Consider the following 72,089-nt stretch of genomic DNA (forward strand, 5'->3'; position numbering starts at 1 on the left):
AGACAGTCACACAGCGGCTGACACTAATCAGTCAAGGGTTACACTAATCAGTCAGTCAGTCATTCACCACACACAAACTTTCATGGCAGCTACTCAGTCAAATACAGACATTCACTCAGTCATACACGCACTCAGCTAGTCACTCACATTGACAGTCAGTCATTCATCTGGGATCAAGTACACTCAACTACTCAGTCACTCACTCAAAGAAACCCACACTCACAGTCAGACACACGTCACAGTGATTCAGGAATTCTTACAAACACACATTGATAAGTCTGGGATACAGTTTGAATTTAAACATTTTTATTTAAGGTGAGGTAGCCTCAAATCGCCCCACAATCTGCCTCTTGGCCAGGCTGCTGCTGCATAGTTAGATCTTCTCCTGGTCAGTCTGCCACCCAACAACAGGTCACTGAACAGCTTCTACAGAATACACATCCGCCAATGGGATAGAAAACACAATGGAGTCCAACGAATATTCATTGGGAAAATGAAATGGGTCAGTTTGAGAAAGAGGGAAATGGGTCAGAGTGAGGGGGAGAGAGATGGGTCAGAGTGAGGGGGAGAGAAATGGGTCAGAGTGAGGGGGAGAGAGATGGGTCAGAGTGAGGGGGAGAGAGATGGGTCAGAGTGAGGGGGAGAGAAATGGGTCAGAGTGAGGGGGAGAGAGATGGGTCAGAGTGAGGGGGAGAGAAATGGGTCAGAGTGAGGGGGAGAGAAATGGGTCAGTTAGAGCGAAATGGATCAGTTAGAGAGAGAGAGAGAAATGGGGCAGTTCGAGAAAGAGAGAAATGAGCCAGAGAGAGAAAAATAGGTCAGAGTGTGGGAGGGAGAAAAATGGGTCAGTTAGAGACAGAGAGAATGGGCCAGACAGAAGGCGGGGTGGGGAGGAGAGAAATGGGTCAGAGTGAGGGAGGGAGAGAAATAGGTCAGTTAGAGAGAAATAAATGGAGCAGTTATAGAGAGAGAGAATGGGCCAGAGAGAGGGAGCGAGAGAAAGAGTGAAATGGGTGAGAGAGAGAAGTGGTTTATTTGGAGAGTTGGATAATAGAAGTAGATTATGCAGTTTAATTGTTTGATATCTTACGAGTGATATCCAGGTGAACTTGTGTGGCTCTCTCTCCATGTTGTGTTCACTTCCTGTTCAGGATGGCTGTCTCAAATTATCTTCAGTGACAGAATTATTCTGGACATTCAGGGCTGTGTCAGTGCAAGGGACGTAAGTAGCAGAAGGAGGGATGGGGGGGAGGCGGGAATGGGCAAGGGATAGGATGGGGGAATAGGGATGGAGAAGAAGCTTGGGGAGTTCCAGGGAGGGGAATAGTGGAAGGGGGGGGGTTTGAGTGAGGAGGGAATGAGGGGGTTAGGGATGCAGTGGAGGAGGAGAGTGTTGGAGAAATACTGGAGGGGAACAGGCAGAGGAAGGGGTTAAGAAGGGAAGTGTCGGGGGGGCTAAGCAAGTGGGGACAATAGAGGGTCTCAGGGAGTGGGGCAATGGAGGACTCTAGGGCAGTGGAGGGGTCAAAAGTACAGCAGTGGAGGTTGAGGGAAGTGAGGCAGCAGGGGTTTTGAGGGGTTCGTGGCTTCAAAGGGGCTGAAGGGAGTAGGTGAAGGGAGTGGTGTGTTACAGAGAGCAACAGTGGGGGCTAGTGGACAAGCTGCTGGGATATCCCAGCAATGAATCCCGATCCTTTGTGGAAGCAGTTTGATAGATTGCTGAGTGTGAACTTTTCTCCTTTCCTATCATTCCCTCATTGTGTGATCAAACTAACCCTTCTCCCATAATATAAAAGTACAGCCAAAGGGTGATCCAGACACAAAATGTTGGCTCTATTCACTCTCCACGGATGCTGTCAGATCTGCTGAGATTTTCCAGCATTTTCTGTTTTTGTTTCACCTCCCCTCATAATCCTACCTTTTTCCTTGTGCTCAACCCACACTCTGCTTTGCTTTCCTCCACGTACCTTCCTGCTGCCCCCTCTCCTTCTCTCCCAGCATTCCCACACTCTTTCTATCTTTCCACTCCCTCAAACTGGACAAATGGTCTCATGTGGTGTCATCATTCAATGACCAAACTTTCCCTTCTCTCTCTCTCCCTCCGTTGTCCCACTTCCCCTACTCTCCCCTTCCCCCCTCTCCTCAGCTCTCCCCCGACCCCCACTCTCTTCTCCCCTCTCCTCTGCTACCCCCCCCTTCTCCCCACTCTTCTCTGCTGCCCCTTCTCTCACCCTCCTCTCTTCTCCCCACTCTCCTGTGCTGTCCCCCCTCTCCTCTCCCCCTCCTTTCCTCTGCTGTCTCCCCTCTCCTCTGTTGTCCCCTCTCTCCTCTCCCCCCACTCTCCTCTGCTGCCCCTTCTCTCCTCTCCCCATTCTCCTCTGCTATTCCCCCTTTCCTCTCCCTCTCCTTTCCCCACTCTCCTCTGCTGCCCCTCCTCTCCTCTACCCACTCTCCTCTGCCGTCCCCCCCTCTCCATTACCCGTCCTCTCCTCTCCCCACTCTCCTCTGCTATCCCCCTTTCCTCTCCCTCCATTTTACCCCCTCCTCTCCCACTCACCTCCCCCCCACAACGAATCAGACCATGCAGCTACACAAAATTCAGTGAAACAGTTTTCAACCATGCTCTGCTGACCTTCCTCCAGACCCTCAGAGCCATCTGGTTTGCAACAGGTTTGTCTGTCAGATCGTACACTGGAATCTGAGTCATACCTGAGACATTGGTAATAACAGCACCAAACTTTGTTGCTCTCCTCCATGTCTGACCTTCTGTCCAGTGGCAGCTTTTGTATGTGGAGTGCAGCTCCCATCGGCCACAATTACAGATCCAGTCTCACACTCAGAGCACTCACAGAGCTCAGGGAGATGATGTAGGGTCAGGAGCTGTGACACTCACCATGCATGCTGTGGGATTGTCATTTATAAAGAGCAGAATGTCGTTTATCAGCAGGGTTAATGCGCCACGCAGTCAGCACTGGGCACCAAAGGCAATGGAGCAGGATGGGGGTAATAAATAAATACAACATCTGTCAGTAATGTAAACGACAGCAGAAATACATCAAAAATTATAATATATACACACATACAGTACAAGATTTTAACACAAGTTAGAGACAAATAGTTTCAAAGACATAGAAAAACACAAGCTTTCATGTACATTTGTACACATATACACTCTCCTATAGAGACACACACACACACATGCAGATATGCAGACACACAAACACATATACACGCACACACAGGCAGAAACATGCAGACAGACATGCACACACAGATGAAGATACAGATGCAGCACATAGACAGACACACACACACATACACAGAAAGATAGAGACAGACACACAGACGTACACACAAGCGTACAGACACACAGATAGATACAGACACACAGATAGATTGACACACACACAAAGATAGACACATACATACATACAGATAGATAGACAGACATGCATAGACACACACATTCAGACAGACAGACACACACACATACATACACATTCAGACAGATAGTCACACGTGCACAGACACACAGTCACACATATAAAGGCAGCAGTCCGAACGATTCGGATGAAGTAAATTGCACCTTCCCTACTCTGGCCGAAAGGAGGAATTGTGCTTTGGTCTCCATCAGGCTCAGGTGTCAGAATGCAGCCAGATCCTGTCCTCCTCACGGCCCCTCATGCACTGGGTTGCCTGCACTCAGTGTCGTTGTGCTGTGCTGGCTGTGTGCTCTCACTTGGCAGCGAAAGGCATTGCGGAAGGGAGGAGTGCAGGAGTGCAGTTGTGCCATTTGCCTGCCCTCAGGTGGGTACAGTCCCCGGCAGCGCAGTGATAGTGGGCAATGGGGGGTAAGCTGAGCTCAGCCCAGGGGAATCCTGTTCACAGTCCCGGCCCTTTACAGTCTGCCCACCCGCGGCTCCACCTCGCTGCAGCTCTGCACGGACACAGGCTCAGTGTGTTCCAGGCCCCCCGCTCACGTCCTGGGGCGGCTGGACCTGGGCGGCTTGCCCCCCATCCTCTCCAGTTTACGGTGCTTGCGGGTGTGGGGGGCGGGCGGGTGGCCGTGCAGGATCTCCCGGATCTTGTCCACGCAGACGCTGGAGGCCTCCCTGGTCTCCCGGGAGAGCTGGGAGAGGCTCAGGAAGCCGTGCGGCAGCTCCTCCACCACCTGCAGGCTCACCGGTTGCCCCACTGCCCGCAGCCGCTTGGCAAACATCACCGAGTCATCCAGCATGGGGTCCAGGGCACAGGCCTGAGAGGTGGGGGAGAGGGGGGCAGAGAAAGGGAGGGGAGAGGGGGGCAGAGAGAGGGAAGGGAGAGGGGGGCACAGAAAGGGAGGGGAGAGGGGGCAGAGAGAGACAGGGGAGAGGGGGCAGAGAGAGACAGGAGGGGGGCAGAGAGAGAGGGAGGGGAGAGGGGGCAGAGAGAGAGGGAGGGGAGAGGGGGCAGAGAGAGAGGGAGGGGAGAGGGGGCAGAGAGAGAGGGAGGGAGGGGAGGGGGGCAGAGAGAGAGGGAGGGGAGAGGGGGCAGAGAGGAAGGGAGGGGAGAGGGGGCAGAGAGGGAGGGGAGAGGGGGCAGAGAGGGAGGGAGGAGAGGGGATAGCAGGGAGAGGGGGTGGCAGAGAGAGGGAGGAGAGAGGGGATAGCAGGGAGAGGGGATGGCAGAGATTTGGAGGGGAGAGGGGCGGCAGAGAGAGGGAAAGGAGGGGCAGAGAGAGGGAAAAGGGGGCAGAGAGAGGGAAAAGGGGGGGGCAGAGAGAGGGAAAAGGAGGGGGCAGAGAGAGGGAAAAGGGGGCAGAGAGAAATAAAAAGAGGTGTATGAGAGAGTGACAGGGATGGAGGAGATAGGAAGGAGAGAGAGTCAGAGGTAGAGGAGAGGGCAGTGGAGGAAAGAGGTTGAGGAGAGAGAAGAGAGGATTGGAGGAGAGTGAGTATTGTTAACATCCCACCCTACACCACACCACCATCCAAACCACCCAAATCCCTTCAATTACATTAATCCTAATTCAGAGATAAAATGTGGGTCAGGACACTGGGGTGCGGTTGATTGGGGGAAATTTACATTCACTATAGCAGCAAGATCCCACACATGGTATTGTGTGAAAAGATCAGGTATTATGCTTTTGGATACTGGTTGAGGAATCAGAAGTGGTTCCCAGGAGAACACGGAGAATTCCTCTATTATTTTATGAAAAAGAAAGCAGCAAAAATCTTTTAGATCCACCCTAGAGGGGAGATGCAGCCTCCAATCAGTGCCTCAGCTGAAGATTCAGCGTTTCTCTCAGTATCGCAGTGAATTAAGACCTCATCTGTGTGTCCAGGTCTCAAAGAGCTTGGACCTGAACCCACACCAGCATGAGGGAGCACTGAACCCACTGAGCTACAGCTCAGATCCACAATGATCGTGACAGTCAATCCTGGTCAAATTTGAACCCAGCCAAGGTCACAGCCTATGAATGGGGAATCGGCACAGTGGCAAGCACTGCTGCCTCACAGCACCGAGGACCTGGGTTCAATTCCCAGCTTAGGTCACCGTGCATGTGTGGAGTTTGCACGTTCTCCCCGCATCTGCATGGGTTTCCTCCGGATGTTCCGGTTTCCTCCCACAGTCCAAAGAACTGTGGGTTAGGTGGATTGGCCATGTTCAATCACCCTGTGGTGTTGGGGGGATCAGCAGGGTAAACGCATGGGATTATAGGGATAGGGCCTGGGTGGGATCACGGTCTGTGTAGACTCGATGGGCCAAATGGCCTCTTTCAGCACTGCAAGATTCAATGAAAACACTATGATCACTCAGCAATCATCAGGGTGAGCTCTCCGGGAGTGTGCCAATGTTTACTATTGACACAAGAGGACTGCGAATATTTACAGGGTGTCCTGGGGAGAGTGTGAATATTTACAGGGTGTCCCGGGGACAGTGTGAATATTTACAGGGTGTCCTGGGGAGAGTGTGAATATTTACAGGGTGTCTCGGGGACAGTGTGAATATTTACAGGGTGTCCCGGGGAGAGTGTGAATATTTACAGGGTGTCCCGGGGAGAGTGTGAATATTTACAGGGTGTCCTGGGGAGAGTGTGAATATTTACGGGGTGTCCCGGGGACAGTGTGAGTATTTACAGGGTGTCCCGGGGAGAGTGTGAATATTTACAGGGTGTCCCGGGGAGAGTGTGAATATTTACAGAGTGTCCTGGGGACAGTGTGAATATTTACAGGGTGTCCCGGGGAGAGTGTGAATATTTACAGGGTGTCCTGGGGACAGTGTGAATATTTACAGGATATCCTGAGGTAGAAATGTATTAGTGATTTTATAGTTTTAATATTGGGACCGTTGATTAAAAAGGGATGTTTGTTCTTGAGTCTCACCATGTAAACCTTTTGGAGAAATGTTTGTAAGCTTAATTCTCACCGTGTAAATGTAATCCTATGTGTTTAGGTTTTCTTAATAAATGTTTGACGCTTAGATTTAAAATCTCCAGAAATGTTATTGGAATTTTTGACTTCTGACTGCCACACGTGTATCGCCTCATAGCAAAATACAAATTGAACACTATTATGATAGTTTGCCAAGGCTCCACACCACCTGACAGGTCATTATAGAGAGGGTGATTGAGTATTTACATCGACACACTCATTGCGACCCTGTACCCACAGCGAGATCCCTGGGGTGTGTCTGTGTTCACAGGGGTTCCTGGGGAATGTGTCGGTATTCAAGTAGGATCCCAGTGTGTGTGGCTGCATTACAAGGGGTCCCTATGGGTGTGTCAATACTCATAAAGGGGTCTCTGGGAATGTATTGTTTGTTATTCATAAGTGTGTCACAGGAAATGTGTTAGCGTTCATAATGGGGTCCCAGTGGATGTGTGGGGATTCACAATGGGGTCACTGTCAACATTTTAAATTTTTGTTGAGATTTAGTGCCCGCAGTATCTGGTTCCCAGGGTGCTGGTGGTGGGAGGGGAAAGGGGGGCTGTATGTGTAGGAGATAGAAATAGGAGTTGGCACTTACCACCAGGTGTATCGGCGGCAGCCCCCGGAGCATGTCATCTGGGGCCAGCAGTGGAGACATGAAGGGGTTTTTCACGATGGCTGTTGTCTGCAGTTTAATGTTGGCTGCTGGTGAGCCGCTGCGGAGGGGCTGGAAGCCTCCGGGGAACTCAGACAGACGTGGTTGCTGCTCTCCAGGCTGCCTTGTCCTCTCATTGGGCTGGCTCCTCTTCTTGTCTTCATCCACCTCCTCTTCATCTTCCTCCTGGTAAAAGCCTGTTCTCAGCTTGTTGCCAGCTGGGGCCTGGGCCTTACCTTCCTCCTCTAAAAGGCTGTGCCTGCTGGTGGGCGGTGTGCTCTCACCCAGTAACTGGCAGGTCCGGCTCATCACAAAGTTCTGCTCCTGGTCCGAGGAGGAGTTTGTGGAGTTGCTGCTGAGGGCAGCTTCTGAGCAGCTCTTCCGCACTGCCTCTGTCGGTGGTTGTGGGGAAGGGGTTTTATAGTTGGAGAGGGAGGTGGGGTAGGCAGAAGGAAGAACAAAACATGGCTTATCTTAATCTCGGTCTCCAAACCCATTCCCATTCCAACCACCATACCAAAGGCTTAAAGTCTACAGTGCTGGTGAATAATCCCACCGCTTGACACAGAACAGATAGATGGGACTGCATTCCTATAGCACCTTTCACCACCTTAGGACATGCTTCACATTCACCGAATACCTTCTTCATGTTAAAGTGCAGTTGTAATGAAGAGAAAAAGACAGCCAGTTTGCACACAGCGAGATACCACTAACAACAATGTGATAAAGGCTAGATAATCCATTATACAGAGACATGTTGTGGGAAATTCTCACTCTCTGCTTCTCAGAACAAACACAAGAATGCCAAACTTCAATGATCACCCGACTACCTTCAGCTGCCTCGTCAATGACCTTATCCCATCATGTTTACTGATGATTGCACAGTGCAACTCCTCAGATACTGAAGCAGTCCATCCCATTTGCCAGACTTGGGTTGACAACTGGCAAGTTACATTCAAGCCCCATAAATGCCAACCGATGATCATCTCCTACAAGAGAGGGTCTAACCATCACCCCTTGACATTCAGTGGCATTACCACTGCTGAATTTCTCACTATCAACATCCTGAGGGAGTTACCACTGATGTGTAGATGCCAGTGTTGGACTGGGGTAAGCACAGTAAGTCTCACAACACCAGGTTAAAGTCCAACAGATTTATTTGGTAGCACAAGCCACAAGCTTTCAGAAAACTGCCCCTTCATCAGGTGAGTGGGAATTGTGTTCACAAACAGGGCATATATAGACACAAACTCAATTTATAAGATAATGATTGGAATATGAGTCTTTACAGGTAATCAAGTCTTAAAGGTACAGACAATGTAAGTAGAGAGAAGGTTAAGCACAGGTTAAAGACGTGTATTGTCTCCAGCCAGTGGGATTTTGCAAGCCAAGGCAAATTGTGGGGGTTACAGAAGCTCTGCATATGAGGACGGCGTCAACCAGGATCTTGGGTTCATGTCACACTATCTGTAACCCCCACAACTTGCCTGGGCTTGCAAAATCTCACTAACTGTCCTGGCTGGAGACAATACACATCTCTTTAACCTGTGCTTAATCTTCTCTCCACTCACATTGTCTGTACCTTTAAGACTTGATTTCCTGTAAAGACTCACATTTCAACCATTATTTTGTAAATTGAGTTTGTGTCTATTTATACCATGTTTGTGAGCACAACTCTCACTCACTTGATGAAGGTGCAGTGCTCCGAAAGTTTGTGGCTTCTGCTGCCAAATAAACCTGTTGGACTTTAACCTGGTGTTGTGAGACTTCTTACTGAGGTTACCACTGATCAGAAACTGAACTGAACAAGCCAAATAAATATTGTGGCTACGAAAGAGGTCAGGTGCAGCAGGTGGTCAGGAAGGCGAATGGGATGCTGGCCTTCATAGCGAGGGGGATTGAATATAAAAGTAGGGAGGTCTTGCTGCAGCTGTATAGGGCATTGGTGAGGCCGCAGCTGGAGTACTGTGTGCAGTTTTGGGCGCCGCACCTGCGCAAGGATATTTTGGCCTTGGAGGGAGTGCAGAGGAGGTTTACTAGGCTGATACCGGAGTTGAGGGGGTTGAGCTATGAGGAGAGGCTGAATAAACTAGGCTTGTACTCGTTAGAGTTTAGAAGAATGAGGGGAGATCTCATTGAGACGTATAAGATGATGAATGGGATGGATAGGATAGAGGTGGAAAGACTCTTCCCGCTCAAAAAAGACAGTAGGACTAGGGGGCACAGCCTCAAGATAAAGGGGGGGCGGTTCAGAACGGAGTTGAGGAGGAACTTCTTCACTCAAAGGGTGGTGAATCTCTGGAATTCTCTGCCCGTTGAAGTGGTGGAGGCTGCCTCGCTAAATATTTTTAAGAAGCGGGTTGATGGGTTTTTGATAAGAGAGGGGATTAAGGGTTATGGGGAGAGGGCGGGAAAGTGGAACTGAGCCACGACAGATCAGCCATGATCTTATTGAATGGCGGGGCAGGCTCGAAGGGCCAGATGGCCTACTCCTGCTCCTATTTCTTATGTTCTTATGTTCTTAAGTCAGGAATCCTGCAGTGAGTAACTTACATCCCAACTCCCTAAAGTCTGTCCACAATCTACAATGCACACGTCAGGAGTGTGAATTGCCCAGGTAAGTGCAGCTCCAATAACACTCGAGAAGCTCGATACTTCCAAGACAAAGCTCAGTTGGCACCCGAATCATGAACAATTACTCCCTCCAACACAATGACAACAGTGTGTACCATCTACAAGTTACACTGCAGGAACTCACCAAGGCTCCTTCACTTTACAAACCCATCTAGAAAGTCAAGGGCAGCAGACACCTGGGAACACTGCCATCTGGAGGTTCCCCTCCATGTTATTCACCATCCTGACTTGGAAACCTATCAGCTGTTCCTTCACTGTCACTGGGTCAAAATCCCTGACAACCCTGTGGGTGTACCTACACTTCACAGACTGCAGCTGTTCAAGGCGCCGGGTGGCTCACACCACCTTCTCAAGGGGCAATTAGCGATGGGCAATAAGTGTCAGCTCAGTCAGCAACATCCACATCCAGTAAAACGAATAAATGTTTTTTTTAAAAACACTTCATACCCACAGAGGATTGGTTGACAAGTCAACTTTGATTGACTGGGATGTTACCATGGAGAAAACAATGGGGGTGGTACAGGCTCCCCAAGTTTCTGGCTAATTCACAAAAGGTGGAAGGCTAGGACATGTTCTTTCTGTTTGCAAGAATGGGTCACTGTGTATGAAAGTATTTCACTGCGAGCATGGATAAATGGGCCACATTATGGGCTCCAATGGTTATCTTGGCTGTTTGTGGTATTCTCTTGGTTGTGATGGATGCGGCACACATTGATACCCAGGAATCTCTTGTCAAACAATAGGTATATGTTCCAGCCTTGCACCTTTTTGTAAATTACCCAGCAGCTTGAGAGCCTATAGTTTCCTGTTGCTTTTGCCATGATTACATCTCAGCCAATCAGCATTCTTTTCCCCTGTGGGCATAAAGCGCTTTTTACAAATATTTATTCATTTTACGCTGCCGCAGAAAAGCAGCCAGCATAATCAAGGACCCCACCCACACCAGCGATTCTCTCTTGCACCTTCTTCCATTGGGGAAAAGATACAAAAGTCTAAGTTTGCGTCCCAGCCGACTCAAGAACAGCTTCTTCCCTGCTGTCATCAAGCTTTTGAACCTTGCATTAAGTTGGCTTTTCTCTACACCCTAGCTTTACTGTAACACTACATTCTGCAGCACCTCCTTATCTTCACCCCATGTACTCTATGAGTGGTTACGTATTGTATAGCGCACAAGAAACAATACTTTTCACTGTATATTAATACATGTGACAATAATCAAATCAAATCCATGTTCCTATTGTATAAATTGTTGTGACCCTTTGAAGTTTGGCATTCTTGTGTTTGTCAGCTGAGTGCAAGATTCTGCCCTTTCAACGATGTTCAAGCTCTGGGCTAACAAATGGCTAATAATTGGTTTCCGTGATGTTGGTTAAGGGCTAAGTACTCGGCAAAGGACACTGAGGAGAATGCCCTGGCATTTCCTGCAATAATGGTGGTATCTGTGCGAGTGTGCAAAGCTAGGAAGCAAGCAATGAGAGGCCAAGATGTTAAAGGACCCAAGCAGACAGGTGATATGGCACAGGATATACAGCAAGGCAAGCAAGGATGCCAAAAGAAAGTAATGAGACGCACACATCAGAAGCGACCAAAAACCAAAAGGTACCAGGCCAATGCGGGTTACTGGTTATGGTAAGGGTTACTTGCAGCAGAAGCCAATGGGTTGTGAGGCAGTTGTGAGTGATGCTTCCTACCAGAGACAAGATAGTTAGAAAGGACCGGCTTCTCGAGTCGCAGCAGATGAACCAGCAGGGCGAGCGGACGCCTGAGAAAGGCCCAGAGCTGCAATCCTACTGCAGAGACAAGACAGAGCTCAGGGTCCAGAGGTAGCAGGGAGGCAACAGGGAAGCAGGCAACATCTCACAATAAAGACAGCGCCCCCCCCCAAGACACGACTTCCCCAACCCCACTGCCTACGGAGCTGTGGTTATCACTGCACAGCAGGAGTGTGGAACAAACATCCGATCACAAACCCAGGACAGTGCGAGTGCAGAAAGTGAAACTAATTCCTGTTCTCAATCCCAGGACAGTGCGAGTCCACAAAGTGAATCTAATGCCATTCCCAAACCTGGGGCACAGTGAGTTCAGAGAGTGAAACTAACTCCTGTTCCCAAACCCGGGGCAGTGCAAGTTCAGAGAGTGAAACAAACTCCCATTCCCAATTTCCGGTAAAGTGCGAATTCAGCGAGTGAAACTCATTCCTGATCCCAATCCTGGGACAGTGCAAGTTCAGAGCGAAACTAACTCCCGTTCCCAAATCTGGGCCAGTGCAACTTCAGAGAATGAAACAAACTCCCACTCCTGATCCTGTGACAGTGCGAGTTGGGAGAGTTGAACTAACTCCTGCTCCCAAATCTGGGACAGTGTTTGTTCAGAGAGTGAAACTAACTCCTGCTCCCAAACCCGGGACAGTGTGAGTTCAGAGAGTGAAACTAACTCCCGTTCCCAATCCAGGGGCAGTGCGAGTTCGGAGTGAAACTAACGCCAATTTCCCAAACCCGGGACAGTGTGAGTTCGGAGAGTGAAACTCACTCCCATTCCCAAATCCAGGACAGTGTGAGTTCAGAGAGTGAAACTAATTCTCGTTCCCAATCCCAGGACAATGTGAGTTCAGAGAGTGAAATTAACTCCTGTCCACAATCCCGGACACTGAGAGTTCAGAGAGTGAAACTGACTCCCATTCCCAAACCCAGGACAATGCGAGTACAGGGAATGAAAATAACTCCCATTCCCAAATCCAGATAGCGTGAGTTTAGAAAGTGAAATAACTCCCATTCCCAATCCTGAGACAGTGTGAGTTCAGAGTGAAATTAACTCTGGTTCCCAAACCCAGGGCAGTGCAAGTTTAGAGAGTGAAACTGACACCCATTCCCAAACCCGGGACAGTGTGAGCTCAGAGAGGGAAACTAATTCCCATTCCAACCTAGGACAGCGAAAGTTCAGAGTGAAACTAACTCCCCTTCCAAACCTGGGACACAGTGAGTTCAGAGAGTGAAACGAATTCCTGTTCCCAAACCTAGGACAGTGTGAGTTCAGAGAGTGAAACGAACTCCCATTCCCAATGTCTGGTACAGTGCAAGTTCAGAGAGTGAGAGTGAAACTAACTCCCGATCCTAAACCCGGGACAGTATGAGTTCAGAGAGTGAAACTAACTCCTGTTCCCAAACTTGTGACAGTGCAGGTTCAGAAAGTGGAACTAATTTCCATTCCCAAACCAGGGACTGTGTGAGTTCAGAGAGTGAAACTGTCTCCCATTTCCAAACACGGGACAGTGCGAGTTCAGAGAGTGAAACTAACTCCTGTTCCCAAACACAGGACAATGTGAGTTCAGAGAGTGAAACTGTCTCCCATTTCCAAACATGGGACAGTGCGAGTTCAGAGAGTGAAACTAACTCCTGTTCCCAAACACAGGACAATGTGAGTTCAGAGAGTGAAACTAACTCCTGTTCCCAAACACAGGACAATGTGAGTTCAGAGAGTGAAACTAAATCCCTTGCCCAATTCAAGGGCCATCGAATTTTAGTGAGGCACGACTGAGCCAGTCTCCTTCCCTACCACTGCCCTCACTCCTCCCCATTCTTCATCCCTCTCCAGCCACTTCTCTCCTCCTCTTCCCTCATCCCTCTATTCCACTTTTACATTCCTCAATCCCCCTACCCTTCCCTATATGTCTTTTTCCTCTTCCTCATCCTGTTCCCCTCGTTTCTTTTCCCTCTTGTCCCTGACTTCCACCTAAGTCCCCCTCAAGTGGCAGTCATCATCCATTCTGTCCAGCATTTCTCATGGTTTCACTCTGAGATCCTGGTGCTTGTCCACCTCGGGTCTGCTACTTTAAACTGAACCCAGTTTTAATCCGTCAGAGCCCATTCTGATTCCTCACCACCCGTGACATTCCGAGGGGATATCATTTCGCTGTGCTATGTAAACACAGTTCCCGCGAGTCAGGGATCACTCCACGTTTTCTGCTCTTTTTTTAACCCTTTAACTTCCTTGCCTGGATCCTGCATGAATCTCCTCTCTGTCGGTACCCATCCTCTCGCCTCAGTAACCAGAGTTCCTGGTGTCCTGTCACATCTCTTAATACCTTCATCGGCCAAAATGGGGGATCATTTTCTTGGCACAACAATGGCACCTTGCATTTACAGAATGCCATTAAGACAGTAAATGTCCTGGGGTGCGTTGCGTGAAGTAAATTCAATGGAAGTTGACACTGATCCAGACAGGTCACTTTGTGCTGCTCCCTGCTTTGAGCCATGCCTGTTGACACAAACCCTGGCTCTTACCATCTCCTTCGCGAATACGCCTGAACCCTCTGCAACACGCTCATGGCCAACCGGCCCTTCCACACCCCCTCTTCCGCGCACGTGGCCCCTGCACCATCCCTCTTGCACACAAGGCCTCACCACTGCTTCTCTCATGGACGGGCCCATCCTGTCTACCACATCTCTTGTGTGTGGGCCCTCGTCTCACTCCTCTCGGACATTGTTCCTCCGATTCCTCTGACAAGTAGACAACTATCCAATCCTCTGCCACTTCTGACATACGCGTGCAGCCCCCATCTCCATTGCTGCTTTCGTGCACAGCCCTCCCATCACTCCACAGGACTGTAGAATCCTTACAATGCAGAAACAGGCCATTCCGACCACTGAGTCTGCACTGACTCTGCAAAAGGCCATCCTACCAGACTCACTCCCTTGGACCTGTCACCATAACCCTGATAATTGAGCAACCACCTAACCAGCACATCTTTGGTACAAAACCGGAACTCCTGGAGGAAACTCATGCAGACACGAGGAAAATGCAAACTCCACACAGACAGTGACCCAAGCTGGGAATTGAACCCAGGTCCCTGGCACTGTGAGGCAGCAGTGCCAACCATTGTGCTATAGAGTCACCCTCCTCTCACGCATCCACAGCCCCTCCCCACAAACGTTCGAACGCTGCTCTCGTGCACTCATGCAGCCCCCTCTCTGCCACTTGTCTCACGCATGTGCATGTTCCTCCTGTCTGCAGCCCCTCCTCTTCAAACTCCTTGTTAAAGAGCAGCAAGTTCCCAGCGTCCATCCAGGGTCTGTCCTGTGTTGGATCCTCTCAGCCAGCAGCGCAGAAGACGCCAGAGATGGTGAACCGGACAGAGAGGGAAGAACTGCAAGTCTGTAGGAGGTTCTAAGGTGGAGTGTGGAGTAGGAGTGGGATTGATGGGAGGTGGAGGAAGAGGAGAAGCAGTTTTCTGAGGTGGAGTGTTTGGTTACGGGGACAGGGTGATTAAATCTGACACGGGGTTTGGGGGGTGGGGGGCGTGGTGGTGCAGGTCACTCACCGGGCCTGTTGCTGTTCTTGCCACTGGTCTTGCCATTGTCCAGCAGTGAATTGAGCCAGGCAGAGGCCCCCATGCGGATGTCCCGAAGCAGCATTGCTGTGTCGTTCCGCACCAAGCTCAGTGTGTCCACCTTGTCCATGTTCGAAGAGGCAGTTGACATAGGCTCTGTACCTGCAACACACAAATAACCAGAGTCAGGCTGGAAGGGAGGCGGGTACGCAGCACAGGCTTCCCAGTTCAGTATCAGGGGTGAGGGCACAGTAACACCCGAGCAGTCCATTACTGGGAGAGAGTAAAAGAGGCCCAAGAGAGGCCAACTTGAAGGTTAGAAGAGGGTTAGTTGGCAATAGCAGGAACGGAGCAGTATTGAGAAGGGGAAGGGGAGGGAAGGAGGGAGAGAGAGAGAGGGCGAGAGAGAGACAGAGAAAGCGAGAGTGAGCGAGAGAGAGAAAGAGAGAGAGAGGAGTCCAGTATCAGGGACAAGGAGAAAGGGAGATTAGGGCCAGGTACCAGGGTAAAGGGAGAGAGAAAGAGAAACAACAGGGCCCAATATAGGGAGCAGGGAGAGAAAGGGGCTCGATAACTGGGGATGGAGGGGGACAAAAAGGGGCTTGGGATCTGAGGGTGAGGGGGCAGAAAGAGGCTCAGGATCTGAGGATGAGGGTGACAGAAAGGGGCTCAGGATCTGAGGATGAGGGTGACAGAAAAGGGCTTAGGATCTGGGGAGAAGCAAGGGAAGAGAGAGTCCTGTTAACGGGGGAGAGGCAAGAGGATGGGCTACCATTTCTGTAGTCGAGGTGGGGTTGGAGGAATCATAGAATCCTTACAGTGCAGAAGAGGCTATTTAGCTCATCAAGTCTGCACTGACCCTCTGACAGAGTATCTTACCCAGGTCCTATCCCCATAACCCTGCCAAAACCCCTCTACCTATAAATCCAAAGAACAATCTAGCATGGCCAATCAACCCAATCTACACATCTTGGTATACCAAGAAGCAATATAACAGGGTCAATTCACTTAACCTTCTCATCTTTGGACTGTGGGGGGGGAACCGGAGCATCAGGAGGAAACACATGCAGACACAAGGAGGACATACAAACTCCACACAGACAGACAGTCATCCAAGGCCGGAATTGAACCCAGGTTGATGGCGTTGAGAGGCAGCAGTGCCAACTGCTATATCACTATACAGCTCTTAAGTGGGCAGTGTATCCGGGCAGGATACAGGACGAAGGATAGCAGGACACACGCAAGGGGGAATAACAGCCTTCTTACAGTTGATCCCCCACCACCCCCACAGTTTTAATTTCCCAATTTGGAGTTTGCCCCTCTTTATCCAATGAGATGGTTCTGTCCTTATTAGGACCTGGGACATCTCTCCTGCTGTCAGCTTTCCTGGAGAATCCTTTCTTGTTCCATATAAGTGAAAGACCTCACTGCAGCCCCCTCGGTACTGACCCTCTGACAGTGCTGCACTCCCTCAGTACTGACCCGCTGACAGTGCAACACTCCCTCAGCACTGACCCTGACAATGCAGCACTCCCTCAGCACTGACCCTCTGACAGTGTGCCACTCCCTCAGCACTGACCCTCTGACAGTGCAGCACTCCCTCAGTACTGACCCTCTGACAATGTGCCACTCCCTCAGTACTGACCCTCTGACAGTGCGGCACTCCCTCAGCACTGACCCTCTGACAGTGCAGCACTCCCTCAGCACTGACCCTCTGACAGTGCGGCACTCCCTCAGTACTGACCCTTTGACAGTGCGGCACTCCCTCAGCACTGACCCTCTGACAGTGTGCCACTCCCTCAGTACTGACCCTCTGACAGTGCGGCACTCCCTCAGTACTGACCCTTTGACAGTGCGGCACTCCCTCAGTACTGACCCTCTGACAGAGCGGCACTCCCTCAGCACTGACCCTCTGACAGAGCGGCACTCCCTCAGTACTAACCCGCTGACAGTGCAGCACTCCCTCAGCACTGACCCTCTGACAGTGCAGCACTCCCTCGGCACTGACCCTCTGACAGTGCAGCACTCCCTCAGTACTGACCCTCTGACAGTGCAGCACTCCCTCAGTACTGACCCTCTGACAGTGCAGCACTCCCTCAGTACGGACCCTCCGACAGTGCAGCACTCCCTCAGCACTGACCCTCTGACAGTGCAGCACTCCCTCAGTACTGACCCTCTGACAGTGCAGCACTCCCTCAGTACTGATCCTCTGACAGTGCAGCACTCCCTCAGTGTTGGTTTACTGCTGCCATGGAGTAATCTGCCACTATTATAATCGGCAAAACATGCTGAGTTGTTGAAGGTGCTGTATGTTTGCTATCCATTTCGAAGTGGATGCTCTGTAACTGTCGGCAGCCCACCTCTCACACCACGTCAGCCATTCAGTCGGTCAGCCTCAGGTTGGTGTTGAGCCAGCGTTATTCTTACCTGCATATGCACCCAGGCACTTGGACAGGACACTGAGAGGTAGCAGCGGGTCGATGAAGGTGAGTAAACGGGAGGGTGAGGCGCTGGCTTGGAGCAGGGTGGCAGGATAGGCTGCCATGATCCCATCGGGCAGCCGAATGCCATAGGAGGCCGCCCGCATGGTCACGGTGATGCAGAGGTTCCCTCCGGCACTGTCCCCGGCCATGCAGATTCGTTCTCCAGTCGAACCTGGACAGGGAGCAGAGAAAACACCAGTGAGAACGCACACCGAACAGTCGATGGCATCGTCCCGTACATTTAACAAACTCCTCAGCACAGCAGAGACACAGCTGCTCGGCCCAGCTCCCAATGTACCCGCATGCTCACTACACCCACTATAAAACAAAGAGGAGAGGGGCCAGGAGGAAACAACATGAGGGGAGGAGGTGGCAGAGGGAGAGGACGGGGCGGCGAAGGGAGAGGTGAAGGGATGGGGAAGCAGGGTCAGGGGTAAGTGTAAGGAGAGTAAGAGAAAGAGAGAGAGAAAGAGAGGGAGAGAGAGAGGGAGAGAGAGAGGGAGAGAGAGAGGGAGAGAGAGAGGGAGAGAGAGAGGGAGAGAGAGAGGGAGAGAGGAAAGAGAACAAGAAGAGGGCAAAAGAGAGGAAGAGAGAGAGAGGGAGAGAGAGGAAGAGAGAGGAAGAGAGAGAAAAGAGAAACAGGGAGAGAGAGGTAAAAGACAAAGAGAGGAAAGAGAGGGAGATAAGAAGAGAGAGAGCAAAGCGAAAAAGGGAATGAAAGAGAGGGAAAGATAAAAATGGAGAGAGAGAGAGAAAGAAAGATAGAGAAAAATTGAGAAAGAGAAAAAGCAAGAAAGAAAGTCGGGGGGGGGGGAGAGTGAAAAAGAAAGAGAGAAAAAGTATGAAAGTAAAAAGGAAACCATATGGAAAGACAGGCAAAGGGAGCATTGACTGATCCAGCAACTCAGCGAATTCATCTTCTGGTAGAGTTGTTCCATTCATCCCATTCTCCTCACTCTTTCCCCACAGTCCTCTGGTTTTCGTTTGCAGCAGGGCGTCACAGTGGTTAGCACTGCTGCCTCACAATGGCACGGACCCAGGTTTGATTCCCAGCTTGGGCCACTGTGTGGAATCTGCATGTTCTCCCTGTATGTGCGTGGGTTTTCTCTGGATACTCTAGTTTCCTCCCACAGTCCAAAAAACATGCTGGTTAGGTATATTGGTTATGCTAAATTCTCCCTCAGTGTGCCCAAACAGGCACCGGAGTGTGGTGACTAGGGGATTTTCACAGTAACTTCATTGCAGTGTTAACGTAAGCTAACTTCTGACACTAATAAGTAAACTTTAAACTTTTTAAAGTATTTATCCTAAGCTTTTAGGTAGTGCCTTCCAGATCACAACAACTCGCTGTGTGTTTAAAAAATCTCCTGCTCCAGTTCTTTTCCCGATTCTCTTCAATCTGTGCCCCCTCTGATTACCCACCCTCCTGACACTGGAAACACTTCCTCCTCATTCACTCTATCTAAAACCATGGTGAATTTCAACGCCTCAATTAAATCTCCCCCCTGAGCCTTCCCTGCTCCAACAAGAACATTCCCAGCTTTTCCACCATAACTGAAGCCCCCTATTCTGGTAAGTCTCTCCAGCACTCTCCGCAACACCTTCACATTCCTTCCTCAAATGCCGAGGCCGAATAGACCACACATTGCAGCTAAGGGCTAAAGATGGATTTTGCCTTTTCTTATGTCCGCATTATGGCCCTGGAGGGAGTGCAGAGGAGGTTCACTAGGCTGATACCGGAGATGAGGGGGTTGGCCTATGAAGAGAGACTAAATAAACTGGGTCTGTACTCGTTGGAGTTTAGAAGGCTGAGGGGGGATCTTACAGAGACATATAAGATAATGAAGGGGATGGATAGGGTAGAGGTGGAGAGATTCTTCCCGCTTAGAAAGGCTAGCAGAACTAGAGGACACAGCCTCAAGATGAGGGGGGGACTGTTTAGATCAGAGTTGAGGAGGAACTTCTTCACTCAAAGGGTGGTGAATCTCTGGAATTCTCTGCCCGTTGAAGTGGTGGAGGCTACCTCACTAAATATATTTAAGTCACGGGTAGATAGGTTTCTGATAGACAGGGGAATTAAGGGTTATGGGGAGAAATTGGGAAAGTGGAACTGATCCACTTCAGATCAGCCATGATCTTATTGAATGGCGGGGCAGGCTCGAAGGGCTAGATGGCCTACTCCTGCTCCTATTTCTTATGTTCTTATGTTTAACAAAGCCAAGAATCACGCATGCTATTCTTTTTAAAGAAACACTTCTCATCTTGTCCTGCCGCCTTCACACATTTATGGAAACACATTGTTAAGCCTCTCTTTCTCCATCCTCTTTAACATTCTACCATTTACATTATATTCCCTGTCATAATTCCACAAACTTCACCAAATTTTATCTGCTGATCAATTGGCCCAGTCCATCATTGTCTTCCTCAAGTCTAGAAATCCCAAGCAACAAAGATAACATGAAATGTAGAGAGAGCTTTACTCTGTATCTAACTCCATGCTGTTCCTGTCCTGGGAGTGTTTGATAGGCGACAGTGTAGAAGGAGCTTTACTCTGTATCTAACCCCGTGCTGTACCTGTCCTGGGAGTGTTTGATAGGCGACAGCGTAGAAGGAGCTTTACTCCGTATCTAACCCTGTGCTGTACCTGCCCTGGGAGTGTTTGTTGGGGACAGTATAGAGGAAGCTTTACTCTATATCTAATCCCATGCTGTACCTGTCCTGGGAGTGTTTGATGGGGACAGTGTAGAGGGAGCTTTATTCTGTATCTAACCCCATGCTGAACATAGAACATAGAACACTACAGCACAAACAGGCCCTTCAGCCCACAAGTTGCGCCGATCATATCCATACCTACCAGGCCATAGAACTATCTAGAACTCTCAACCCCATTAAATCCCATGCATTCATCCAGAAGTCTTTTAAAAGACCCCAGCGAGTTCGCCTCTACCACCATTGACAGCAGCCGATTCCACTCACTCACCACCCTCTGAGTGAAAAACTGTCCCCGACAACCCCTCTGTACCTGCTCCCCAGCACCATAAACCTGTGTCCTCTCGTAGCGACCATTTCAGCCCTGGGAAATAGCCTCCGAGAATCCACCCTGTCTATACCTCTCAACATTTTATAAACCTCTATCAGGTCGCCTCTCAACCTTCGTCTCTCAAGGGAGAAGAGACCTAGCTCCCTCAACCTATCTTCATAAGGCATGCCTCCCAATCCAGGCAACATCCTTGTAAATCTCCTCTGCACCCTCTCAATAGCTGCCACATCCTTCCTAGTGAGGCGACAGAACTGCGCACAGTACTCCAAGTGGGGTCTGACAAGGGTCTTATAAAGTTGCAGCATTACCTCTCGACTACTAAACTCAATCCCTCGATTAATGAAGGCTAGCACACCATACGCCTTCTTGACCACATCCTCCACCTGCGAGGCCAATTTAAACCCTGATGACAGGGATTGTGTAGGGAGAGTACAGAAGCCTCCCCTTCATCACTGCACTTTGTCCAACCGATCACAGCCTGTTAACCGTGAAACTGATCATAGAATTAAAGAACCCCTACAGTGCAGAAGGAGGCCATTCGGCCCATCAGGTCTGCACCGACCCACCTTTTTATCTTACCCAAGCCCTATCCCCGTAACCCCACGTATTTACCCTGGTAATCCCCAACCCGACACATCCTGGGATGCTGAGGGGCAATTTAGCATGGACAATCCACCCAACCTACACATTTTTGGACTATGGGAGGAAATCGGAGCACCTGGAAGAAACCCATACAGGCACGGGGAGAACATGCAGATTCCACACAGCCTGTACGCGAGGCTGGAGTTGAAATTGGGTCACTGGTGCTGTGAAGGAGCAGTGCTAACTACTGCGCCACCATGCTGCCCTGACTGACTCCACCCTGCAGCCTTTCTCCAAGGCTTCCACATCTCCGAGCGACAGGCATGCATACCCAAGAGGTGGCAGTTCTTCACTGCCCAGCAATAGGCAAAGAAGCACTCCTCGAGAGCCCTTGGGAAGGGAGCCTCAGGGGCCAACGAATAGTCGATGGAAAGGATCGGCGAGTCCAGTTCGTGGGCCCAGCTCTTGAGGTAAGCCTAAACAACACAAACAGAGAATCAGAGTTGGGCAGGCAACAGGAAATGCAGCACTGACAGGAAGATTTCACCATCACTGTGGGTCCCAACACAGAGGGGATGGGGAAAGGGGAGGTCAAGAGTCGATAAGGAAAACCTCAATCTCTGAACAGTGAACAGCAGACGTTAGACAAATACAAAACAAGTATAAAAACTTAAAATATAAAAGTATCAGATCTTTTATGTGTTAATGACAATTATCAACATCATGTCAGCAAAGCAAGGAGAGTTGGAACAGATCACAGACCGGTAATTCTGCAGCCTGTCTACCATCATTTGGGAAGTCAGGAGGTGAGTTACTCGCTGCAGAATTAGCAGTCTGTGACCTGTTCCATCGACAAGGCACAAGTCAGGAGCGTGATGGAATACTCCCTATTTGCCTGAACAGGTGCAGCTCCAACAACATTCAAGAAGCTTGACACCGTCTTGGACAAAGCAGCCCCACTTGACTGCTACCCCTTCCACAAACATTCACTCACTCCTCCATTGACACACAATGGCAGCCGTGTGTACCATCTACTGCAGCAACTCACCAAGATTCCTGAGGCAGCACCTTCCAAACCTGCAATCACTGCCATCTAGGACAAGGGCAGCACCTGGAGGTTCCCCTCCAAGCCACTCACCATCCTAATTGTAGATATATCGCTGTTCCTTCACTGGAGTTAGGTCAAAATCCTCAGATTCCCTCCCTAACAGCACTGTGGGTGTGCCTACACCACAGGCACTGCAGTGGGTTCAAGAAGACAGCTCATCACCACCTTCTCAAGGGGTAATTAGGGATGGGCAATAAATGCTGGGCTCAGCCAGTGACACCCACATCTTTTAAATGAATATATATTAAAAAAAAATTTATTCTGCATCAAATTGATGATGTACATATCCTGGGAGTATTTCACTGAGACAATGTAGAGGGAGCTTTACTCTGTATCTAATCCCGTGCTGTACCTGTCCTGGGAGTGTTTGATGGGGACAGTGTAGAGGGACCTTTACTCTGTATCTAACCCTGTGCTGTACCTGTCCTGGGAGTGTTTGATCAGGACAGTGTAAAGGGAGCTTAACTCTGTATCTAATCCCATGCTGTACCTGTCCTGGGAGTATTTGATGGGGACAGTGTAGAGGGAGCTTTTCTCTGTACCTAACCCCGTGTTGTACCTGTCCTGGGAGTGTTTGATGGGGACAGTGTAGAGGAAGCTTAATTCTGTATCTAATCACATGCTGTACCTGTCCTGGGAGTGTTTGATAGGGACATTGTAGAGGGAGCTTTACTCTGTATCTAACCCCGTGCTGTACATGTCCTGGGAGTGTTTGATAGGGACATTGTAGAGGGAGTTTTACTCTGTATCTAACCCCGTGCTGTACCTGTCCTGGGAGTGTTTGATAGGGACAGTGTAGAGGGAGCTTTACTCTGTATCTAACCCTGTGCTGTACCTGTCCTGGGAGTGTTTGATGGGGACAGTATAGAGGGAGTTTTACTCTATATCTAACACCGTGCTGTACCTTTCCCTTCTCGAACTGGCCTGCCTTTGCTAAAATTAAACCTTGCTCCTTTCCTGAAAGAAATTCTATCGATTTGGACTGTGTCTTACCTCGTGGGACTTTGAGGTTTGAGCTACGAAGCCTCCACCATGGAAATGAACAATGAGGAACTTTGACCGTGGAGCCTTCTTGGTTTTCAGGCGAATATCTAGACCCAGTTGTGCTTCAGGTTTGCAGAGTTCATTGAGCTCATCACTATCCTAATATCACCAGCAAATGCAGGAATATAAGAAATGACACTTAGAAAGGATAGATAAAAGAGCAATCAATCTTATAGCATTGCATCTGTAATGGCAGGAGGTCAAATGTAGCATCTTCATGTCCCTATTGAACCAGTGGGAAGTTAATCAAAACTACCTTTAATAAACTGTACCACTAGGGGTCTCTGTGAAACTGCAGTAAAAACTCTGACAACACTAGGTTTTAGTCCAACCGATTTACCAGAGTTTAACCTGTACAAGACAGAACAGACACCACACTATCTGCTCAAATGCATGGTGGCACAGTGGTTAGCACTGCTGCCTCACAGCACGAGGGACTTGAGTTCAATTCCTGGCTTAGGTCACTGTCTGTGTGGAGTATGCACGTTCTCCCTGTGTCTGTGTGGGTTTCTTCCGGAGGGGGGGGTTGCTCCGATTTCTTCCCACAGTCTGGTTAGATACATTGGAGAAAGTCTGACAACACCAGATTTCAGTCCAACCGATTTATTTGATAGTAAATTCACTAGCTTTCAAGGTTACCCTCTTCGTCAGGTGAATGGAGAGTTCTGGCCTCAGACAGAGCATATAAAGCACAGACAGTTTACAGATTACTGATTAGAATGCAAATCTTTACACCTAACCTGCTGTTCAAGTCTTAAAGTGGCTAACAATGCGTGTGGAAGGAGCACTGATCACAGGCTAAAGAGATTTGTATTGTCTCCAGATAGTACAGTGAGTGAGGTTTACTGTACTGTACACTTTACACTTACTGTACTATCTGGAGACAATACACATCTCTTTAACCTGTGATCAGTGCTCCTTCCACACACATTGTTAGCCACTTTAAGACTTGAACAGCAGGTTAGGTGTAAAGATTCGCATTCTAATCAGTAATCTGTAAACTGTCTGTGCTTTATATGCTCTGTCTGAGGCCAGAACTCTCCATTCACCTGACGAAGGGGCTAACCCGAAAGCTAGTGAATTTACTATCAAATAAATTGGTTGGACTGAAACCTGGTGTTGTCAGACTTTTTACTGTGTTTACCCCAGTCTAACGCCAGCATACCCACATCATAGATGCATTGGGTCATGCTAAATTCTCCCTCAGTGTACCCGAACAGGCAGTGGAGTGTGGTGACTAGGGGATTTGCATGGTAATTTCATTGTAGAGTTAATATAAGCCTACTTGTGGGACTAACAAAATAAACTTTAAATTTAAACAACACTGGGTGCACAATGCTGGGAAACATGTGTCCATGTTTCACATTCTGCCCTGACGTACAACCCCATGGAATTTTACAAATCTAACAATGAGGGCATTTCTCTGATTAAAAATGATTGAGTGGTCACCTACGACATGACACAAATCGCAGCCAGCTCAAGGAAGCATTTACCTGTCCGTCTCGCAGCTCGTAGGAGATGAGTCTCATCTGCACGGGTCCGGGGCCAGAATGAGCTACCGGAGGAGTGATGACGACCATCAAGTTGGGGTCAGCAAGCAGCGGCATCTCAAAGGAGTTGGGCGGGATGGCGAGTGTCTTGTTCACACGGACAGTGGTGGACGTTAGAGTCACCAGAGACTGGCAGGGGAGGAAAGGTTGAAGAACACAGTCAGAAAGCTGAGTAGCAGTGAGTATGGGAGGGAAGCTCAGAATAGTGTTACATAGAATCCAGAGCACAGAGACAAGTGCTTAAGACAGCTCCTCTAATTACTTCGCCCCACCCTCTATCACACAGTCGCACCTCCAGATGGGTCTTTACCCTCTGTCCTCTCAGTCTCGGGACTTACCGCCAGCACCTCAGTTTCGGTGATGTTCCAGAAGGTCTTCCAGAAGTGCACGTCCAGGTTTTGGGTGAGCCGCTCGAACTCAGCGCCGCGGAGTTCGGGATCGATGGCGTACTTGCCGCTGGTGAAGAAGGAGGTGGCAGCAACGCCTGTGAGGGAATCAATCCAACAGTTTAGGGACCAGGGCGGGTAATGTCCAGGGATGGCAGGAAGAGAGCCACCCAGTATCCCAGCCATCAGGAAGTATTCCTAGTTTTATATACCCACCTTAGGGTGAACAGAAGTATTTGATAATCTTTTTGTTTTGAAGTGTCGTCGCTGCTGTATTGTGGTAAACACAGCAATCAGGCTGTGCACAGCAAGATCACACAAACAGCAGCTTTTAACCTGTTTTTGAGATGTTTTGTTTTGCAAAAATTAGTCAGAACACCAGGTAAAGTCCCCTGCATTTCCTCCAACAGTAAGAAGCGTCACAATACTTGGTTTAAATCCGGCAGGCTTATTTGATATCACGAGCTTTCGGAAGTTGCTCTTTCATCAGGTGAGTGGAAAGGTAGGTTTCACAAACATGGCTAGACTCAACTGCAAGATGTTGGTTGGAATGCGAGTCTTTACAGGTAATCAAGTCTTTACAGGTACTGACAGTGCGAGTGGAGAGAGGGATAGTCACAGGTTGATGAGATGTGAATCGTCTCAAGCCTGGACAGTTATTAGGATTTTGCAAGTCCAGGCTAACTGGTGGGGGGTACATATAGTGCGACATGAACCCAATCTCCACATCATGTCCTCCAAAAGTGGCCTGGATATCTTTCATCCTTACCCGAGGGCTGTGGATGAACCTCTCACCCACAAAACAACACTTATGACAGTGCAGAACTCCCTTGGTACTGTGGGTGCTGGCTTGGATAATGGGCTCCACCAGCGAACCACACAGCTGTGGGTCTGGAGTCAGGTGAAAGGCCAAACTGTTTAAGGATGGTAGATTTCCTTCTATGAAGATCATTAGTGAACCAGATGCTTTTTTTTAATTAAAACAATAATCCATGGTGGTTGTCATGGTCACCTTTACTGAGACTAGCTTCAACATTTCAGAGTTTATTAACCGAGTTTAATTCCACTAGCTGCCATGGTGGGATTTGAACCTGTGTCCTCTGGAGCAACAGCTGGGGCCCTCTCGATTAATAGTCCAGTGATATTACCACCACTTCCTGCAACGTTAAGCTCTTGAGCACACATAAGGGAACAGGGCGTGCCGGATTTAGTGATGAATAACAAACTTAATTTCTTAGATTGCAAGTAGTAACTACAATTCAACTCGACTGACATTGTGCTCAAGTGGGAGAGTGAGGAAGACAGAGTCAGAAACCAAGGTTTTGTAATGCAAGGCAAAGTTCGCAAGGAACGGGAAATAAAATAGGCAGCAGTAAACTGGCCTGGACCATTAACAGGTGAACCCACTGGTGAAGAGTGGGAGGCATTTTAAGTTTCTGACACAATATCAAGTCAGGGGAAAGATAAAAGGCTCACTTGTAAAGTTAAGCAAGCAAGGTTTTAGGTTTTTAACTTTAAAACTTTAAACTTCAAGGTTAAGCAAGGTGAATACAGGAAAATAGGAGTCAGCACCAAGCTACAAGAAAGGCTTCACACAAATACCAGAAAATATGTATGTCCAGTGGACTGCAAGAACAAGAAGAAACAACACGGGGTTGCAAATAAAGGATTGCGAGCTGCTAAGAGGAAGTACATAAAATAAAAACTTACAAGGGTCATCAAAGCTAACAGTAAAGGTCTTTATCCATATCATAGGCATGTTAAATGAGAGTTCTATATTATTTTATCATGTAGAGGGACAGGGCATAATACGTTGTTTCCCAAAAGTTTTAAAGTTTATTTATTACTGTCACAAGTAGGCTTACATTGACATCGCAGTGAAGTTACGGTGAAAATCCTTGAGTTGCCACACCTTGTTTGGGTAGACTTAGGGAGAATTTAGCATGGCCAATGCACCTAACTGACCAGCACAGCTTTTGGACTATGGGAGGAAACCACAGCACCCAGAAGATACTGACAACAGACATGGGGAGAATGTGCAGACTCCACACAGAGAGTGACCCACGCTGGGAATCGAACCCGATCCCTAGTGTTGAGAGGCAGCAGTGCTAACAACTGTGCCCCCCCCTCCTCCGAAAAGGGTAATGGAAATCTGAAACTGTCCCTTCCACAAGGATTTGAATGTTGGGTGGGGAGATGAAGTTAACAGATCAATGTTTGGTAAAGATATCAAGAGATATGGAGTGGAGGCGGGTACATGAAGTTGAGATACACACAGATCTAAGGGAAAGACAGAACAAGCTCAAGCAGCTGAATGCTAACTCACGGCACTTCGTTCAGAATAACAGCATACACACATTTGCACGATGAATTTAAACATCAAGATTCGTAGGCAATTAGTCATATTAGTGTACCTTTGAGAATTTATTTTTTAAATCACCTTCTCTGCAGCTATAAGTAGCTTTGGTTTTCATCATTGTTACTGGATGACTACTAGAAGTCCTTTTATTGCTATTTCAATGATTTAAATGGGGATTTGTTTATTTTTACTCTGGGCCTCAGATACTTTTTGGGATTTGTTAGGAGGAAGACTGGTTGACAGGTCAGGTGACAGGACCTCTTGTTTTCAGTTTTGAGCTGCTGTTTTAGCTTAGAAGGGGGTGGACATCAGACCGAAAGCAGTGTTTCTCTCTCTTCCTGGCATTGGAAATTCTGCTGGTTGGCTGAAAGCAAGGCTTTTGCCTTCCTGGAGTGGAAAATAAAAATCTGCTGTTAGTGGTTGGTTTGCCTAGAGTCTGTCTCTCTCTTTCTGGTGTTCTGGAAAGCTGTTCTGACTTCTAACTGATCTGTGTGTACATCAAGCGAACTGCTAGAAGTTACAAGGCTGTAAGTCAGAGTTTCAATTCTCTACTCAAAGGATTAAGTTCCAGCATCACATGAGCATTCATAATTTCTGTGCTAAACCTATGGCAAGGGTTTTGTACAGGATTTTGTATTTTGTTTGATTGAAACAGTTTGTATACTTGTTAAGGGTTATATGTTAGCATGAATTTTTGTAATTGGTAAAAGTTATTGCTAATTTTCTTTCTATACATGATAACTGTATTCTTAAATAAACTTTATTTGACAAAGCTCCCTAGTGGGTCATTTGAATCATTCCTGAAGTGAAGCATCTCATGCTTACCCTAGCCAAGCTCAAATTGCAAAACTATGATCCAGGCAGACTTCATAAAACACTCTGGAGTTTCTGACCTGAATTATAATAAATTTCAGTGACAGTCAATGGAGATGGATTGTGACTAAAAAAGGGAATTGATGCTGTGTGTCTGTGAATGATGAAGGGATAGAGCCTGAGGAGGTTATTGAAGAGAAGGGTAGATGGAGATACAGAGCACGGGCGGGTCAGAGAAGGTTGCAGAACGGCAGCAAGACCAAAAGGAAATTGACTGGCGGACCAAAACATTCTAAGTTCTTCCCATAGTAAGGTATCAGCTCCCAGTGGCTGGAATCTTCCCGGTCTCAGAAGATAGAGCAAGGTGGAATGTGATAGATAGAAGCGGTGGGCCACCAATCAGCATAATTTGCCATCCATTCATGGTCTGATTGGGGCTAGGACCCCACTGAGGATCGAGCCCGATATGTTCCTGGAGGTGGGAATAGAGTACAATGATTGGGAAGTCTTGCTGAAAATCTACAAGATCACAACTGGAATACTGTGAACAGTTTTGGTCCTATTATGTAAGGAAGTATATATTGGCATTGGAGTCAGTCCAGAGGGATTTCACTAGGTTGATTGAGAACGTGAAGGAATTTTCTCATGAGGAGAGGTTGAGTCAGTTGTACTCATTGGAGTTTAGAAGAATGAGAGGTGACCTTATTGAGACATACATAATTCTCACTTAGCTTGAGAGGGTAGATGCTAGGAGGTTGTTTTCCCTTGTGGGAGAATCTAGGGCCAGAGGTGTAATCTCAGAGTAAGGCGGTCAGACATTTAAGATTCAATGAGGAGGAATTTCTTCTTCAGGAGGGTACAGAATCTGTGGGATTCTTTACTGCAGAGGACTGTAGAGACTAGGCCATTAGGTATGTTCAAGGCTGAGACAGACATATTTTTTTAATCAGTAAAGGCGTCAAGGGTTATGAGAATAAGGCAGGAAATTAGGATTATCACATCAGATCAATCATGATCTCATTGAATGGTGGAGCAGAATCTATGGGCCGAATGGCCCACTTCTGCTCCTATATCTCATGGCCTGAGTGAGGAGTGGGGGGTGGGGGGAGGGGAGGGGCTCCCACATTCAACCTGCTATCAGCACTGCTTTGGTCAGTGAGTTGAAGTCGCCAACCTTTGGCAGGAGCCAGTCTCCCTACAGCAGATACTTTGGTACAGGGCACCTCAACATGCAGTCGACCTTGCAGTCTGCTCAGGCAAGGCGACAGTCTGCCATCTTGCAAGACTGCGGGTTCTCATACCGACTTTGCAGTCTCGGAGACTCATGCACTACCCTTGATTGGACAGGAGGCCAGGAGTTGGCCTCTTATTTGGTTCCACGCAGGAAGATCTCCCTGACAGAGCAGGATCAGAATTTAGAAAAGGTCCTGACACACAAGGAATTGGAAGAGCATTAACATCCTGCCCACTGCAAAAGGTTTTAATTTCTTTAGAGAGAAACAGAAAAGTACTCACCATACTGTGGTAAGCTACCAATTTCCACTAATGAAGGCATGAGATTAAAACAGAGACAAAACATTTCAATGTTACTGAGTACTCACTGTCAAAGCTCCCTTTCCATTCTATTCATATACATTCTGTGAATTTTGGGCTGTGAGTGAGAAATGCTTTCCAGGACAGGTACAAGACAGGGTTAGATACAGAGTAAAGCCCCCTCTACACTGTCCCCATCAAACACTCCCAGGACAGGTACAGCACAGGGTTAGATACAGAGTAAAGCTCCCTCTACACTGTCCCCATCAAACACTCCCAGGACAGGTACAGCACGGGGTTAGATACAGAGTAAAGCTCCCTCTACACTGTCCTCATCAAACACTCCCAGGACAGGTACAGCACAAGGTTAGATACAGAGTAAAGCTCCCTCTACACTGTCCCCATCAAACATTCCCAGGACAGATACAGCAAGGGGTTAGATAACAAGAGTTCTGGATAGTGCTGATGCCTGTTGTGAATTTCAAACCTGTGGGCTGGTAAACACAGCATGCAATCGAGTCCATGCAAGTTCCTATGCACAGTGGGGTTTGGGACATGCAGTGAGTAATCAAGTGCACGGATTTCATTGATTCATTTTGACAGGCTTTGGGCCAAATTGACAATTTGGTTGAAGGAGTTGGTTAGTAAAGTATCAAGAACCCAAAAGAGCACTCGCAGGGACATGACGATAGAAAGAAAACACTGTGAACACACACACACATGCACTCACACATGACACACACACATGTGAAGCACACTCACGCACCCACACACACTTCTTACCTAAGCTGCTTTCGTGTCGTCTGTAGTTTTCCCCAAATGAGACCAGGCCGATTGAGATGGTTTGTAAGAAGGGGCGGATCGCAGGGGTAAACTGCAGACAACAAATAAATGGTCAGAGGTCACAATGAAACAGGAGGGAGGCAATCAAATTACCCCTTAACCTTCTAAGCTCCAGGCAAGCTCTATTGTGTGTAACTTAACCCTTAGGACTCCAGGAAATATCCAGGTACATTGTCAATTGTACTCAGCCAAACCTATGGAGAAGATGGCGAGTGATAATGTCACTGGATTATTCACCCAGAGGCCCAGTCTGTTGCTGTGTGGAACATGGGTTCAAATCCCATCACAACAGCTGGTGGAATTTAAATTCAATTCATAAAATCTCAAATTATAAAGCCAGTCTTAGTGATGGCAACCATAACATTCATCGATTGTCATAAAAATCCACCTAGTTCACTAATGTTCTCTTGGAAAGGAAATCTGCCATCCTAACCCGAGCTAAATGTGATTCCAGGTGCACAGCAATGTGATTGGCTCATAGCTGCCCCTCTGAAATGGCCCCATGTATCCACTAGTACTGTATTCCAGTATTACACAGCGTCAGATCTGTCCCAACAGTACTGTATCCCAGTGTAATACAGTGACAGACCTGAGCCCATCTGTACTGTAGCTCAGTGCTAGTGACAGACCAGTTCCACCTATACTGTATCCCAGTGTTACACAGTGACAGAGCTCTCCCCACTAGTACTGTACCCCAGTGTTATACAGGGACAGAGCTCTCCCCACCAATACTGTACCCCAGTATTACACAGTGACACATCTGTCCCCACTATTACTGTATTCCAGTGTTATACAGGGACAGAGCTCTCTCCACCAGTACTGTACCCCAGTGTTATACAGTGATAGAGCAAACCCAAAGCAAGTTTGAAAAGACAGTCCAGAATTGGAGAGCTGGGTGATTATTACGGCTCAGTACGGCACGGGGTGTGGATCTGGTCTGGCCTATGGTCTGGGTGGATGCCGTGAGCTCTGATCCTTGTACTCAATGGCACAGCGGACAGCCAGCATCAGGAGCTGCTGGATGTCTGCCCATAGCACAATAACAATGGCTTATTTCACAGGGATTTACACTGATGATAAGTCTGTTATGAGAACAGCGGGGAGGTTGCAGCATTCATCTGTCCTCTGGGAGGGTGGTGAGCATGGGAGAGAGATGAGGGGGGAAGGAAACCACAACAGAGCTGTCTCTTATTCTGCAACTGACACTAAGTGTGGGTCTGCTATTGAGAGAAAAGCAGTAGACTCAGGTACAGGGACTGTGCATGTGCCTGTGTGTGTGCATACTATGAGGGCAGAGTGCCTGTGTGTGAGTGAGTGAGGTGAGTGAGTGAGTATACTATGATGGCAGTGTGCCTGTATGTGAGTGAGTGAGTGAGTGAGCGAGTGTGTGCATGCTGCCCTGGAGACAGTGCAGCTCCTGAGCAGAGATGGGCTTACCCTGGAGCAATAGGTGTATTGGTGGACGGCTTGTGTGGTTGTTTGTTGGCATTGCACAGAATTAGATCTGGCAATCCTGCTGTCTGTGGTCAAACAATCTGCCCTCATCTTACAAATGAAGATCTCGCCCCCTCGCTCCACCTCTTTCTCTCCCTCAGTGATGATCAGAGGGGAGGGGAGAAAACTGGAACAGTGAAGAAGGAGGCTGCATCAGGCGCTGAGAACGCACAAGCAGTCAGCTCATAGCAACACACGGCACACACGCTCTGGACACCTCTTAATGGATATTACCCTACACATGCTTAATGACTACCTCCTTGCTTCAAAAGCCTACCTGAATGCTCACCTCAAGGAGAATGACAGGACAGCAAACCATAGCAAAGTAATGTAAACACTGTAAATACACACTCCGAGTACACATTCTGCAAACACGTGCGCGCACACACTCTGCACACACACGCACACATTCTGCACACACATGTACACACTCTACACACACACACACTCTGAGCTCTTAAGCCCCCTTAAGTTTTTCAATCCTTTAATACGGTTTTGACCAGCAAGTCCCCTCTTTCTTCTGTCTCGTGACAGTGACAGTGCAGAGTGAACTATCTAAAAGTACAGGGGTGGTGCCATTGAGCTGCCCAGTGCTTGTGGAAGTGCTGGTGAGGAGCAGGAATGGGGCAGTCCCATTCTTAGAGAGGAATCCTTTGTGGAGGGACTAGGGCAGCAGGTTCTCTCTGAGGTCTCAGGCGATATATTTTGGTACAAAAAATGAGGACACATTACAAATTTAAATGGGATGGAAGAAGAGAGAGACCTGGGAGGTACCTGTGCATTATCTGAAGATGGCAGGACAGTTAATGAAGCAATTAGTAACACACACAGACATACTGGGCTTTATAAATAGGGACATGGAGCAGAATTTTACCCACCCCGATTCCGGGGGCAGGTGTGGCTCGGAGAACGGCATTCTCCGTTGGCCTCAGGCAGGATCATACGAAACTTGGGCGGACATGCTGGTAAAATTCTGCCAAGCAAGTACAGAAAGCCAAGAAGCTGTGTTGTACCTTTAATAAAACACTTGTACCATTCCAGCTGGAGTCCCACTTTGGGCCCCTCACTTTGAGAATGGTCTGAGTGCTTTGGGGTCAGTGTGGAAGAGATTAACTCGGCAGGTTTCGGCAATGGAGCTCTTGACAGTCTTAGGGATGGGCTGGAGAAGCTGGTGTTGCTCTCCTTGGAGCAGAGTAGGCCAAGAGGGGACCAGACTAAATGAGGAGACACTGCTCCTGATGGCCGAAGGGCCGATGACCCAGAAATCACAGATTTAATACAATCGGCACAAGGGCCAGAGGCGACATGAAGAAAAGCTTTTGAACTCTGTGAGTGTTTCTGAGTCGGAATGCACTGTCTGATAGTGTGGGGGAGCATCAACAGCAGCCTTCAAAAAGAAAATTCAATAAATACTTAAAGCACAAAACAAAACCACAGCGACGAAGGGAAAGTGGGGCGGGGGGAGAGGGATTAACGGGATTGGAACAGAGAAGACTGAGGGGGCGACCTGATCGAGGTGAAAAAAGATTATGAGAGACATGGATGGAGTGGATAGGGAACAGCTGTTCCCTTAGTTGAAGGGTCAGTCAAGAGGGGACATCGGTTCAAAATGAGGGGCAGGAGGGTTGGGGGGATGTGAGGAAAATCTTTTTTACCCAGAGGATGGTGATGGTTTGGAATGCACTGCCTGGGAGGCGGCGGAGGACGCACATCCTTTAAAAAGTACCTGGATGCACATCATAACATTCAAAGCTATGGGCCAAGTACTGGCAAAGTGGGATTGGGTGGCAGGTCGGATGTTTCTAATGTGAGAGTGCAGAAGGATGGGCCGAATGCCCTCCTTCTGCGGCTTGTACTGTTCTGTGGTTCCATGATTCAGATGCCAGGGATCAGTACTGAGGGTTAGCAGAGAATCGAGTCTGCTCCACCTCCCGAACTGGGTTGAGAGCAAAGCTCAGTGAGATTTACAAAGTTTAAGGGGGAAGGAGGCCATTCGATCTGTGCTGGCCTGTTTGAAAGAGCTGCTGTGTTGAGCATCACACCCCTCAGTTTCAGTCCAGCAGCCTGTGAGACACTGAGATGTCCAACTCCCTTTGATATTGATGGAATCAGCTATGACCATCTTTTCAGGGTTGGAGTTCCAGATCCCAGCAACCCTTTGAGTGAAAAACTATCTGGATTTTATTTGAAACCAATGATTTTAAGTCTCTTTCCAAACCCACTACCCAGAGAGGATTAGGGTTTCTCTCTCAATGCTACCAGAACCTCTTTTCTGTAACTTCTTAATGTTCTTTGTCCCAAGGGGAATAAGTCTGAACTTTTCCAGCCACTCTTCAGAACTGATGTCCCTCACCCTGGTAATGTCCTGACAAAACCCCTCAGGGACCCTTTACCAAGATCTCTGTATCTTTCCTCAAGTGCAGAGGCCACAGTTTTGCAGCTGAAGCCTCAACAGTGATTTGTGAAGTTTGAGCAGGACACCCTCTTCAGACCTGACTTTGGGAAAGGGCTTCGCTGGAGGACTAACTCACACTAGTAGCTGTCGTCCACCTCGGTCAATGGTCCAAGCCAAAGGATTCACCACCCCCCACCTCGTCCACAGAGGCTCTATCAACCCTGTTCATTACACTGGCAAATCCAATGGACAATACTCCCCATCTCTGTGACCTCCTGCAGCCTCATGAGGAACCAACTCAAAGTGTTGCCAGGCGCATCGCAGTAATGAGTGTCCAAGAGAAACAAAATGGACACTGGGTCACGTGAGCACTTCTGACCAACGTTTGGTCAAAGGAGGAGGAGAGAGGGTTCAGGGTGGCAGTTCCAAAGCTTGGGGCCCAGGCAGCCCAAGGCACGGCTGCCTTTGCTTCTCAGCAACACTCCTGTGAACTGCCTTAAGGTGCAGGAATCTAAGGCAGCTGGAGATGGTTACAGAGATAGGGACGTTTGGAGGGGCTGGAGGGGGTTACAGAGAGGGTTATAGGGTTGGAGGAGATTACAGAGAAAAGGAGTGTTGTAGGGGCTGGAGGATGTTACAGAAATAGGGAGGGATTGTAGGGGCTGGAGGAGGTTGCAGACAGGAAGGGTTGTAAGGGCTGGAGGAGGTTACAGATAGGAAGGGTTGTATGAGCTGGAGGAGGTTATAGGAATAAGTGGTGGTTGTAGGGGCTGGAGGAGGTTACAGAGATAGGGAATGTTTTATGGCTGGAGGAGGTTACAGAGACAGGGAAGGTTGTAGGACATTGCAGAGATAGGGAGCTTTATAGGGGCTGGAAGAGGTTACAGAGATAGGCAGAATTGTAGGTGCTGGAGGAGGTTACAGAGATAGGGAGGATTGTAGGGGTTGGAGCACGTTACAAGGACAGGGATGGTTGTAGGGCTGGAAGAGGTTACAGAGAAAGGAAGGGTTACAGGGGCTGGAGGGGGTTACAGAGATAAGGAAGATTGTAGGGGTTGGAGATGGTTACAGAGATAGGGAGGGTTGTAGGGGCTGGAGGATGTTACAGATAGGGAGGGTTGTAGGGGCTGGGGGAGGTTGCAGAAATAGTAAGGGTTGTAGGAGATTGCATACATAGAGATGGTTGTAGGGGTTCTAGGAGGTTATAGAAATAGGAAGGGTCGTAGGGGCTGGAGGGATATTACAGAGATAGGGAGGATTGTAGGGGCTGGAGGAGGTTACAGAAGTAGGGAGGATTGTAGGGGCTGGAGGGGGTTATAGATAGGAAGGGTTGTACAGGCTGGAGGAGGTTACAGCGATGCGTGGTGGTGGTAGAGGCTGGAAGAGGTTTACAGAGATAGGGAGGGTTGTAGGAGGTTGCAGAGATAGGGAGCTTTGTAGGGGCTGGATGAGCTTACAGAGATACGGAGGAATGTAGGAGGTTACACAGATAGGGGTCTTTGTAGGGGCTGGATGAGGTTACAGAGATAGGCAGGGTTGTAACGGCTGGAGGAAGTTACAGAGATAGGGAGGCTTGTAGGGGCTAGGGCAGGTTATAGGGATAGGGATGGTTGTAGGGCTGGAAGAGGTTACAGACATAGGGAGGGTATAGGGGCTGGACGAGGTTACAGAGATAGGGAGGGTTGTAGGAGGTTACCGAGATAGGAAGGGTTGTAGGGGCTGGAGGTGGTTACAGAGATAGGGAGGGCAATATAGGCTGGAGGAGGCTACAGAGTAAAGGAAGGTAGGAGATTGAGAAGGTTACAGAGATAAGGGAGGATTGTAGGGGCTGGAGTGGGTTACAGAGATGAGATGGGGAAGAGGCCATGGATGTGTGTTTCAGATGAGGGTAGACTGCACTGACCTGGAAGCCCAGGCAGCGCCCATAGAAGCAGCCCTTGTGCATGGAATTGGACTCATGCAGGAAGTCCTCGGAGAGACCCTTCTCCTCACCGAAGAACAGGTCGCCGTGCTTGTTGGCAGTCAGGAGCTTCTGGGCGAAGTAAACAAGGGCACGGAGCTGGCAGAGTGCTGAGCAGTAAGCCTCCACCTCCATGCAGTTGTGATTGGTCCTGAAGAAGATGCTGCGGCGGTTAGTGCTGATGTATCGGGACTTGTGGATGATGTGCAGGATGCAGGAGCGCACCACCTTAATTAGACTGCGGTAGCCATTGGCTGGGGTCATCTCATCAAAATCGAAGATGGGAAAGACTGTGATGAAGCTCTGCACGACTGGCTGCAGCCCACGGCCGTGCTCCTGGATCTGGGAAAAGGCCGTGACGAATCGCCGTCCCATCTCCGACGGGTTCTGCTGGAAGAAACGAATGTTGTCTTCGGTGACGGAATGCAGAACGAAGAACATGTTTCGCACATCCATGGATGAAGAGGACACAGCAGAGGCTGAAAAGGAAAAGAAAGAGCAGGATAATCTTCGCTGTCCCAGTGTTCAAACATCCCTCCCTCCAGCATCGAACATATCTCCCTTAATAACCAGGAGGCCATTCAGTCTCCTTAAGTCTACCCCACAGGAACAAGAGACCATTCAGCCCTTCAAGCCTGTCCCACAAGAACAGGGGGGCCATTAGCCACTCGAGACATTCTGCCATTCAATCTGGAAATAGTTGATCTGCATCTTAAATCCATTTACCCATGTTGGATAAATCTCCCTGAATACCAACCCAACATTCCAAAAATTTTCAGTGGAACTTTCCAGCCTTTAGAGCTTCTGTGGATAGGCTGGGGAGGAGGGGGGAGGTGGATTTTCAGAACCATAGGAACAGTATCACCCACAAGCTCTGCTCCAAGTCCCGAGCCTCATGATTTGGACATACGAAGAAAGCTATGCACTTATACACTGCCAACCATGACTGCAGGATATCCCAGAGGGATTTACAGCCATTTATTGATAGTTACTGTTGCCACAGAGCAAATATATTGATCCATCACTCCTGGTTGCTGGGTCAAAATATTGAAACAAAACTGTGGCAGCAGTTCTTCAAGAAGGTGGCTCATCATCACCTTCTAAAGGCAATTGGGAGAAGCAACAAATGCTGGACTTGCCCACAATCGGAGAGGAACTATAAAATTCCATGGATGAAAGGAGAAGAGACAGACATAGGTGAAGGGTGAAAGTAGCACGGTGGCACAGTAGTTAGCACTGATGCCTCACAGAGCCAGAACCCGGGTTCGATTCCAGCCTGTCTGTGCGGAGTAATCACGTTCTCCCCCCGTGTCTGCACGGGCTTCCTCCGGGTGCACTGGTTTCCTCCCACAGTCCAAAATGCGCCCATTGGGCAGATTGGCCATTTTAAATTGTCCCTTACTGTACCAAGATGTGTAGGTTAGGTGGGTTGGCCATGGTAAATGCGCAGAGTTACAGGGATAGGGCAGAGCCAGGGACTGGGTAAAATGCTCTTTTGGAGAGTCGGTGCAGAACTGATGGACCAAATGGCCTCCTTCTGCACTGGAGGGATTCCATGAGGACAAATGAGAGGTTGCTGAGGAGCACTGTACTGCAGTCTTTAAGATGAGATATTCGCAAGGACCTCTTGGCCCTATTTTAAAAAGAGTAGGGGAGGTTTCCCCTTGTGTCCTAGGGGCCAAGATCTATCCCTTGACAAACATTACCAAAACATTATCAGATCATAATCACCTTGCTGTTTGTGGGAACTTGCTGTGTGTTCCCTACATTATGATGGCAACTACACTTTAAGCAGTATTTCACTGGGACACTTTGGAAAAGTGGGACTCATTCTTCCACGAGGGTCTCAAAGAACAAAAAAAAGAACAGCACAGGGACAGGCCCTTCGGCCCTCCAAGCCCATGCTGATCATGATGCCCTAACTAAACTAAAAAAAAACCTTCTGCCCTTACTTGGTCCATGTCCCTCTAATCCTTTCCTGTTGATGTACCATCCAGATGCCTCTTAAATGTTGCTAATGTGCCTGCTTCCACCACCTCCTCCACCAGTGCGTTCCAGGCACCCACCACTCTCTGCGTGAGAAACCTCCCCCGCACATCTCCCTTAAACTTCCACCCCTTTCACCTTGAACCTGTGACCCCTTGTAATTGACACTTCCAGAGGGAAAAGGCCTCTGCCTATCCATAGGTGTCCTTAGTACTTGGAGCTGCAGGTAATCCGAGGCTTGGTTCCCAGTGTGGCAATGCCTCGATTTTAAAATTCTCATTGTTGTGTCCGAATCAAGGTCTCTCCAATGGCCCCCCACACCCCTACCGCCACACTCCAAATGAACTTTCTGACCTTTCCCAACTCAAATCCTCCTGAGGTCACTGTGCTTCTGTTTTTCCGGTCTCTCACGCATCCTCGATTTTCATCGCTCCAACATCGGCGGCCGTGCCTTCACCTCCTTCAGAAGTTCCGGAACTTCCTCCGTTAGACCTCTCCACCTCTTTCCACTTCTCTCCCTCTCGCTCCTCTTTTAAAAAGCTCCTTAAAATCTACCTCTGGGACCAAGCTCTCTGCCAAGTCCCTGAATAGCTCCCTCAGTGCGACTCGGGGCTAAGTTCTGTCTGATACCCTGGTAAAGGAGCTTTGGCTAAGATTATAGGAGTAATCTGAATAGCTAAGCAAGTGTCACATGGTCAAATCTTGCCTTGGCTCCCCCCAGGCAATTGGAATTCAATTAATTAACTAAATCAAGAATGAAAGTGCTAGTCTCGTCAATGGCGGCTAAGTAATTATCAGATGGGTTGTAAAACACCCATCAAGTTCACTAATGCCCTTTAATGAAGGGGAATCTACCGCCTTACCAGTCTGGCCTACATGTGACTCTAGACCCTCAGCAATGTGGCTGCTCTTTTGTGCACCCCCCACCCCCTCAAAAGAGCTCAGAAAGCAACTCAATGTTGCACTTGCAACCAGGTCAAGGCAGTGGCTCCCTACCACTTTCTCAAGGACAATCAGCGATAGGCAAGGAGTGTTGGCCTTGCCGATAACATCTGCAGCAGGATTGAATTAGTGCTGTGCCTGTTGTTGATGTTACATATCCAGAAGCAGAAACCACAGTTCCTGTGACTCACCCAGCACATTTCACATTAGGTCATACAACAGACATCATAAATTAGACCAGACTGACACGACGGTGATAGCTCAGAGTTGACTTATTTCAACACTTCTAAACCAGAGCTAACTTAGAACAGCAGGCAGCAGCGTACACAACACATGATGCTGCGAAGAGAGAGACAGATCCAAACATGCATGACTTTTCCCTCCCCTTCACTGTTGACATTGGAAACAGTCCAACCCAGGTAAAGGCTGGAAGAGTTTGGGTTTGGAAGAGTTGCAGATTGTTTGACAGGTAGTGGAGCAAGTCCTACAACAGAACAGCATTCTTCGTGCACAGCTCCCAGCAGCAGTACACCCAGCAGCAAGTGTCAATGGAGGGTCGGGCCGCTGAATCTGCTGTCTGTGTGGGCCCACTCACCGTTACCCAATAGAGGGCCTGCCCTCACCCTGTCACCCGACAGAGGGCCTGCCCTCACCCTGTCACCCGACAGAGGGCCTGCCCTCACCCTGTCACCCGACAGAGGGCCTGCCCTCACCCTGTCACCCGACAGAGGGCCTGCCCTCACCCTGTCACCCAACAGAGGGTCTGTACTCTCCCTGTCACCCGACAGAGGGCCTGTACTCTCCCTGTCACCCGACAGAGGGCCTGCCCTCACCCTGTCACCCGACAGAGGGTCTGTACTCTCCCTGTCACCCGACAGAGAGTCTGTACTCTCCCTGTCACCCGACAGAGGGCCTGTCCTCACCCTTTACCCAACAGCGAGCCTGTACTCACGTTACCTGACAGAGAGCTGTCTTCACTCTATTACTTGACCTACGTCCTGTCCTCACGCTGCAGGGCTGAATTTCACATATTTTCTGTGCTACTGTTCTCAATCTCACGACTTCCTGGTGTGGATTCACTGCTAAAATATTACTCATTAAGAGCCATTAAACAGGCACTGGTGGCAACCAACTACAAAGGAAATGATTTAAGGTAGTACCAGCCAATGCACAGAGAAGCAGAGAGAAAGATAATTACCTAATGCCCATAGAGAATAGAGGGAGCATTACATAAACAGAGTATCAGTATTACTTCATATACAGAGAAACACAGCGAGTATGTGTCAGGGAGGGGGATAGAGAAAGAATGAGAGCGGGGAGAGAAAGAGAGAGTGAACATCATATAAAGTACACATACAGCATATGAGGGGGAGAGAAAGAGAGAGTAATCATTATATAAAGTACACCGACAGAGTGCGTGTAAGGGAGACAGAGAGTGCGAGTTAATATAAAGTACACAGAAGGTGTGTGTGTGTCTACAGGGGGGAGAAAGCGAAAGAGAAAGAGAGAGCAAGCATCATGTAAAATACGCAGAGATAGTGTGTGTGACAGAGTGAGAGAGTAAGCATTATTTAAAGTACACACAGAGTGTAGGGGGAGAGAGAGAAAGACAGCATTATTTACAGTATACACAGAGTGACGGGAGGAGAGAAGGAGAGAGGGAGAGAAAAAGAGAGTGAGAGAGAGAGGAAAAGAGAGCAAGCTTATATAAAGTACACAGAGAATGTAAGAAGGGGAGGAGAGAGGGGGGGAGAATTATATAAAATATTCAGGAGGGTGAATATTACTGAATGTGTTCACAGATGGTGAGTGTGTTGCTGAATGTTTGCAGGTGAAGCATTCACAGCACAAAATGCTAACCTATCTAATTCCTATGCAGCAGCGAGCCCTTCTTGTTAACTGCAGTTGGATATATCCTGGTTCTGTTTTACCACTAACAACAGCAGTCTTAAGGGAATCCAGATCTTAAAAGTATTCTTTAAATTATTACATGGATAACTTATCTCGTGTAGTTTCAACTTGTGGAATGTAAGAATTCGATAAGAGTGTAGAATACAAAACCAGGCCATTTGGCCCAACTGGTCTATTCTGGTCTTTCATCTCCCACCCCATCACTTCATCCTTCCATTCCTTTCTCCATCATGTTAGTCGGCTCCCCATAAATGTGTACCGTTCACCTCAACCAGTCGCTGTCATAGTGAGTTCTACATTCTCTCCACTCTCTGGGTGTGCAGAATGTAAAACTCTCTTGAACACTCTACTGGGTATCTTAGTGACTATCTTATATTGATGGCCCTAGTTCTGGCCTCCCTCACAAGCAGAAACATTTTTACTGCAAGCAGCCCATCGAGGAGGGGGCAGAATGGTGGCACTGCTGCCTCACAGTGCCAGAGACCCGGGTTCAATTCCCAGCTCGGGTAACTGTTTGTGTGGAGTTTGCACATTCTCCTCATGTCTGTGTGGGTTTCCTCCAGATGCTCCTGTTTCTTCCCACATTCCAAAAATGTGCTGGTTAGGTTGATTGGCCATGACGAATTGTTTCTTAGTACCAGGGGGTTAGTAGAGTAAATATGTGGGGTTATGGGAAAAGGGCCTGGGTGGGATTTTTGTTGGTGCAGGCCTGATGGGCTGAATGGCCTCTTTCTGCTCTGAAAGGATTCTACGAACCCCCACCACAATTGAAAGTAAGACCTCCACATGGTCACCTCTCATCCTTCTTATCGAAAAGAAAATGTGAAGTTTTCGGACTGTGTCTAACTTCTTAATTCCGGTTTTACCCTTGTGAATCCGATCTCCATTTCTCCAAAATGCCCCCTTTTGCAAGGAGAGCTGAACTGAGCAAAGTACTCTGTACTCTAAGTGTGGCCCTGACTAAGGTTTAATACAAGCTGAATGCAAACTCTCTACTTCATAATTCTGTTGTTTTCAGAATGAAGCCTAGTGCTTCACATCGCCTTGAACAGGCCATGACCCTAGGGAGATGCTTCAGGAGTTGATAGAATGAATGGTGACAAACTATTTCCTGTAGTAAGAAGTCTGACAACATCAGGTTTAACTATTTCCTCACATAGGAACTGCAAGTCAAGATAACAGACCGTGAAAATGAGAGACAGGGCGTATAGAAGATAGATTTTTGTTGGTTAGAGGTATTTTATGTGGGCTTTGCTGGCTAGGCCAGCAAACATTTCCCATCCCTAATTGCCCCTTTAGAGTGTAGTAGTGAGCTGCCTTCTTGAACTGCTGAAGTCCCTGCAGTGTAGGTATACCCACAGTGCTGTTAGGGACAGAGTTCCAGGGGCTGAAGGGACAGGAGGAGGTTACAGAGATAGGAAGGGTTGAAGGGGCTGGAGGAGGTTACAAAGATAGGGAGGGCTGAAGGGACTGGTGTACATTCTAGAGATAGGGAGAGTTGTAGGGGCTGGAAGAGGTTACAGAGATAGGGAGGCTTGCAGAGGCTGGAGGAGGTTACAGAGATAGGGAGGGTTGTAGGGACAGGTTCTAGAGATAGGGAGAGTTGTAGGGGCCAGAGGAGGTTACAGAGATAGGGAGGCTTGCAGGGGCTGGAGGAGGTTACAGAGATAGGGAGGCTTGTAGGGACTGGTGTACATTCTAGAGATAGGGAGAGTTGTAGGGGCTGGAGGAAGTTAGAGAGTTGCAGGGATTGGAGAAGGTTAGAAAGATAGGGAGAGTTGCAGGGGCTGGAGGAGGTTACAGAGATAGGGAGACTTGTATGGGCTGGAGGGTTACAAAATAGGGAGGGATGTAAGGACTGGAGAAGGCAACAGAGATAGGGAGGGTTGTAGGGGCTGCAGGAGGCAACAGAGATAGGGAGGGTTGTAGGAACTGGAGGAGGTTACAAAGAGAGAGAGGGATGTGGGAACTGGAAGACATTACAGAGATGGGGGGGATTTAAGAACATAAGAAATAGGAGCAGGAGTAGGCCATCTAACCCTTCGAGCCTGCCCCGCCATTCAATAAGATCATGGCTGATCTGAAGTGGCTCAGTTCCACTTTCCTGCTTTCTCCCCATAACCCTTAATTCCCTTGTCTGTCAAAAACCCATCTACTGGTGACTTAAATATATTTAGTGAGGTAGCCTCCACCACTTCAACGGGCAGAGAATTCCAGAGATTCACCACCCTTTGAGTGAAGAAGTTCGTCCTCAACTCCGATCTAAACTGTCCCCCCCTTATCTTGAGGCTGTGCCCTCTAGTCCTGCTATCCTTTCTAAGCTGGAAGAATCTCTCTACCTCTACCCTATCCATCCCTTTCATTATTTTATATGTCTCTATAAGATCCCCCCTCATCCTTCTAAACTCCAGCGAGTACAGACCCAGTCTATTTAATCTCTCTTCATAGTCCAACCCCCTCATCTCCAGTATCAGCCTAGTGAACCTTCTCTGCACTCCCGCCAAGGCCAAAATATCCTTGCGCAAGTGCGGCGACCAAAACTGCATACAGTACTCCAGCTGCGGCCTCACCAGTAACCTGTACAGTTGCAGCAAGACCTCCCTGCTTTTATATTCTATCCCCCTCGCTATAAAGGTCAGCATACCATTCACCTTCTTGATCACCTGCTGCACCTGCAGACTGGGTTTTTGCGACTCATGCACAACGACCCCCAGGTCCCTCGGCACCGTAGCATGCTGCAGTTTTTCGCCCTTTAAATAGTAATCCCTCCTACTATTATTTCTGCCAAAGTGGATAACCTTACACTTGCTAACATTATACTCCATCTGCCAGGTCGTTGCCGACTCACTCAGCCTATCCAGATCCCTCTGCAGACTTTCCATACCCTCCGCGCAATTTGCTTTTCCACTCATCTTCGTGTCATCAGCAAATTTGGTCACCCGACACTCAGCCCCCTCCTCCAGATCATCTATATAAATGGTAAATAGCTGAGGCCCCAGCACCGATCCCTGCGGCACTCCACTAGTCACCTGGGCTGGAGGAGGTGACAGAGATGGAAGGGAGGTGGGGGCGGGAGGTGCATGAGACTGAGTAAAAACAAGGATGAAAAATTTAAAATCGATAACTTTGTTGGACAGGGAGCCAATGATAGCTAGTGAGCTCAAAGCCCAATACTGAGTGAACAGGACACGAGACAAGTTGTGGGTAGCACAGTATTGGATGAGCTCCAGTTTCGACAGGATGCTCAGTGGGAGCTGAGTATGGAGAGGAATGGAATAGTTGTGCTTGGCGATAACAAATGGCAATGGTGAGGGTTCAAGCAAGAGGCATTTTTATCCATTTGCCCAACAATCATACAATTGCTCTTACACCTGAGGTGAGGGCTGTTCTGAGAAGCACAAGGTGCCATGCTGTGTGGGACAGGCTGGAGGGAGCAGAGAGTATTTCATTTCATTCCCCTGTTGGTGCTGGTTTGATGTGGAGATGCCAGCGTTGGACTGGGGTAAACACAGTAAGAAATCTCACAACACCAGGTTAAAGTCCAACACATTTATTTGTAGCAAATGCCACTAGTTTCCAGAACTGGCTGTTCCTTTGCCAGGTGGGTAGGAGTCACTGAGCAGATAATGATAGCCAAGTTCCACACACAAGGATGGCCTCAGCCGGGATCTTGGGTTCATGTCACACTATCTGTAACCCCCACAACTTGCCTGTACTTGTAAAATCTCACTAATTTTCCTGTTTGGAAACAATACACATCTTTTTAACCTGTGCTTAATGCTCCGTCCACTCACATTGTCTGTACCTTTAAGACTTGATTGGCTGTAAAGACTCACATTCCAATCTTTATTCATGTAAATTGAGTTTGTGTCTTTATATGCCCTGTTTGTGATCAGAACTGCCACCCACCTGACAAAGGAACAGCCAGTTCCGAAGACTAGTGGCATTTGCCACAAATAAAACTGTGGGAATTTAACCTAGTGTCGCGAGACTTCTTACGGAGCTGGTTTGCTCAGGAAATGGGGCTGCAGACACACTGTGGACTGTGAACCTGGGCAGCAAGCTCACATCAGTAACAAGCCAGTAAACAAGGAACAAAAGAAGCTATTACGCTCGAGACAATTTCAGGATACCTCTGACTAATTCATGCCCTGACTCAACGGGCTGAGAGGCAGTAACAGCAGTAGGCAAAGTAATTTGATCGCTGATATCATCTCGTCCTTTGGATTTCCTGCTCTGGAACTGTTGACGTGGAGCAAATTCCAATAGATTACCTCATACATTTGTCTGACTACGCATTTGCTTAAGCACCTTTGGACCTGGCTTGCACCTTCAGTAAGTATTCGATAAATGTGAGTTATTATTTTCAATGGCAGTCACAGACCTACAAATTGGACATAAGGAACAGGCGAAGGGCCTCTCAGCTCTCCCTTGAACCTGCTCTGCCATTCGATAAGGTCATGTCTGAACTATCACCCCAATTCTACCTTCCTGTTTTCTGTCCACAATCTCTTAGAGTCCAAAGAGTTAACCATCTTTGGTTACTCAGTGACTGAGCAGAACAACCAAGATTCAAAACCCTCGGAGCAAAGGCATTTCTACTCATCTTAGTCCAATCGGCCGACCCTTATCCTCTCCAGTCAGTGGGGAGAGCTGGGGGCTGGGGGGCAGGAGAAAGGAACCAAATGCTAATTTGGTCAAGTCCCCTTGGGGTTTTATGTGTTTCAATGAGATCTTACCCTTCTAAACTCTGGAGTGTAGAGCTCATTCTAGTTGATCCCACCTCATTGGGCAATCCAGAATCAATCTGGTGAGCCTTTGGGAAGCCCTCTAGGCCAACTATCCTTCGGGGTGGCAGGGCGGCACAGTGGTTAGCACTGCTGCTTTACAGTCTGTGTGAGTTTGCACGTTCTCCCCATGTCTGAAGGGGTTTCCTCCGGATACCTCCCAAATTCTGAAAGACGTGCTGATTGGGTGCTTTGACCTGAACAGGCGCCAGACTGTGGCAGCTAGGGGAATTTCAGTGTTGTAGTGTTAATGTAAGCCTACTTGTGACTAATAAATAAACTTTAAAGATATGGAGGCAAAGAACTTTACCTTGTACCGCAGGTGTGGTCTCACCAATGGCCTGCCCAATGACATCAGGACTTCCTTATTCTCATAAGCCTTTGCAACAAAAGGCCATTGTAAAATTTGCCTTCCTAGCTGCTTGTTACAGCTGTGTGCATTTTGGAGAAATTCCCTCTGAACACGGACATTTAAGAGTCACCATTTACACATTTCTCTCATTGGGAGTATTGGCTTCTCTATTCTTGCTGCTGAAGTGAGCAACTTGACATTCCCCCCTCCATCTGTCACCCTCCTACCCACTATCTTAACTTGTCCACTACCCCCTGCATGCTCTTTGTGTCCTCCTCACAGCTTATTCCACCAACCCCTGCCCTGGCCATCAAACTTTGTAGCATCAGCAACCTTGGTGCCTTCACCTGAGTCTGACTAGTGATTTAATAAAGTGAAGAGACAGGTGGATAGAGTGAGTCAGAAGGTCTTCATCCCTTTACAGAAGAGGCAGGAAAGCTGGGAGGGGGTGGGGGTGGGGGTGGGGCCTTAATTTGAAAACAATCGGTCGGAGGGTTAGAGGGGGAGTTATGAGGGCAGGTTTCACGCCCTGAGCTCTACAAAGCCGTCTGGAACTCGTGGCCTGAAGCAGCGGTAGTGGTTGCAACCCTCGTAGCATTTATAAAGTTTTTAAGCATGCATTCAGAATGATTTAAACTACAGGGATAGGAGCCAAGAGCTGTAAAGTGGGACTTGGCTCAATCACTCAGCCAAGGGCTCTTTCTATGCCTTTGATTTCCTACATTTGGTCACCAAACAACTTCTGCCCTGTAATTAATGAACATTAAATCAAACTCATTTGTCTCAATTTGTGCACTTAAATGCCCATTTTCTTAGCAAAGCATTCAGATTAAATACCTTTAACTATTGACCATTTCCTTCTGTTTGGCTTTATTCACTGATTCCCCATCACACACTCTGTCCCTCACAGTCACTTTCTGCTTCTCTGTACCCAGATTGCTATATTGCTCGATGGCCCTGACGTTGGTCTTGATGTTCATAAATCTTCCTTCACCCGAATCCTCCCCCTGACAGTTTAAGACCTAGTTTATTAATGTGTGTGTGTGTAGAGGGGCACTGATCCCAGCCTGATTCAAGTGGATCGCACCGCAATGGGAATGGCTCGCTCCTTTCCCAGTGCTGATGCCAGTGCAACATGGATCAAAGCCCTTCTTTGAGCCACACATTCAATGCGCCAGTCTGTCTGATCCTTTTGGACACAATGCTGCATTCTCTGGGGATGGGCAAGAAGCTTTCACATGCAAGCATGCAGTTCCAATTACAGAGTCATCCATTCAGGAGGCAACAGAGTGACAAACAGCACGATCCAATTAGGCCAAAATCATAGAAGCTCTGCCATACCATTTGGCCCATCGAGCCTGCACTGACAATACCAACCAGGCCCTATCCCCGTAATCCTACATGTTTACCCTGCTAATCTCCCTGACACTAAGGGGCAAATTAGCATGGCCAATCCATCTAACCCACACATCTTTGGACTATGGGAGGAAACTGGAGCACCCGGAGGAATCCCATGCAGACACGGGGAGAAAGTGCAAGCTCCATACAGACAGCGACCCGAAGCCAGAATTGAACCCAGGTTCCTGGCACAGTGAGCAGCAGTGCTAACCACTGTGCCACCCAACATATTCAACAGGATAAATGTCCGATACGAAAGGATAGCCAGCTGTGGGGTAACAGGAAGGTGATAGTAGAGTCAGAAAGACTGGGTGGTGGGTGAGAGAAGAATGGAGAGAGACTGGGATGGAGGGAATTAGCAAAGTTTGGGTAAAAGAAGGCAAAATACTCACAGAGGAAAACTACAAGAGACAGAGGGAAAAGAAAAGGACTAGCACTAAAGCCAGCGGAGATGAAGAGAGGAGAGATTAGCAGAGAGGAGAGAGGAACGACAGTGGGACCTCCAAGTCACAGGTGGCACGATGGCACAGTGGTTAGTGCTGCTGCCTCACAGCACCAGGGACCCGGGTTCAATTCTGGCCTCTGGTCACTGTGTGCACATTCTCCTTGGCTGCGTGGGTTTCCTCTGGGTGGTCCAGTTTCCTTTCATGCTCTAAAGATGTGTGGGTTAGGTGGATTGGCCATGCCAAATTGCCCCGTAGTGTCAGGGGGATTAGCAGGGTAAATATGTGGAGTTACAGGAATAGTGCCTGGATGGGATTGTGGATGGTGCAGACTTGATGGGTGGAATGGCCTCCTCTACACTACAGGATTCTATGATTCTAAGTCACACAGGAGGCTATTATGGATATGAATCAGCCGGCTGTCCCTTTACTGTCATTGGGTCTAAACCCTGGAAACCACCGCCTCCCCCCACCCCCCCCACCCCAATCCCTGAATGGCAGTATTGTGGGCAGACCCACATGGGGACTGCAGCAGTTCAAGAAGAATGCCTGCCACCACCTTCTCAAGCGGCAGCTGGGAACGGGCAGCATAGCAAACGCCAGCCTTGGCAGCAATGTCCAGATCCCAGGAATGAAGATTCATTTTACCTGCTGCATTTGATCTGGTGGAAGAATCCCCGGCGATGCAAAGACTGGAGTGTGCTTTTCGAGCAAGCTGTGCTCAGAGAGACCTGAACTCAGTCAATGCCAGCAATGTTCCATCACTGCCTGCCCTTCAATCCTTTTATCACCTTGTTTGAACAAACTCCAAGGCTGTGGACATTCCTTACGTCGGATAGCACAGGTCCAAGGACAGCCCAGTGACTGACAGACGCACTTCCAACTTTATCTGCAAGACATGGGTGTCCAATCACTCCAGCTTGCAGATATTGCACTGGGGGTAGAATTGCAAGTTTCAATAAAACTCACTCGTCTCCTTACTGCAACCAGGCATGGAAGGAAAGGGATAGAATCATACAGTGGCTGCAGCTGAGAAGACTGGACCCCACCCATCCTAGGGTCTCCAGACAGTGTACCCCACCCAAACAGCCTACAGTCTCCAGACACTGTACCCCACCACCCAGCCTAGTCTTCAGAGACTGTACCCTGCCCACCCTACGGTCTCTAGATACTGTACCCCACCCAGCCAGCCTACAGTCTCTGTACAGTCTCCGGATACGATACCCACCCACCCTACAGTTTCCAAAGACTGTACCCCACTCACCCAGTCACTGAGCCTACAGGCTCCAGGCACAATAACCCACCTGGCCAGCCTACAGTTTCCTGGGACTATACTCCACCCACCCAGCTGACAGTCTCCAGAGATTGTACCCCACACACGCAGTCACCGCAGTGGAAGGCTGCGATTTCCCACTACAGTTGGGTCTCTGGATGAGAGTTGAGGCTCCTGATATTGTGATTTATGGTTCTAAGCTAAGACTATCTTATCTGATCACTCTGTGACTGATGCCCCTCCCCAGGATGACACTCCCAATGCCAAGGCTGAGGGAGTGCTGGCTGCTTGTGGTGTCATCCCTCAGGTGAAGTGTTAGAGCAAGGCTTTTTAAAATTTACTTTGTGGTATGTGAGACTGGGGATTGTGTGGGTGAGGTACAGTCTTCTGAGCTGAAGCCACTCTACGATTCTATGAGATCAGTATTTCTTTTCCATCCCTTTGGCCTTGAGAAGGTGGTGATAAGCCGCCTTTTTTGGCTACTTCTGTCCACATGGTATAGGTACACCCAGGATGCTGTTAGGAAGAGAGTCTCAGGACTTTGACAGTGAAGGAATGATGATAAGTTCTAAGTCAGTTTTCTTTGTGTGACTTGGAGGGGAACTTGCAGGTGGTGGTGCCCATGCATCTGCTGCCTTTGTCCTTCTAGGTGGTAGACGTCATCGGTTTGGAAGTTATTGAAGGAGCCTTGATGCATTTTTTTAATTCGATCACAGAATGCGGGCATCACTTGTTTGGCCAGTGCATCAGTTGCTGCAGCATATAAAGTTAAAGTCACCATAGTCTCAGAAGACCACAAGCTGACTGGGGTGATTTAATCTGAGGATCACCACACTTCAGACGAGGGGTAAGGAGACTGGACCTTCATGAATAACCTCAGCCATTACGGGAACTGAACCCATGCTACTGTTGTCACTCTGCATCACTAGTCAGCTGAGATAAACTGACGGCCAATTCTATATAGTACACAATAGTGAATACATAAGGTGATAGATGGGATACCACACAAGTGGGACTGTTTTGTTCTGGATGGTGTCGAGCTTCTTAAGTGCTGTTGGAGCTGCACCCATCCAGGCAAGTGGAGAGTATTCCATCACACTCCTGTCTCTGTCTACAGTTCCCGCTGCCTCGGTAAAGCAGCCAACACAATTAAGGACCACACGCAACCCGGACATTCTCTCTTCCACCATCTTCCGTCGGGAAAAAGTTACAAAAGTATCTTGAGGTCAAGTACCAACCGACTCAAGAACAGCTTCTTCCCTGCTGCCATCAGACAGCTGCCATCTGACTTACCTTGCATTAAGTTGACCTTTCTCTACACCCTAGCTATAACTGCAATACCACATTCTACACTCTTTTGTTTCCTTCTCTATGGACGGTATGCTTTGTCTGTATAGTGCGTAAGAAAGAATACTTTTCACTGTATACTAATACATGTGACAATAATTAATCAAATCAAATCAAACTTGTATCTCATAGATGGCTTTGACAGCTTTGGGCAGTTAGGAGGTGAATTACGTATTGCAGAATTCCAAACCTTTGACGTGCTCTTGTAGCCACAGTATTTATATGGCTAGTTCAGTTCAGTTTCTGGTCAATGATAACCTCCAGGATGTTGATTCAGTGGTGGTAATGTCATTGAATGTCAAGGGTAGATGGTTGGATTCTCTCTTGTTGGAGATGCCTGGCAGTTATACAAGCGCAAATATTACTTGCAACTTGTCAGCCAAACATGAATGTTGTCCAGGTCTTGCTGCATTTGAACAGGAACTGCTTTAGTATCTGCAGAGTGGAATGGTGCTGAACATCATCTGTGAACATCCCCACTTCTGACCTTTCGATGGAAGGAAGATCACGGTGGACCCAGGACATTACCCTGAGGGATTCCTGCAGTGACATCCCTGCACTGAGATGATTGACCTCCAACCATCACAACCATCTTCCTTTGTGCCACATGACTCCAAACAGCAGAGGGTTTTCCCCCTGATTTTCACTGACTCCAGTTTTACAAGGGCTCCTTGATGCCACACTCAGTCAAATGCTACCTTGATGTCAAGGACAGTCACTCTCACCTCACTTCAGCTGTTTAGTCCATGTTTGAACCAAGGCTGTAATGAGGTCAGTAACTGAGTGAACCTGGCAGAACCCAAACTGAGCATCTGTGAGCTGGTTATTGCTAAGTAAATGCTGCTTGATATCTCTGTCATTCTGTTTGAATTTTAGCTAAAAAAAATCAAAGAGCTCTGCTGAAAGATGAGTAAGGGAGAGCTCCTAGTGTCCTGACTAATGTTCTTCCCAGCTCCCTGAGACCAAACCAAATCAGCCTTTAAACTAAACTAAACATGCGACCTAGCAAATTAAACTGCACTGTTAGAGTCATAGAATCCCCAGAGTACTGAAGGAGGCCATTCAGCTGATTGGGTCTGCACTGATCACTATCCCACTCAGGCCCTATCCCCGTAAACCCACGCATTTACTCTGCAAAATCACCCTAACACTAAGGGGCAATTCAGCACGGCTAATCCACCTAACCCGCACACTTCGGATGTGGGAGGAAACCGGAGTAACTGAAGGTAACCCATGCAGACATGAGAAGAAAGTGCAAACTCCATGCAGAGAGTGACCCAAGCTGGGAGGACATACCTTAAAGGAGTTGTTTAGTTTATTACACCCTGTACCACAGCTAACAAGCAGGTCTCCCACTGCTAAGGGTCGGGGACAGGCAGGCCTTGAACAAATAGGACACTTTAGGAGTGGATACATTGAAGGGTGATTGAATATTTGAGGAAATGTTGTGATGCATTACTCCTTTGAGAGCTCCATTGCAGGCAGGCACATACCTTTACCAGAAAAGCAGTGACCTTGTCCCTTTCAACATCACTGTGCCTCACATTTCATCATCTTTGAGAAAATGTGTACGTTTACAAGAAGGTCATGTGGCCTCTCGTGTCTGGGCTGGCTCTGTGCAAGAGCTAATTCCATCTCCCTGCTCTCCCCCCACAGCCCTGTATCAATCCCAAACTAATCCCACTGCCCCCACTCTCTCTCCCCATAGCCCTGTATCAATCCCCAAATAATCCCACTGCCCCACACTCTCTCCATAAACCCGGAATCAATCCATAAATTAATCTCACTACCCCACTCTTTCCCCATAGCCCTGTATCAGTCCCCAGCTAATCCCACTGCCCCACTCTCTCCCCATTGCCCTGTATCAATCCTCAAACTAATCCTACTGCCCCACTCTCTCCCCATTGCCCTGTATCAATCCTCAAACTAATCCCACTGCCCCACTCTCTCCCCACTGTCCTGTATCAATCCTCAAACTAATCCCACTGCCCCACTCTTTCCCCATAGCCCTGTATCAATCCCAAACTAATCCCACTGTCTCACTTTCTCCCCATAGCCCTGTATCAATCCCAAACTAATCCCACTGCCCCACTTTCTCTCCATAACCCTGTATCAATCCCAATCTACCCCCACTGCCTCATTCTCACCCCAGAACGCTGTATCAATCCCAAACTAATCTTTCGCTTGAATGTCGAAGGCTGAGGGAGTGACATCATGGAACGTTACAAAAGTATGTGAGGTGTGGATAGAATGGACAGTCGGTGTCTTTTTCCAAGGGTAGAAATATCAATTACTAGGGACACAAGTTAAAGTTAAAAGGGGAACAATTTAAAGAAGATGTGAGGGGCAGATTTTTTTTTTACGCAGAGAGTGGTAGGTGCCTAGAACGTGGTGCCAGAGGAGGTAGTATAAAGAGGTACAATAGCAATGTTTAAGAGACATCTTGGCAGATACATGAATAGGTAGGGAATAGAGGGATATGGACCGCATAGAGGCAAAAGAACTTTAGTTTAGAAAGCCTTCATGTGTCGGCGCAGGCTTGGTGGGTTGAAGGGCCTGTTCCTGGGCTATACTGATCTCACTGCCCCACACAAAGCCCACAACAGGTATCGCGAATAAAGCCTGGTGTTGGTTGTCAGAGGAGTAGCGGATTATGATATTTCCTCCAGAGCAAATACCAGAGCGGCTCTCTGATACTCAAGTCCTGCAATGCGGTGTTGGTTCAAGGTCTATGTGTACGGCTGGCCGCGGGCAGTTGGGCGGGGGGGGGAAGCTGTCCCGAGCTACAGCCGAGTGTGGATGGAGAGGAGGTTTCTCACAAGGCGATGACAGATTGAGAGGGAGATTTAGAAATTCCCTTCTCAGAGGCACCCACAAGCCTGGGCCAGCACTACACTGTGACAGCTGACATAGCAGAACAACACAGGAAATGTTGACATAGCAATGTAAAATGGGAGATATTGACAGGGATGATGATTGTTCACCCTGGTACAATAAATGGACCATAGAATCATACAAACCCTACAGTGCGGAAAGAGGCCATTTGGCCCATTGAGTCTGCACCGACCACAATCCTACCCCCCTATCTCTTCATATTTACCCACTAATCCCTCTAACCGACACATCTCAGGACACTAAGGGGCAATTTTAGTAGACCAGTAACACACACACACACACACCAGAGCAATGATGCCTGTAACCAGGATCCCTCACCTCAGGTATCCCTAGTAACAGGTTCCACTGGTATCAGGTTTTCCTGATTCCCCTGGCAACAGGTTCCCCACGTTTCCCTGGTAACCAGCCCCCTTTCCCAGGTTTCCCTGGTATCAGGCTCCCCTGGTAGCCAGCTTCCCCTCCACCCAGGTTTCCTAGGTAATCGGTTTCCCTGGTTACCAGCCCCTTCTCTTCCGTTTCCCTGGTTACCAGCCCCTCTTCCCCCGTTTCCCTGGCAACCAGCCTCCCCGCGGGACTAACCTGCCGGGGCCGCGGAGCCGCCGCCGCTCTCCACTCCGCCTGATGCCATTTTCAGGGCTCGGGATTAACAATACATTCAGCCAATCACCAGTTCCGCTCCTCACCTTCGCAGGACACGCCCATAGGACACTCGCCAATGGGCGCTCAGCAGCGACGCTGTCAATCAGCAAGCGAACACGCCCAATCCAGTGGCAGCCAATCAACAGCTCCGCCGCGGCAGAGCCGCCGCTGTCAATCAGATACCGGACACGCCCATACCATTCAGCGGCTCCGTCCAGACCGCACTATGACTGTCAGTGGGCGAGTGGATACGCCCACATCAACTCATCCAATCAGCGGCTCCATCCAGACCGCACAATGACTGCCAGTGGGCGAGTGGATACGCCCACAATAGCCTCAGCCATTCAACAGCTCCGTCCGGACCGCACCATGACTGTCAGTGGGCGAATGGACACGCCCACATCTACTTCAGCCAATCAGCGGCTCCGTTCGGACCGCACCACGACTGTCAGTGGGCGAATGGACACGCCCACATCAACCTTATCCAATCAGCGGCTCCACTCTGTCGGCATCACTGTTGTCAATCAAGATGGACCCGCCCACACGGGCGCCAGCCAATCAGAGGCTGCTTGCAGTGCCCCCTTCCTCCAGTGCGGGGAGTGGAAGTTCAGTCTGCTGCTGGAACTCGAACCGTGAGGAAGGTGGAAAAGGGCTCGGGGGCTGGAGACAGCAGCACTGAGGATAAGGGGGGCTGGAGACAGCAGCACTGAGGATAGGGGGGGCTGGAGACAGCAGCACTGAGGATAGGGGGGGCTGGAGACAGCAGCACTGAGGATAAGGGGGGCTGGAGACAGGAGCACTGAGGATAGGGGGGGCTGGAGACAGCAGCACTGAGGATAAGGGGGGCTGGAGACAGGAGCACTGAGGATAAGGGGGGCTGGAGACAGGAGCACTGAGGATAAGGGGGGCTGGAGACAGGAGCACTGAGGATAAGGGGGGCTGGAGACGGCAGCACTGAGGATAAGGGGGGCTGGAGACGGCAGCACTGAGGATAAGGGGGGCTGGAGACGGCAGCACTGAGGATAAGGGGGGCTGGAGACGGCAGCACTGAGGATAAGGGGGGCTGGAGACGGCAGCACTGAGGATAAGGGGGGCTGGAGACGGCAGCACTGAGGATAAGGGAGCTGGAGGTAGCAGCACTGAGGATAAGGGAGCTGGAGGTAGCAGCACTGAGGATAAGGGGGGCTGGAGACGGCAGCACTGAGGATAAGGGGGGCTGGAGACGGCAGCACTGAGGATAAGGGAGCTGGAGGTAGCAGCACTGAGGATAAGGGAGCTGGAGGTAGCAGCACTGAGGATAAGGGAGCTGAAGACAGCAGCACTGAGGATAAGGGAACTGAAGACAGCAGCACTGAGGATAAGGGAGCTGAAGACAGCAGCACTGAGGGAGGATCCATCCAGGTGCACTATCTGAGAATCACTGCTCTGTCCTCCTCTCTCACTGGGGCAAGATCTCAACAAGTCCAGCCAGGCCCACTCCCTCCTTTAGGGCAAAACAAATAATTAACTCAAGGATAAAGCAAAAGGGGCAGTTTCCAAATGTCGTAGAATCCTATTGTGCAGAAGGAAGCCATTCAGCCCATCGGGTCTGCACTAATCACGAGTCCACCCAGGCCCAATCCCCATGCATTTACCCTAGCTAGTCTCCTGACACTCAGGGGCAATTTAGCTTGGCCAATCCACCAAACGCACACATCTTTGGACTGTAGAAGTGCCCAGAGGAAACCTGCGCAGACATGGGGAGAATGTGCAAACTCCACCCACCCAGTGACCCAACCTGGGAATTGAACCTGGGTCCCTGGTGCTGTGAGGCCATTGTGCCACCCCCAATGTGCCAAATGGAGAGGGAATAGCCTGAACAGGACTAAGTACAAAGGAAACTTAAAACATTAAGTCATAATGTGATTTTCGGGGTCTATAATGCCCCTGCGGTGCCCAACGGGCATGGAAGGCATCAGCTGTGCCTGTGGACACTGCATGCTCCCTCTCCAGGGACACCTGGCCGTGAACGTACCTGCGGTAGAGGGGCAGACAGTCAGGATGGATAACCTCATCGATCACCCACTGCCTGGATCTGTTAATGGTGCGTCTCGCCAGGCCCAGGAGCAAGTTCACGAGGTGGTCGCCTCCCAACCTGCCCCTCTTTGCACCAGGTGTCCATGGACCAGGAGAAGCCAGACCCTCTCCCCTACAATCCCTGTCCATTCAATCCCTTTGGGAACAGGCCAGAGGGGGAGTCATTGAATCCCTACAGTGCAGAATCAGGCTATTCGGCCCATTGAGTCTACACCTGTTCTCCCAACAGAGCATCTTATCCAGTCACATGCCCTGCCCTATCTCTATAACCCCACACATTTACCATGGTCAACCCACCTAATCCACACACCTTTGGAGTGAGAGATGAAACCGGAGCATCCCGAGAAAACCCATGCAGAAAGAGGAGAATGTGTAAACTCTGCACAGCACTAGAGTGGGATGGTGGGGAACTACCATAACGGCAGGGGGGAGGTGTTGGAGTCAACTCTGTTTGATTTGATTTATTATTGTCACATTTATTAGTGTACAGTGAAAAGTATTCTAGAGTCAAAACATCCCGTTCATAGAGAAGGAAAAGAGAGACTGCAGAATGTAGTGTTGCAGTCATAGCTAAGGTGTAGAGAAAGATAAATTTAATGCGAGGTAGGTCCATTCAAAAGCCTGATAGCAGCAGGGAAGAAGCTGTTCTTGAGTCGCAAAAACCCAGCTTGCAGGTGCAGCAGGTGGTCAGGAAGGCGAATGGGATGCTGGCCTTCATGGCGAGGGGGATTGAATATAAAAGTAGGGAGGTCTTGCTGCAGCTGTATAGGGCATTGGTGAGGCCGCAGCTGGAGTACTGTGTGCAGTTTTGGGCGCCGCACCTGCGCAAAGATATTTTGGCCTTGGAGGGAGTGCAGAGGAGGTTTACTAGGCTGATACCGGAGTTGAGGGGGTTGAGCTATGAGGAGAGGCTGAATAAACTGGGCTTGTACTCGTTAGAGTTTAGAAGAATGAGAGGAGATCTCATTGAGACGTATAAGATGATGAATGGGATGGATAGGATAGAGGTGGAGAGACTCTTCCCGCTCAAAAAAGACAATAGGACTAGGGGGCACAGCCTCAAGATAAAAGGGGGGCGGTTTAGAACGGAGTTGAGGAGGAACTTCTTCACTCAAAGGGTGGTGAATCTCTGGAATTCTCTGCCCGTTGAAGTGGTGGAGGCTGCCTCGCTCAATATTTTTAAGACGCGGGTTGATGGGTTTTTGATAGGAGAGGGGATTAAGGGTTATGGGGAGAGGGCGGGAAAGTGGAACTGAGCCGCGACAGATCAGCCATGATCTTATTGAATGGCGGGGCAGGCTCGAAGGGCTGGATGGCCTACTCCTGCTCCTATTTCTTATGTTCTTATGAGTCAGTTGGCACATGACCTCAGACTTTTGTATCTTTTTCCCAATGGAAGAAGGTGGAAGAGAGTATGAGTGGGGTGTTTGTGACCCTTGATTATGCTGGCTGCTTTGCCGAGGCTGTGGGAGGTATAGACTTCCCATAGCCTTGGTTTGCATGATGGATTAAGCTATATTCATGAGCTTTTGTGGTTTCTTGCAGACTTGGCCAGAGCAAGACAGGACAAGACCGACCTGTAATACAACCAGAAAGAATACTTTCTCTGGTGCATCTGTAAAGTTGGTGAGAGTCGTAGCTAACGTGCCAAATTTCCTTAACCTCCTGAGAAAGTAGAGGCGTTGGTGGGCTTTCTTAACTATAGTGCCCGGCATGGGGGGACCAGGATAGGTTGTTGGTGATTTGAACTGTTGTAAGTAAAATAATACCTCAGACTGTTAATGAGTCAAAATACAGTGGTTTTTATTCCAAAGCTTTGGGGAGAAACTGGCTCCGATTAAGGCTTACCAGACTTCTCACGGATCACAAATACAAGCGGACATTTATACATTCGGAGCTCCAGCAGGAATCACGATTCCAAGTTCCAAATCCTGCCAGACCTCCGTTATTCCTTCCTGAGTCGTGGTGACGCCCCAGAGTTAATCAGGAATTACAGTCCTGCAGTCAGGACACAGGAAACCTCTTCTTCAGCAGCACTGGCATCCTTTCTTTGAAGTTACTTGTGTGATCGCGGCTGTCCCAGCCGCACTCTTCCTGTTAAAAGTTCTTATCGCGATCCGCCATCAGCAGCTGTTATAAACCGGTATCATAAACTACCAACTGTGTAATGATGTCCAACTAACACAAATAGGTAAGATTTGCAAAGTCTACAAAATAACAGCCACATTAAACTATCTGTCTTTATACAAACGAAAGTTAAAGTATGTAAGACATGAACAAATAACTTATATTCATGCCAGGAACAATACAAGCTAAAGGAGATCAGTCACAATAAAGTGTTATGTTTGTGACATATTCTAGGTACAAAATCCATTAACCCTTTCCCTTCAGGTACAAAATGCATTCAGCTTTTCCCTATTTCAGGACACCTAAAAACTTGAAGCTTTTGACCATTTCTACGTCCCCGTTGATGTAGACAGGGGTATATTCTCCGCTACGCTTCCTGAAGTCACCCGTTGAGTCACTTGGTTATCATTCTGTCTGCTGGCCAACTTACACCCAGGCCATGCCACTTAAACCACAACTCACCCCTCGCCCCCAAACCTCTCAGTCTCAGTCTTCCATAAACTGTCCTTTCAAGTCTGGGGTAAAAACTGTCCCTTACGTGGCGATGACAAATAGACAAAATAAAGAACTATCCCTTGAAACAGCTGGTCATCCGGATTCATAGAGTTTCACATCACAGAGAGAGGCCCTTCAGCCCATTGTGTGTGCCAGCCTTCAAGCACCTGCCAATTCTAACCCCATTTTCGGGCACTTGATCCGGAGGCATATAAGGACAAATAACAAAGAAAATTACACCACAGCAACAGGATTTTGGCCCTCCAAGCCTGCATTGACCACGCTGCCCAACTAAACTAAAACCCCCTCTCTTTCTGGGGACCATATCCTTCTGTTCCCATTCTATTTTTCAATGCATCCCTTAAAAATCACTACTGTATTCACTTACACTACTTCCCCTGGCAACGAGTTCCAGGTGTCTACCACTCTCTGTGTAAAAAATCTGCCTCGTAAATATCCTTTAAACCTTGCTTCTCACACCTTAAACCTGTGCCCCCTAGTAATTGACTCTTCCACCCTGGGAAAAAGCTTCTGATTATCCACTCTGTCCGTGCCTCTCACAATCTCGTAGACTTCTATCAGGTCGCCCCTCAACCTCCGTCATTCCAGTGAGAACAAACCAAGTTTCTCCAACCTCTCCTCATAACTAATGCTCTCCATACCAGGTAACATCCTGGTAAATCTTTTCTATACCCTCTCCAAAGCCTCCACATCCTTCTGGTAGTTTGGCGACCAGAATTGAACATTATAGTCCAAGTGTGGCCTATCTGAAGTTCTATAAAGCTGCAACATCACTTGCCAATTTTTAAACTCAGTGCCCCGGCCAATGAAGGCAAGCATGCCGTATGCCTTTTTGACTCCCTTCTCCACCTGCATTGCCACTTTCAGTGACCTGTGTACTTGTACACCCAGATCCTTTGCTTATCAATACTCTTAAGGGTTCTGCCATTTTCTGTATATTTCCTATCTGAATTAGACCTTCTAAAATGCATTACCTCACATTTGTCCGGATTAAACTCCATCTGCCATCTCTCCGCCCAAGTCTCCAACTGATCTATATCCTGCTGTATCCTCTGATGGTCCTCCTTGCTATCCGCAAATCCACCAACCTTTGAGTCGTCCGCAAACTTACTAATCAAACCAATTACATTTTCCTCCAAATCACTTATATATATTACAAGCAGCAAAGGTCCCAGCACTAATCCCTGAGGAACATTACTTGTCACAGCCCTCCATTCAGAAACACAGCGTCCACTGCTACCCTCTGTCTTCTTTGACCAAGTAAAAAGTCTGACAACACCAGGTTTAAGTCCAACTGATTTATTTGATAGTAAACGCACAAGCTTTCGAGGTTTCCCTCTTCTTCAGGTGAATGGAGAGTTCTGGTCTCAGACAGAGCATATAAAGCACAGACAGTTTAGAGATTACTGATTAGAATGCGAATCTTTACACCTAACCTGCTGTTCAAGTCCTAAAGTGGCCGACAATGTGAGTGGAAGGAGCACTGATCACAGGTTAAAGAGATGTGTATTGTCTCCAGACAGTACAGTAAGTGAGGTTTTGCAAACCCAGGCAAGTCACGGGGGTTACAGATAGTGCGACATGAACCCAAGATCCCTGTTGAGACCGTCCTCATGTGTGCGGAACTTGGCTATCAGTCTCTGCTCAGCGACTCTGCGCTGTCATGTGTCGTGAAGGCCGCCTTGGAGAATGCTTACCCGAAGGTCAGAGGCTGAATGCCCGTGACCACTGAAGTGTTCGCCAACAGGAAGGAAACAGTCTTGCCAGGTGATTGTCGAGCGATGTTCATTCATCCGTTGTCGTAGCGTCTGCATGGTCTCCCCAGTGTACCATGCTTCGGGACATCCTTTCTTGCAACGTATCAGGTAGACAACGTTGGCCGAGTTGCAAGAGTATTTACCGTGTACCTGGTGGATGGTATTCTCACGTGTGATGATGGTATCCATGTCGATGATCCGGCATGTCTTGCAGAGGTTGCTGTGACAGGGTTGTGCGGTATTGTGGTCACTGTTCTCCTGAAGACTGGGTAGTTTGCTGCGAACAATGGTCTATTTGAGGTTGCGTGGTTGTCTGAAGGCAAGAAGTGGGGGTGTGGGGATGGCCCTGGTGAGATGTTTGTCTTCATCTATGACATGTTGAAGACTCCGGAGAAGATGTTGTAGCTTCTCCGCTCCGGGGAAGTACTGGACGACAAAGGGTACTCTGTCCACCGTGTCCCGTGTTTGTCTTCTGAGGAGATCGGTGCGGTTTTTTGCTGTGGCGCATCGGAACTGTCGATCTATGAGTCGAGCGCCATATCCTGTTCTTATGAGGGCATCTTTCAGTGTCTGGAGGTGTCCGTCACCATCCTCCTCATCTGAGCAAATCCTGTGTATACGGAGGGCTTGTCCATAGGGGATGGCTTCTTTAACATGTTTAGGGTGGAAGCTGGAGAAGTGGAGCATTGTGAGGTTGTCTGTGGGCTTGCGGTACAGTGAGGTGCTGAGGTGACTGTCCTTGATGGAGATGCGTGTGTCCAAGAATGCAACCAATTCTGGAGAATAGTCCATGGTGAGTCTGATGGTGGGGTGGAATTTGTTGATATCATCATATAGTTGTTTCAGTGATTGTTCACCATGAGGCCAAAGGAAGAAAATGTCATCGATGTATCTAGTGTATAGCACTGGTTGAAGATTCTGTGCAGTGAAGAAGTCTTGTTCGAACCTGTGCATGAAGATGTTGGCATATTGAGGTGCAAATTTGGTCCTCATGGCTGTTCCTTGTGTCTGGATGAAGAACTGGTTGTTGAAGGTGAAGACACTGTGGTCCAGGATAAAGCGGATGAGTTGTAAAATTGCATCTGGAAACTGGCAGTTGTCAGCATTGAGTACTGAGGCAGTCGCAGCAGTGCCATCGTTGTGGGGGATGTTGGTGTAGAGCGCCGAGACATCCATTGTGACAAGGAGCGTCCCTGGTTCAACTGCCCTATGTGTGCTGAGTTTCTGTAGGAAGTCCGTAGTGTCGCGACAAAAGCTGGGGGTTCTTTGTACAATGGGTTTCAGGATGCCCTCGACGTAGCCAGTTTTGTATCCACCTTGCCAGCTCTCCTCTGATCCTGTGCGACTTCACCTTCTGCAGTCTGCCATGAGGGACCTTGTCAAAGGTCTTACTGAAATCCATGTTGACAACATCCATTGCCCTATCCTTATCAATCATCTTTGTCACTTCCTCAAAAAACTCAGTCAAATTTGTGAGACACGATCTCCCCGTCACTAAACCATGTTGCCTGTCACTAATACGTCCACTTATTTCCAAGTGGGAATAAACACTGTCTCAAAAAATTCTCTCCAGTATTTTCCCTACCACTGATGTAAAGCTCACAGGCCTGTAATTACCTGGATTATTCTTGCTACTGTTCTTGAACAAAGGGACAACATTGGCTATTCTCCAATCCTCTGGGACCTCCCCTGTAGCCAGTGAAGATACAAAGATTTCTCTCAAGGCTCCAGCAATTTCCACACTTTCCTCTCTCAGTATTCTGGGTCATATCCCATCAGGCCCTGGGGACTTGTCTACCTTAATGTTTCTCAAGAACCCCAATACCTCCTCCTTTTTGATCTCAACATGACTTAAACTATCTACACATACTCTCTCAGAGTAATCATCCACCAAGTCCTTCTCTTTGGTGAATACTGACACAAAGTACTCATCTAATACCTCACCCATTTCCTCTGGCTCCGTGTATAGATTCCCTCCCTTGTCCTTGAGTGGGCCAACCCTTTCCCTGGCTACCTTCTTGCTCTTTACATATTATAAAAAGCCTTGGGATTTTCCTTAATCCTGCTGGCCAATGATTTCTCGTGACCCCATTTAGCCCTCCTTATTCCTTGCTTAAGTTTCTTTCTACTTTCCTTGAATTCCACACTTGCTTCGTATGTTCCCAACCTCCTAGCTTTGACAAATGCTTCCTTTTTCTCTTTGACTAGGTTCATATTATCTCTTGTTATCCAAGGTTTCCAAAACTTCCCGTACACTGTGGGGTTTGAAGTTCTCGTCCCAGTGTTGCCCCTGTATCTTGCCTCTCTCTTTCTCTATACCAATTTCTGACTTTCATTCTCTGTCCCTTTAGACTGTCTCCCTTCTCTTCCTCTCTGTCCCAGTGGGATAACTCAGCTCCGATCTCATGGTGAAGCTGCCTGGGCTGGGAGATGCTGTTTGTTATGTAAAAAAAAACTGGGAGGAGAGTGTTATACACTGGATAACACTGGGGGGAGAGTGTGTTACAAACTGGATAACACTGGGGGGGGGGGAGTGTGTTACGTACTGGATAACACTGGGGGGAGAGTGTGTTATACACTGGATAACACTGGGGGGAGAGTGTGTTATACACTGGATAACATTGGGGGGAGAGTATGTTATACACTGGATAACACTGGGGGGAGAGTGTGTTACACACTGGATAACACTGGGGGAGAGTGTGTTATACACTGGATAACACTGGGGGGAGAGTGTGTTATACACTGGGTAACATTGGGGGGAGAGTGTGTTATACACTGGATAACACTGGGGGGAGAGTGTGTTATACACTGAATAACACTGGGGGGAGAGTGTGTTACACACTGGATAACACTGGGGGGAGAGTGTGTTATACACTGAATAACACTGGGGGGAGAGTGTGTTATTACACTGAATAACACTGGGGGGAGAGTGTGTTACACACTGGATAACACTGGGGGAGAGTGTGTTATACACTGGATAACACTGGGGGGAGAGTGTGTTGTACACTGGGTAACATTGGGGGGAGAGTGTGTTATACACTGGGTAACATTGGGGGGAGAGTGTGTTATACACTGGATAACACTGGGGGGAGAGTGTGTTACACACTGGATAACACCGGGGGGAGAGTGTGTTATACACTGAATAACACTGGGGGGAGAGTGTGTTACACACTGGATAACACTGGGGGGAGAGTGTGTTACACACTGGATAACACTGGGGGAGAGTGTGTTATACACTGGATAACACTGGGGGGAGAGTGTGTTATACACTGAATAACACTGGGGGGAGAGTGTGTTATACACTGAATAACACTGGGGGGAGAGTGTGTTATTACACTGAATAACACTGGGGGGAGAGTGTGTTACAAACTGGATAACACTGGCGGGGGGGGGGGAGAAAGTGTGTTACATACTGGATAACACTGGGGGGAGAGTGTGTTATACACTGGATAACACTGGGGGGAGAGTGTGTAATACACTGGATAACATTGGGGGGAGAGTGTGTTATACACTGGATAACACTGGGGGGAGAGTGTGTTATACACTGGATAACACTGGGGGGAGAGTGTGTTATACACTGAATAACACTGGGGGGAGAGTGTGTTACACACTGGATAACACTGGGGGAGAGTGTGTTATACACTGGATAACACTGGGGGGAGAGTGTGTTATACACTGGGTAACATTGGGGGGAGAGTGTGTTATACACTGGATAACACTGGGGGGAGAGTGTGTTATACACTGAATAACACTGGGGGGAGAGTGTGTTACACACTGGATAACACTGGGGGGAGAGTGTGTTATACACTGAATAACACTGGGGGGAGAGTGTGTTACACACTGGATAACACTGGGGGGAGAGTGTGTTATATACTGAATAACACTGGGGGGAGAGTGTGTTATTACACTGAATAACACTGGGGGGAGAGTGTGTTACACACTGGATAACACTGGGGGAGAGTGTGTTATACACTGGATAACACTGGGGGGAGAGTGTGTTGTACACTGGGTAACATTGGGGGGAGAGTGTGTTATACACTGGGTAACATTGGGGGGAGAGTGTGTTATACACTGGATAACACTGGGGGGAGAGTGTGTTACACACTGGATAACACCGGGGGGAGAGTGTGTTATACACTGAATAACACTGGGGGGAGAGTGTGTTACACACTGGATAACACTGGGGGAGAGTGTGTTATACACTGGATAACACTGGGGGGAGAGTGTGTTATACACTGGGTAACATTGGGGGGAGAGTGTGTTATACACTGGATAACACTGGGGGCAGTATGTTATACACTGAATAACACTGGGGGGAGAGTGTGTTATACACTGGATAACACTGGGGGGAGAGTGTGTTACACACTGGATAACACTCGGGGGAGAGTGTGTTATACACTGGATAACACGGAGGGGGGAAAGTGTGTTACATACTGCATAACACTGGAAGAGAGTGTGGTACACACTGGATAACACTGGGGGCAGTATGTTATACACTGAATAACACTGGGGGGAGAGTGTGTTATACACTGGATAACACTGGGGGGAGAGTGTGTTGCACACTGGATAACACTGGGGGGGGGGGGGGAGTGCGTTACATACTGCATAACACTGGAAGAGAGTGTGTTACACACTGGATAACACTGGTGGGAGAGTGTGTTATACACTGGATAACATTGGGGGGAGAGTGTGTTATACACTGGATAACACTGGGGGGAGAGTGTGTTATACACTGGATAACACTGGGGGCAGTGTGTTATACACTGAATAACACTGGGGGGAGAGTGTGTTATACACTGGATAACACTGGGGGGAGAGTGTGTTATACACTGAATAACACTGGGGGGAGAGTGTGTTACAAACTGGATAACACTGGGGGGGGGGGGAGTGTGTTACATACTGGATAACACTGGAAGAGTGTGGGGTACACACTGGATAACACTGGGGGCAGTATGTTATACACTGAATAACACTGGGGGGATAGTGTGTTGTACACTGGATAACACTGGGGGGGGGGGGGGGAGTGCGTTACATACTGCATAACACTGGAAGAGAGTGTGTTACACACTGGATAACACTGGTGGGAGAGTGTGTTATACACTGGATAACACTGGGGGCAGTGTGTTATACACTGGATAACACTGGGGGCAGTGTGTTATACACTGGATAACACTGGGGGGAGAGTGTGTTATACACTGGATAACACTGGGGGGAGAGTGTGTTATACACTGGATAACACTGGGGGCAGTGTGTTATACACTGAATAACACTGGGGGGAGAGTGTGTTATACACTGGATAACACTGGGGGGAGAGTGTGTTATACACTGGATAACACTGGGGGGAGAGTGTGTTATACACTGAATAACACTGCGGGGAGAGTGTGTTATACACTGAATAACACCGGGGGGAGAGTGTGTTATACACTGGATAACACTGGGGGGAGAGTGTGTTATACACTGAATAACACTGGGGGGAGAGTGTGTTATACACTGAATAACACCGGGGGGAGAGTGTGTTATACACTGGATAACACCGGGGGGAGAGTGTGTTATACACTGGATAACACTGGGAGGAGAGTGTGTTACACACTGGATAACACTGGGGGGAGAGTGTGTTATACACTGGATAACACTGGGGGGAGAGTGTGTTACACACTGGATAACACTGGGGGGAGAGTGTGTTACACACTGGATAACACTGGGGGGGGGGGTGGGGGAGAAGTGTGTTACATACTGCATAACACTGGAAGAGAGTGTGTTACACACTGGATAACACACTGAGGGGAGAGTGTGTTATACACTGGATAACACTGGGGGCAGTGTGTTATACACTGGATAACACTGGGGGGAGAGTGCGTTATACACTGGATAACATTGGGGGGAAGAGTGTGTTATACATTGGATAACACTGGGGGGAGAGTGTGTTATACACTGGATAACACTGGGGGGAGAGTGTGTTATACACTGGATAACACTGGGGGCAGTGTGTTATACACTGGATAACACTGGGGGGAGAGTGCGTTATACACTGGATAACATTGGGGGGAAGAGTGTGTTATACATTGGATAACACTGGGGGGAGAGTGTGTTATACACTGGATAACACTGGGGGGAGAGTGTGTTATACACTGGATAACACTGGGGGCAGTGTGTTATACACTGGATAACACTGGGGGGAGAGTGTGTTATACACTGAATAACACTGGGGGGAGAGTGTGTTATACACTGGATAACACTGGGGGGAGAGTGTGTTACACACTGGTTAACACTGGGGGCAGTGTGTTATACACTGGATAACACTGGGGGGAGAGTGTGTTATACACTGGTTAACACTGGGGGCAGTGTGTTATACACTGGATAACACTGGGGGCAGTGTGTTATACACTGAATAACACTGGGGGGAGAGTGTGTTATACACTGGATAATACTTGGGGGAGTGTATTATACACTGGATAACACTGGGGGCAGTGTGTTATACACTGGATAACACTGGGGGGAGAGTGTGTTATACACTGGATAACACTGGGGGGAGAGTGTGTTATACACTGGATAACACTGGGGGCAGTGTGTTATACACTGGATAACACTGGGGGGAGAGTGTGTTATACACTGAATAACACTGGGGGGAGAGTGTGTTATACACTGGATAACACTGGGGGGAGAGTGTGTTACACACTGGATAACACTGGGGGGAGAGTGTGTTACACACTGGTTAACACTGGGGGCAGTGTGTTATACACTGGATAACACTGGGGGCAGTGTGTTATACACTGAATAACACTGGGGGGAGAGTGTGTTATACACTGGATAATACTGGGGGGAGAGTGTATTATACACTGGATAACACGGGGGGGAGAGTGTATTATACACTGGATAACACTTGGGGGGGTGTGTTACGTACTGTATAACACTGGAGGAGAGTGTGTTACACACTGGATAACACTGGGGGGGAGAGTGCGTTAGACATGGGATTACAGTGGGGGGAAGAGTGTTTTACGCTCTGGGGACGAAGAATAAAATGTCGAGAGCTTCAAGTTTTTAGCTGTCCAGATCACCAACAACTTGTCCTGGTCTCCCCATGCCAACACTATCGTTAAGAAAGCTCACCAACGCCTCTACTTTCTCAGGAGACTAAGGAAACTTGACATGTCAGCTATGACTCTTACCAACTTTTACAGATGCACCATGGAAAGCATTCTTTCTGGTTGTATTACAGCTTGGTCTGGCTCCTGCTCTGCCCAAGACCGCAAGGAACTATAAAAGATTGTGAATGTAGCCTAATCCACCACGCAAACCAGCCTCCCAACCATTGACTCTGTCTATACTTCCCGCTACCTCAGAAAAGCAGCCAGCGTAATTAAGGATGCCAGGGACCTCGAACATTCTCTCTTCCACCTTCTTCCTTCGGGAAAAAGATACAAAGGTCTGAGGTCATGTACCAACTGACTCAATAACAGCTTCTTTCCTGCTGCTGCCAGACTTTTAAATAGACTTACCTTGCAATAAGTTGATCTTTCTCTACACCCTAGCTATGACTATAACACTACATTTTGCACTCTCTTGTTTCCTTCTCAGTGAATGGTTGTTTTTGTCTGTATAGTGCACAAAAAAATAATACTTTTCACTGTATGTTATCATAGAAACCCTACAGTACAGAAAGAGGCCATTTGGCCCATCGAGTCTACACTGAGCACAATCCCACCCAGGCCCTACCCCCGTGTCCGAACATATTTTACCTACTAATTCTCTCACCTATGCATCAATTTAGCAAGGCCAATCAACCTAACCCGCACATCTTTAGACTGTGGGAGGAAACTGGAGCACCCGGAGGAAACCCACACAGACACAAGGAGAATGTACAAACTCCATGCAGACAGTGACCCAAGCCGGGAATCAAATCCAGGTCCCTGGAGCTGTGAAGCAGCAGCGTTAACCACTGTGCTGCCCAAAAAAGTCGAAGTTTATTTATTAGTGTCACAAGCTGGTTTACATTCCCACGGCAATGAAGTCACAGAGAAAATTTCCTAGATGCCACACTCCGGCGCCTGTCCCACTGAGGGAGAATTGAGCATGGCCAATCCACCTGACCTGCACGACTTTCGGACTGTGAGAGGAAACCGGAGCATCTGGAGGAAACCCATGCAGACACGGGGAGAACATGCAGACTCTGCACAGACAATGACCCAAGTCGGGAATTGAACCCAGGTCCTTGGTGCTGAGGGGCAGCAGTGCTAACCACTGCACCACCGTGCCGCGTTTTATTGTCACATGTTAATACATTTGACAATAAAAAAATCAAATCTTACACACACTGGACCACACTGAGTGTGTTACATACTGGATAACAATGGGAGGGGTGTGTGTTACACACTGGATAATACTGGGGGGAAAGGTGTGTTACACACTGGATAACACTGGGGGAAAAATGTGTTACACAGCGGATAACACTGGGAGGAGAGTGTATTACATACTGGATAACACTGGGGGGAGCGTGTGTTACACACTGGATAACACTGGGGGGAGCATTTGTTACATACTGGATAACACTGGGGGAGAGTATTTTACATACTGGATAACACTGGGGGGAGCTTGTGTTACACACTGGATAACATTGGGGGGAGTGTGTGTTACATACTGGATAACACTTTGTGGGGGGGAGAGTGAGTTAATCACTGGATAACACTGGGGGGAGAGTGTGTTACACACTGGATAACACTGGGGGTGAGTGTGTTATATATTGGATAACACTGGGAGGAGAGTGTGTCATACACTGGATAACACTGGAGGGAGAGTGTGTCATACACTGGATAACACTGGGGGGAGACTGTGTTATACACTGGATAACACCGCGGGGGAGAGTGTGTTACACACTGGATAACACTGGGGGGAGAGTGTGTTACTTACTTAATAACACTGGAGGAGAGTGTGTTATACACTGGATAACACTGGGGGAAGAGTGGGTTAATCACTGGATAACACTTGGGGGAGAGTGTGTTACACACTGGATACCACTGGGGAGAGATTGTGTTATACACTGGATAACATTGGTGGGAGAGTGTGTTACACACTGAATAACATGGGGGGAGAGTATATTACATACTGGATAATACTGAATGGAGGGTGTGTTACACACTGGATAACACTCGGGGGAAGAGTGTGTTACACACTGGATAACATGGGGGGAGAGTATATTACATACTGGATAACGTTGGTGGGAGAGTGTGTTACACACTGGATAACATTCGGGGGAAGAGTGTGTTACACACTGGATAACACTGGAGGACAGTGTGTTACATACTGAATAACACTGGAGGGAGGGTGTGTTACACACTGGATAACACTGGAGGAGTGTGTGTTACACACTGGATAACACTCGGGGGAAGAGTGTGTTACACACTGGATAACACTGGAGGAGAGTGTGTTACACACTGGATAACACTCGGGGGAAGAGTGTGTTACACACTGGATAACACTGGAGGAGTGTGTGTTACACACCGGATAACACTCGGGGGAAGAGTGTGTTACACACTGGATAACACTGGAGGAGAGTGTGTTACACACTGGATAACACTCGGGGGAAGAGTGTGTTACACACTGGATAACACTGGAGGAGTGTGTGTTACACACCGGATAACACTCGGGGGAAGAGTGTGTTACACACTGGATAACACTGGAGGAGAGTGTGTTACACACTGGATAACACTCGGGGGAAGAGTGTGTTACACACTGGATAACACTGGAGGGAGAGTGTGTTACATACTGAATAACACTGGAGGGAGGGTGTGTTACACACTGGATAACACTCGGGGGAAGAGTATGTTACACACTGGATAACACTGGAGGAGAGTGTGTTACACACTGGATAACACTGGAGGGAGGGTGTGTTACACACTGGATAACACTGGAGGAGAGTGTGTTATACACTGGATAACGCTCGGGGGAAGAGTGTGTTACACATTGGATAACACTCGGGGGAAGAGTGTGTTACACACTGGATAACACTGGAGGAGAGTGTGTTACACACTGGATAACACTGGAGGAGAGTGTGTTACACACTGGATAACACTGGAGGAGAGTATGTTACACACTGGATAACACTGGAGGGAGGGTGTGTTACACACTGGATAACGCTCGGGGGAAGAGTATGTTACACACTGGATAACACTGGAGGAGAGTGTGTTATACACTGGATAACGCTCGGGGGAAGAGTGTGTTACACACTGGATAACACTGGAGGAGAGTGTGTTACACACTGGATAACACTGGAGGAGAGTGTGTTACACACTGGATAACACTCAGGGGAAGAATGTGTTACACACTGGATAACACTGGAGGGAGAGTGTGTTACATACTAAATAACACTGGAGGGAGGGTGTGTTACACACTGGATAACACTCGGGGGAAGAGTGTGTTACACACTGGATAACACTGGAGGAGAGTGTGTTACACACTGTATAACATTGGTGGGAGAGTATATTACATACTGGATAACACTGGAGGGAGGGTGTGTTACACACTGGATAACGCTGGGGGGGAGACTGTGTTACACACTCGATAACACTCGGGGGGGGAGTGGGTTACACACTCGATAACACTGGGGGAGCGTGTGCTACACACTGGAAAACAACAAAACTGTAGAGTATGGATCCAGTTTCTCTAAACTCTCCTCAGAAAACAAACTCGCCTTCCCCGCGATTAACCTGGTAGATTTCTGTTGCACTCCTTCTATGGCAAATGTATTCCAACTTAGGAGACCAAAAGTGCATGCAATACCCCAAATGTGGACTCACCAAGGTTCTACACAACATCAGCAAGACATCTTCACTTCTGTCATATCCTTTGCAATGAAAGCCAACATAGCATTTCCTTCTTAATTGCTTCAGCAACTTATGAACAAGGGCACCCAGGTCTCTTTGGACATCAACACTTCCCAATCTCTCACTGTTTAAGAAATATTATTTCTTTCTGCTGTTTTATACCAAAGTGGATAGGTTGACAGTTATTCACACATACTCCATCTGACGT

The 72,089-nt window shown here is 48.4% G+C and overlaps 1 protein-coding gene across 6 annotated transcripts; it reads right to left on the reverse strand.

The window, feature by feature from the left end:
• Nucleotides 1-3,051: 3,051 nt before the first annotated feature.
• On the reverse strand, nt 3,052-54,592 carry lipeb (lipase, hormone-sensitive b). 6 transcript variants are annotated; one of them, XM_080183841.1, is made up of 13 exons: nt 54,529-54,592; nt 36,559-37,094; nt 30,707-30,797; nt 29,906-29,932; nt 25,171-25,316; nt 24,776-24,961; nt 23,232-23,381; nt 21,462-21,606; nt 17,453-17,680; nt 15,017-15,187; nt 11,391-11,486; nt 7,009-7,457; nt 3,052-4,255 (listed from the first exon to the last, which is right to left on the reverse strand). In XM_080183841.1, the coding sequence occupies exons 1-13, from the start codon at nt 54,575-54,577 to the stop codon at nt 3,977-3,979; spliced, it is 2,553 nt and encodes an 850-aa protein (XP_080039967.1). In that variant the 5' UTR covers nt 54,578-54,592; the 3' UTR covers nt 3,052-3,976. The 6 variants fall into 6 exon arrangements, with proteins under 6 accessions (XP_080039967.1, XP_080039966.1, XP_080039970.1 ...); XM_080183840.1 differs by having other exon boundaries at nt 11,391-11,489; XM_080183844.1 differs by lacking the exon at nt 54,529-54,592 and adding an exon at nt 38,956-39,928 and having other exon boundaries at nt 11,391-11,489.
• Between the last annotated feature and the right edge of the window lie 17,497 nt (nt 54,593-72,089).

The sequence above is a fragment of the Carcharhinus amblyrhynchos genome, unplaced genomic scaffold (assembly GCF_965287045.1).
Source record: "Carcharhinus amblyrhynchos unplaced genomic scaffold, sCarAmb.v2.hapA scaffold_443, whole genome shotgun sequence".
Lineage (NCBI taxonomy): Eukaryota > Metazoa > Chordata > Chondrichthyes > Carcharhiniformes > Carcharhinidae > Carcharhinus > Carcharhinus amblyrhynchos.

Excerpts from the sequence above, each read along its gene's own strand:
- lipeb (XM_080183840.1), bottom strand. The coding sequence starts at position 54,577 with ATGGCATCAGGCGGAGTGGAGAGCGGCGGCGGCTCCGCGGCCCCGGCA. Across the intron at positions 29,933-30,706 it reads ACGACACGAAAGCAGCTTAG|TGGAAATTGGTAGCTTACCA; the intron begins GTAAGAAGTGTG and ends TGCCTTCATTAG. Across the intron at positions 17,681-21,461 it reads GAAGAACTGCCACCTCTTGG|GTTCGACTGGAGAACGAATC; the intron begins GTATGCATGCCT and ends CTCCCTGTCCAG.